This window comes from Sciurus carolinensis, chromosome 7 (genome assembly GCF_902686445.1).
Source record: "Sciurus carolinensis chromosome 7, mSciCar1.2, whole genome shotgun sequence".
In the NCBI taxonomy this organism is placed as follows: domain Eukaryota; kingdom Metazoa; phylum Chordata; class Mammalia; order Rodentia; family Sciuridae; genus Sciurus; species Sciurus carolinensis.
Window position 1 is genome coordinate 81,116,994 of NC_062219.1, and position 72,089 is coordinate 81,189,082.

The following is a 72,089-nucleotide window of genomic DNA, read 5'->3' on the forward strand; positions in this document are numbered from 1 at the left end:
AAAGATCTCCCATGTTCTTGGATAGGAAGAATTAATATTGTCAAAATGGCCATACTACCAAAAGTGCTATACAGATTCAATGCAATTCCCATGAAAATCCCAATGATGTACCTTACAGAAATAGAGCAAGCAATTATGAAATTCATCTGGAAGAATAAAAAACCCAGAATAGCTAAAGCAATCCTTGGCAGAAAGAGTGAAGCAGGGGGTATTGCAATACCAGATCTTCAACTCTACTACAAAGCAATAGTAACAAAAACAGCATGGTATTGGTACCAAAATAGAAAGGTGGATCAATGGTACAGAATAGAGGACATGGACACAAACCCAAATAAATACAATTTTCTCATACTAGACAAAGGGGCCAAAAATATGCAATGGAGAAAAGATAGCCTCTTCAACAAATGGTGCTGGGAGAATTGGAAATCCATATGCAACAGAATGAAACTAAACCCATATCTCTCACCATGCACGAAACTAAACTCAAAATGGATTAAGGATCTCGGAATCAGACCAGAGACCTTGCATCTTATAGAAGAAAAAGTAGGTCCAGAGCTTCAACATGTCGGCTTAGGACCAGACTTCCTCAACAGGACTCCCATAGCACAAGAAATAAAAGCAAGAATTAATAACTGGGATAGATTCAAACTAAAAAGCTTTCCCTCAGCAAAGGAAACTATCAGCAATGCAAAGAAAGAGCCTACAGAGTGGGAGAAAATCTTTGCCAATCATACTTCAGATAGAGCACTAATCTCCAGAATCTATAAAGAACTCAAAAAACTCTACACCAAGAATGTAAATAATCCAACTGACAAATGGGCTAAGGAAATGAATAGACACTTCACAGAAGAAGATATACAAGCAATCAACAAACATATGGAAAAATGTTCAACATCTCTAGTAATAAGAGAAATGCAAATCAAAACCACCCTAAGATTCCATCTCACCCCAATTAGAATGGCAATTATCAAGAATACAAGCAACAACAGGTGTTGGCGAGGATGTGGGGAGAAAGGTACACTCTCACATTGCTGGTGGGGCTGCAAATTAGTGCAGCCACTCTGGAAAGCAGTGTGGAGATTCCTTAGAAAACTTGGAATGGAAACACCATTTGACCCAGCTATCCCATTCCTTGGCCTATACCCAAAGGACTTAAAATCAGCATATTACAGAGATACAGCCACATCAATGTTCATAGCTGCTCAGTTCACAATAGCCAGATTGTGGAACCAACCTAGATGTCCTTCAATTGATGAATGGATAAAGAAAATGTGGTATATATATACAATGGAATATTACTCAGCCATAAAGAATGATAAAATTATGGCATTTGCAGGCAAATGGATGAAACTGGAGAATATCATGCTAAGTGAGATAAGCCAATCTCAAAAAACCAAAGGAAGAATGATATCGCTAATAAGTGGATGATGACACATAATGGGGGGTGGGAAGGGTTAGTGTTGGGGTTGGAGTTGGGTTTAGGGAGGGGGGCAGGAATGGAGGAAGGAAGGACTGTATAGATGGAGGAGAGGTGGGAGGGGAGGCGGGGAAGGGAAAAAATGGCAGAATGAATCAAACAACATTACCCTATGTAAATTTATGATTACACAAATGGTATGCCTTTACGCCATGTACAGACAGAGAAACAACATGTATCCCATTTGTTTACAATAAAAAAAAAATAGTTAACATGCTAGTCTAGCATCACACTTAATGGCAGAATAAACCTTTAAATGTTTCATACAATGGTAAAAAAAAATAAATAAATAAATAAATAAATAAATAAATTACACATAAAAAAATAAAAAAATAAAAAGGAAAAAAATCAATAATTAGACATATTGCAATGAAACCTCAGTTCACAGAAGGAAATAGAAGATTAAAAAATAGCCAGAACCTTTCTTTAAAAAGTAAATATACACTTATCATAAGATCCTGCAATTGCACTCCTTGTTATCTAACAAAAGGAGTTGACCAAAGGAGTTGAAAAGTAATGTCCCCAAACTGAAGAATGAAATGGAAAATCAAATATAAGAGTCTTACAGAACACCAAATGCACAAAATTACAACAGATCCACACCAAGGCATATTATAATGAAAATACCTCACCTACAAGACAAAGATAGGATTTTAAAGTCTGCGAGAGAAAAGCGTCAGATTACTTATAAGGGGAAACCAATACGGATATCAGCAGATTTCTCAGTCCATACCCTAAAAGCTAGAAGGGCCTAGAACAACATATTTCAAGGTCTGAAAGAACATGGTTGCCAATGAAGAATCCTATACCCAGCAAAACCAATCTTCAGATTTGAAGACAAAATAAAATCTTTCCATGATAAACAAAAGTTAAAAGATTTTACAAATAGAAAGCCTGCACTACAGAATATTCTCAACAAAATATTCCATGAGGAAGAAATGAGAAACAACAATATAGGTCAGCAAAGGGAGGAACTGCCTTAAAGGAAAAACCAATCAAAGGAGAAAGGAAGTCAAGTTAAAAACCAAAGATAAGCCCAAATGACTAGAAATACAAATCATATCTCAATAATAACCCTGAACATTAATGGCCTGAACTCATCAATCAAAAGACATAGACTGGCAGATTGGAGTAAAAAGAAAGACCCAACAATATGCTGCCTTCAAGAGACTCATATCATAGAAAAAGACATCCACAGACTAAAGGTGAAAAGATGGGAATAAAACCTACCATGCACACAAACTCAGTAAAAAAGCAGGGGTTTCCATCCTTATTTCAGATAAAGTAAACTTCAAGTCAAAGTTAGTCAGAAGGGATAAAGAAGGACATTTCATAGTGCTTAAGAGAACCATAAATCAGGAAGACATAATGATCATAAACATTTATGCACCAAACAATGGTGCATCCATGTACATCAAACAAATCCTTTTCAATTCCAGGAATCAAATAGACCAAAACACAATAATTCTGGGTGACTCTAACACACCACTGTCACCACTGGCTAGATCTTCCAAACAAAAACTAAACAAAGAAAACATAGAACTCAATAACACAATCAATAACTTAGATTTAACAGACATATATAGAATATTCCATCCATCAATGAGCGAATACACTTTCTTCTCAGTAGCACATGGAACCTTCTCAAAAATAGACCATATGTCTACAAAGCAGTCCTTAGTAAATGTAAAAAAAAAAAAATAGAGATACTACTTTGTGTTCTATCAGATCATAATGGAATGGAATTAGAAATCAATGACAAAATAAAAAACATATTACTCCAATACCTGGAGACTAAATAATATGCTATTGAATGAAACATGGATAACAGAAAACATCAGGGAGGAGATTAAAAAATTCTTAGAGGTAAATGAGAATGATGATACAACATATCAAAATCTCTGGGACACTATGAAAGCAGTACTAAGAGGAAAATTCATTGCATGGAGCGCATTCGAGAAAAGAATAAAAAGTCAACAACTAAATGACCTAACATTACATCTCAAAGCCCTAGAAAAAGAAGAACAGATCACCAAAAGTAGTAGAAGACAGGGAATAATTAAAATAAGAACTGAAATCAATGAAATTGAAACAAAAGAACAATTCAAAAAAATTGACAAAACAAAAAGTCAGTTCTTTGAAAAAGTAAACAAAATAGATAAACTCTTAGCCACAACTAACAAAGAGAAGGAGAGAGAAAACTCAAATTACTAAAATTTGTGATGAAAAAGGAAATATCATGACAGACACCACGATGATACATAACATAATGAAAGGCTACTTTGAAAATCTATACTACAACAAAATAGAAAATATCGTTGACATCAGCAAATCTCTAGAGACATATGATCCTCCCAAACGGAACCAGGAGGACATACACAATTTAAACAGATCAATTTCAAGCAATGAAATAGAAGAAGCCATCAAAAGCCTACCAACCAAGAAAAGCCCAGGACCAGACGGATTCTTAGCCAAGTTCTACAAGACCTTCAAAGAAGAACTCATTCCAATACTTCTCAAATCATTCCATGAAATAGAAAAGGAGGGAACCCTCCCAAACTCATTTTATGAAGGTAGTATCATCCTCATACCCAAACCAGGCAAAGACATATCAAGGGATGAAAATTTTAGACCAATATCTCTGATGAATATAGATGCAAAAATCCTTTAACAAAATCCTGGCAAATCACATACAAAAACATATTAAGAAGATAGTGCACCACAATCAAGTGGGGTTCATCCTGGGAAAGCAAGATTGGTTCAACATCGGGAAATCAATAAATGTAATTCATCACATCACTAGTTTAAGGTTAAGAATCATATGATGATTTCAATTGATACAGAGAAAGTGTTGGACAAAATACAACACCCCTTCATGCTCAAAACACTAGAAAAAATAGGGATGGTAGGAACATACCTCCACATTGTAAAGGCTATTTATGCTAAGCCCATGGCCGACATAATCCTTAATGGAGAAAAACCGAAAGCATTCCCTTTAAAAAGTAGAACAAGACAGGGATGCCCTCTTTCACCACTTCTATTCAACATCATCCTTGAAATAATAGCCAGAAATTAAATGGATACGAATCAGAAAAGAGGAACTCAAAGTTGTCACTACTTGCTGATGACATGATTCTATATTTAGAGGATCCAGAAAACTCCACCAGAAAACTTCTAGACCTCATAAATGAATTCACCAAAGTAGCCCAGGATATAAAATCAACACGCATAAATCTAAAGCATTTTTATTCATAAGCAATGAAACATCTGAAAGGGAAATGAGGAAAACAACTTCATTCACAATAGCCTCAAAAAAAATAAAATACTTGGGAATCAATCTAACCAAAGAGGTGAAAGATCTCTACAATGAAAACTACAGAACATTAAAGAAAGAAATTGAAGAAGACCTTAGAAGATGGAAAGATCTCCCATGTTCTTGGATAGGCAGAATTAATATCATCAAAATGGCCATACTTCCAAAGGTGCTATACAGATTTAACGCAATTCCAATTAAAATCCCAATGACATTTCTCACCCTATGATTTCATCTAACTCCAATTAGAATGGCTATTATCAAGAACACAAGCAATAAGTGTTGACATGGATGTGGGGGAAAAGGCACACTTATACATTGCTGGTGGAATTGTAAATTGGTGCAGCCACTCTTGAAAGCAGTATGGAGATTCCTCAGAAAACTTGGAATGGACCTATTTGATCCAGCTATCCCACTCCTCATCTATACCCAAAGGACTTAGAATCAGCATACTACAGTGATGCAGCCACATCAATGTTCATAGCAGCTCAATTCACAATAGCTAGATTATGGAACCAACCAAGATGCCCTTCAACTGATGAATGGATAAAGAAACTGTAGCATATATATATATATATATATATATATATATATATATATATATACAATGAAATATTACTTGGCCATAAAGAAGAATAAAATATGGCATTTGCTGGTAAATGGATGAAGTTGGAAAATATCATGCTAAGTGAAATCATGCTAAGTGAAAGGCCAAGCCCAAAAAACCAAAGACTGAATGTTTTCTCTGATAAGTGGATGACAATATATAACAAGGGGTGGGGGGGGGAAGAGAAGAATGAAGGAACTTTGGATGGTGTAGAGGAAAATGGGGTAGGAAGGTGGGGGATGGAAAGAGAGTAGAATGAGACAGTATTACCCTATGTACATGTATGATTACATGAATGGTGTGAATCTACATTGTTACAACTATAGAAATGAAAAGTTGTACCCCATTTGTGTACAATGAATCAAAGTGCAGTCTGTAAAAATAAAAAAAAATTAATTAAAAAAAGAGTTCAAGATCAGAATGCACACCATTTTGTCTTTTGATTGTGTGTGTGTGTGTGTGTGTGTGTGTCAATTATATAGAGATGAAGTTTTGTATTCACAAGTTATTTGGAATAATTCTCTCCTACTTCCCCCTACCTCAGGTTTCTATGCTCTTTATCTGAAATACTATTGAGTCCATTTGCTTCTGTCTAAAACTTGAATTATTCTACAGCTACTAAAGACTTTGAACTAGTAATAATAAAAATGCCTCTGAATGAAAATAAGAAATTAAGCCTAGACAGTTTTACAGATAAATTCTCTCATTCAAGAAGAGATAATTCTAATCTTACACAAAGTACCTAGAGAATACAAAAGGGAAATTATTCCCCAAATCATTTTATAAAGCTTAGTTCCAAAATCATTGTAAAAAAGAAAAATCACCGGCCAATATCATTCATGAACACACACACAAAAATTTCTTTTAATATATCGAAAAAAATGAATCCAGTAGTTTGGGCAAAGCAAATTCTTGTGAATCTCTTTGTGGCATATGTACCTTCCTTTGCAGTATGATTGTCACTTCTCCCATTGAGATGTGAAGTCTATCTCCTAACCTTTAATCTGGGCATCACCATCTGACTTGCTTTGGTCAATAAAACATTAGCAAGTATTGGAATGTACATGCACAATATGCCTGCCCTACGTTTATGCTGAACACCCTTCTGTTACCATGGGGACGAGTCAGGGTGAACTTCCTGGAGAGAAGCCTGTGGTAGACAAGGAGATGCACTGTCCAATTTTTCCTTCAGAGAACTTGTTGCCCAGCCATAGAAAGTGTAGTTAGCAGTCAGTATACATTTGCCTGCTCCTTCAGGACCACCTCAGCTGCAGAAAGCAGCCTATATCCTGTGATTGAATGAGCCTGGCAGCAGACATCTCAGTTGGGTCAGGTCACTCCAGAGTTCCCTACAAAGTGGGCTAAGATTTTGTGGAGTCTGTCACAGTTCCACTTCTCCCTCTGTTTTCTTCCCCTTTCTTTCACTGTTATTGATTCCTAACAAACATCTTGCACCTAAAACTCTGTCCACATTTGCTCCCAGAGAACCCTACCGACACTAAGACCATGCCGACCCCATTCAGCCCAGTTATCCCAGCAGCAGAAGCCCCACACCTGAGTCCATCCTGAATCATTAGTCCTTACTGAGGCAGCTCCAACTTAAAAAAAACTAACCGACTCAGATGATCATGAACAATAACAAATATTTGTTGTTTCATAATAGTAACTTTTTAAACTTTTTAAGAGTTATAACTCAGTCATAGAGGGCTGGGGACGTGACTCAGGGATCAAGTGCCCTGAGTTCAATCCCCAGTAACAAAAAAAGAATAAAGCCAACAAATTATGGGAAACACCTGTAAAGAAAACAACAACAACAACAACAACAACAAAAAACTTGTAATGTTTATTTAAAGATATTTAAAGAGACCTAAACAAATTGAGAAACATATCATGTTCAAATAGGAAGACTATCATAAAAACGTTGACCATCTCCAAGTCATCTGTATGTTTAAGGCAACTGTAAGCACAAGCTCAATATGATTTTTGTGGAATTTTATACAGTGATAAAATTGATATGAAAGTACAAAAGGCTAAGAAGAGTCATTACTCTCCTGAAGTATATATTTTCAACACATTAACTGATTCTGACTATAGGTTAGTAATTATAATTCAAAGAACACTTAGAAGTAAGAAAAAAAATCCCAAAGATAAATATGACATAAAACACAAGAATACCATAGAGGAATGAAATGGCATTTCAATGATAAAAATATAAATGGTCAATAACATGACAAAATGACCAACCTCATTAAATAGGAAAACCAAAGTCACAACAAAAATACTATTTCATAACCATGAATTAGTAAAAATTTTAAAATTCTGACAACATTAATTGTAAGAGAGGTTGTAATCAACATGTGTGCTTATGCTCTCACAGTGGGAATATCAATCAGCACAAAACTTTGTGGGAAATTTTGTCTAGTTGAACACTCACACAACCTACAACTTAACAAGTGTCCTTCTAAATATATACTATGGATAGAGTTACACACGTGCACCATCAGAACTGGGAAAGTGTTTCAGCATCATTTTTTTTTTAATTTATTTTTATTGTAAACAAATGGGATACATGTTGTTTCTGTTTGTACAAGGAGTAACAGCATACCGTTTGCATAATCATACATTTACATAGAGTAATGATGTTTGATTCATTCTGTTATTTTTTCCTTCCCCCCACCTCTCCCACCTCACTTTTCCCTCTATACAGTCCCTCCTTCCTCCATTCTTGCCCCCCTCTTACCCCCCACTATGTGTCATCATCCACTTATCAGTGAGATCATTCGTCTTTTGGATTTTTGAGATTGGTTTATCTCACTTAACATGATATTCTCCAATTTCATCCATTTGCCTGCAAATGCCATAATTTTATTATTCTTTATAGCTGAGTAATATTCCATTGTATATATATACCACAGTTTCTTTATCCATTCATCAATTGAAGGGTATCTAGGTTGGTTCCACAGTCTGGCTATTGTGAATTGAGCAGTTATGAACATTGATGTGGCTGTATCTCTGTAGTATGTTGATTTTAAGTCCTTTGGGTATAGGCCCAGGAGTGGGATAGCTGGGTCAAATGGTGGGTCCATTCCAAGTTTTCTAAGGAATCTCCACACTGCTTTCCAGAGTGGCTGCACTAATTTGCAGCCCCACCAGCAATGTATGAGTGTACCTTTTTCCCCACATCCTCTCCAAAACCGATTGTTGCTTGTATTCTTGATAATCACCATTCTAATTGGGGTGAGATGGAATCTTACTGTAGTTTTGATTTACATTTCTCTTATTACTAAAGATGGTGAACATTTTTTCAAATGTTTGTTGATTGCGTGTAGATCTTCTTCTGTGAAGCGTCTGTTCATATCCTTAGCCCATTTGTTGATTGGGTTATTTGTATTCTTCGTGTGGAGTTTTTTGAGTTCTTTATATATTCTGGAAATTAGTGCTCTATCTGAAGTATGAGTGGCAAAGATATTCTCCCACTCTGTAGCCTCTCTCTTCGCATTGCTGGTAGTTTCCTTTTCAGCATCATTTTTTTAAAAGAAAAACTGAAAACCACACAAATGTCCACTGACAGAATACATACATACATTTTGGCAAATTAATTGGATGAAATATTATAATATTATAATATATAGTGTTATAGAATAGTAGGCTACAAAATATGCATATGAACAAAATTTTGAGTGAATATTGAATGATAAAAGGAAGTCCCAGAAGAATACATTATGATAGTATTTTTATAAAGTCCTGAAGTGAGACAAACCAAAAATACAGCAGCATAGGTAGTAGACTGTCTCCTTGGTTAATATTTTCCTGGTAAATTCAATTAAAATTAACTACATATGGGAGAAATCTTGCATTTCACTTTGACACAACTAGAGGAACATCAGCACCACGGGGATATTTTGAAAAGCTGATTGCCAAGCAAGGGGGTTTCATCTCTACTATTGCTGTCACTAAGAGGCAGTGTCACTATGTTGCATGTTAATGATTGTGTGTTACTAATTGTTTAGCAATCAGGAAGTGATATTTTAAACATCAACACTCTAACTTAACAGTTTGTCCCTTACCTGGGGTGTTTTACTGTTTTGGGAGACATGCAATACACTGTAATTTTTCCGTTTAATATAATAAAATGGGCTCCTTGCTAGCCTTTTTTTTTTTTTTTTGCACAGAACATCTGATTATTTAGGAACACATTAAATAGGAGACAACAGTATTTTATTTAAGAATGTGTACAGATATGGTAAAGTTATTTTTAGAAAGCATGGGAAAAGGCAATTTACATGAACACTCTTGGGGACAAACTTAAAACTTTGTATAAAGTAACAAAACAAATCACAAAAGCAAAAAAGAGCTAATGATTTGTGGCAGGAAACCTCGAATGACCTGTGCCTCCTGATGTTCACACCACGTGTTATCACTTCCTCTTGTGTGTGGATTAGATTTAGTAACTCATTTCTAACAAATAGAACATGGCCAAAGGTGAAATTTTGTTAATTCCAAGATTAATTTACAAAAATACTGTGGCTTCCATCTTGGCACTCTTCCTTGCTCACTTGCTCAGAGTGAAGCCAGCTCGCATACAGTACATTGCTTCATGGAGAGGTTGTGGCGCAAGGTGGCCTTTTCCTAACAGCCAGCAAGGAACTGAGCCTCTCAGTACATTTGCCAAGGAACCTCGTTCTCCCCAAAATCACAAGAGAGAACTTGGAGCAGATCCTCTGCTCTAGGAAGGCATTCAGATGAGACCACACCCTGGTGAGAGCCAGGAAATACATGAGGGTCCTGGATTCGGTGGTGCCCATCTGTGTTCCTGGCTTGCAGAAACAGTGAGATAGTAGAAGTTTGTAATTTGAAAGCATAAAGTCTTGAAGATATTTGCTATGTAGCAAAAACAACAACAACAAAAACCCTAAAAATTAATTAGTAAAAAATATGGGATCAAAAATATTAATGATGAGGAGAACCTAGAGAGGTAAGCACAGACAAGCATTTGCTAATCTGGAAGAAACACCTGTGAAACTGAGGTATACATTTGGCAACCTGGTGGAGTATGATAAACATGACTCCAAGTCCAGGAACTACCTAGCTGAGATAGGTGAATTCTCAGGAAGGAAGAAAGAGACCTTTACTAGATACAGACCTAGATCTGTGAGCATGACCGGCCGTTTGTCTGTTAAGTTAGATGAACAAAACCTCCAATGTATGCTTGTACCAGATCAGTTAGAACAAAAACAACCAATTTAAGTGTCACCAGATTCAAAAACCTACACAATGTGCCCACAGCTGATTTATGGCTTAACCTAGAAGAAACATTCTGAATGCCAAATATCAAATGATTGACGCAGGATTTGATTTTTCACAAAAGCTTGCTTGGGAACCTGCACATTTCTTTCCAGAAAAATTGTATATATAGTCAGAGAGTTTGACCCTGGTGTGTCACTGGTCTTCTCTGAGGTGAGCCGTGTCCTTATCCTGCCTTTAGGGTGTGCATACTTTTTTGTCTTTTAATAAATCTTTGCTTGCACCTTGCTTTTAATGAGTCCTAAAATTCTTTTCAGCAATGTTAAGAACCTGCCCAGGCCTAGTTGAGGATCCAAGGTCCCTTGAAGGGACATCCACAGACCTCTGGTGACAACAATGAGGATTCTTTTCTGTACATTTCTGAGGATTGAACCAAGGGGTATTCTACCACTGAGTTACATTCCTAGTCCTTTTTATGTTTATTTTGAGGCAGGGCCTCCTCCAACCCCCATTTTTTTATTAGTACATTATAATTATACACAATAGTGGGATTCATAGTTACATATTCATTTACACACATGATTCAACGATTTATTTTGTCAATAACATTGAGACAGGATCGTGCTAAGTTGCTCAAGCTGGCCTTGAAATTTCAAACCTCCTGCCACCATGCCCACAATAAGGAGTCTTATGTCCACATTTACTTTAACCTGGAACCAAAATGTTTCCTCTTAATTTCTTATAATTTTATTTATTTATGTGGTGCTGAGGACCAAACACAGTGACTCACACATGCTAGGCAAGCCCTCTACTAGTGAACCACAAACCCTGCCAAATTCTCTGGGAGCCTCAAACTTTGAACCTGAAATACTGTGGTCATAGATAAGCCTCTAGGATCTGTTATAAGCAAAGAAAACTGCTCTTTAAAGGTAGATGCTACCATAGAAGACCTCCTTTGATTTATTTCTCCTCCACCCCCATCGAATATTATGACTAGCACCAAGACAAAGACAACCCAGCACAAGGAGGGATCAAGAGGTAACAAAAGAAAAATAGGGATAGTAGGAACATACCTCAACATTGTAAAGGCTATCTATGCTAAGCCCACAGTCAACATCATTCTAAACGGAGAAAATCTGAAAGCAGTCTCCCTAAAAACTGGAACAAGACAGGGATGCCCTCTTTCACCACTTCTATTCAACATCATCCTTGAAACTCTAGCCAGAGCAATTAGACAGACCAAAGAAATTAAAGGGATAGGAATAGGAAAAAAAGAACTCAAACTATCACTATTTGCTGATGACATGATTCTATATTTATAGGAACCGAAAAATTCCACCAGAAAACTTCTAGAACTCATAAATGAATTCAGTAAATCTAATGCACTTTTAAGTGATGAAACCTCTGAAAGAGAAATTAGGAAAACTACCCCACTCATAATAGCCTCAAAAAAAAAAAAATAAATAAAACTTGGGAATCAATCTAACAAAAGAGGTGAATCACAGACCTCTACAATGAGAACTACAGAACACTAAAGAAAGAAATTAAAGAAAACCTTAGAAGGTGGAAAGATCTCCCATGTTCTTAGATAGGCTGAATTAATATTGTCAAAATGGTCATACTACCAAAAGCACTACACAAATTCAATGCAATTCCAATTAAAATTCCAATTCCTCATAGAAATACAAAAAGCAATCATGAAATTCATTTGGAAGAATAAGAGACCCAGAATAGCTAAAGTAATCCTTAGCAGGAAGAGTGAAGCAGGGGGTATCACAATACCAGAACTTCAACTATACTACAAAGCAATAGTAACAAAAATGGCATGGTATTGGCACCAAAATAGGCAGGTAGACCAATAGTACAGAATAGAGGACACAGAGACAAACCCACATAAACACCATTACTAGATAAAGGTGCCAAAAACTTACAATGGAGAAAGGAGGATAGCCTGTTCAACAAATGGTGCTGGGAAAATTGGAAATCCACATGCAGGCAAAACAAAACTAAACCCCTATCTCTCACACTGAATAAAACTCAACTCAAAATGTATCAAGGACCTTGGAATTAGACCAGAGACCCTGCACCTAATAGAAGAAAAAGTAGATCCAAATCTTCATATTGGCATAGGACCAAACTTTCTTAACATGACTCCCAAGGCACAAGATATAAAAGCAGGAATCAATAATTGGGATAGATTCAAACTAAAATGCTTTTTCTCAGCAAAGGAAACAATCAACAATGTGAAAAGAGAGCCTACAGAGTCAGGGAAAATCTTTGCCGCACACACTTCAGATAGAGCACTAATCTCCAGAATCCATAAAGAACTCAAAAAACTTTACACCAAGAATACAAATAACCCAATCAATAAATGGGCTAAGGAAATGAGCAGACACTTCACAGATCTACAAGCAATCAACAGATATATGAAAAAATGTTGAGCATCTCTAGTAATAAGAGAAATGCAAATCAAAACTACCCTAAGATTTCATATCACCCCAATTAGAATGTCTATTATCAAGAATACAAGCAACAAAAGGTTTTGGAGAGGATGTGGGGAAAAAGGTACACTCATACATTGATGGTGGGTTTGCAAATTGGTGCAGCCACTCTAGAAAACAGCATGGAGATTCCTTAGAAAACGGAATGGAACCACCATTTGACCCAGTTATACCACTAGTTGGCCTATACCCAAAGGACTTAAAATCAGCATACTACAGTGATGCAGCCACATCAATGTTTATAGCAGCTCAATTCACAATAGCTAGATTGTGGACCCAACCTAGATGCCCTTCAATAGATGAATGGATCAAGAAACTGGCATATATGTACAATGGAATATTATTCAGCCATAAAGAATAAAATTATGGCATTTGCAGGTAAAGATGAAGTTGGAAAATATCATGCTAAGTGAAATAAGCCAATTCCCAAAAACCAAAGGCCAAAATGATTTCTCTGAAAAGTGGTTGATGATACAAAATGTGTTGGGGGGCAGTGGTGGTAAGGGAAGAATGGAAGAAGGATGGAATGTGCAGATGGAAATGAGGGGTGGGGAGGGGTTGAGGGAAGGAAAGATAATAGAATGAGACAAACATCATTACACTATGTACATGTATGATTACGCAAATGGTATGACTCTACTTCGTGTACAACTAGAGAAATGATAGTTGTACTCTATTTGTGTACCACGAATCAAAATTAAAAAATAAAAAATAAAAAAGAGGTAACAAAAGAAATGGACAAAATCTAAAATGTGCATAAACTTTGGCACACATATCTGAGTACTCGTTATACCTTCTATAGGGATCCCGACCTCCATCGAAGGCCCATGCTGTGGATGGAATCTAGGGCCTTGTGCATGCTAGGTAAGCACTCTACCACTGAGCCATATCCCTGGCCCCCTTCTATAGGTATTCTTAAAATCTGTACACACATTCAAACCAAAAAAATTTTCTTCAACATTGCTGGTAATAACAAAGACCAGGAAACCATCTCAAAACTTATAAGTAGGAAATTCATTATATCGTATCACACGATACCACATTAAAAAGAAATGAAGTAGTTCTAAGGAAGTATTTAAAAAAATTTTACATAAAAAATTCATATTATGTATAGTAAGCCCACATTCATTTCATATATAGCTATATGCATACATAGGCATATTTAAAACCTGTACACGCTTACTTTTGCACAGGCAACTTCCGAATGAACACATAAACTGCTAACAGTGGTTGCCTCTGGGAAAAGGGATGGGAACTTGTGTTGAGAGGGAAGCTTACTTTTCATTTTATAGCTTTTAGTCTTGTTTTACATATTTTTTGCCCTTGGATTTTGTTTTTAATTAAAAAAACAAACAAAAACGCAAAATATATGGTGGAGTGTAACTCAGTGATAGAACTCTTGGCTAGCATGTGAAAGGTCCTGGGTTCCAGTCCCAGCCCTGGAAAAACAGAAGAAAACAAACAAAACATAAAATGGCTTTCTTAAATGCCTGCAATGATCATTTAGGAAATATAATGAGATAAAGCAACAAAAACATTCATAGAAGTCAATGACAAAAAGAAAATGGGGAAACAAAAAAAATCTTATCAAGGTGTATGAGTAATTTATATTGTACTTTAAGATGCTGAAAAGAATATTTTAAATATTGTGAGAAAAATTATACTGGGACATTTTATGTAATCAGATTGGCAATGCTTTTTACGAATAACAACATATTGGCAAAATTATGAAGAAAAACATGAAGTACTTCTTCATAACTGTTGGTGACATAAATTGTTAAAACCTCTCTGATAAACAAGGGAGGTCTGTGTATGAAAGTCTTAAAAACAAACCCCAAACTTTGACCAAAAATTCCACTTCTATAAACCTATAAATAGGTAAAAAGATTTCATTAAAGATATTCATGACAATTCTGCTGTTAACAATAAATAATGGTTAAACTAAAACTGTCATTTTCCACTAGACAATCTAAAGATCATTTTGATCCAGATTACACTAGAAGTGATAATGGCACTGGTCGTGATTAGTTTAATTAGTATGGTAACTGAACTCTAGAACATCACTGTTCTAGAGTTGAGATGAATATGTTCTGTACCTGTGATCTCCAATGCTCTGGCTGTTGCTACTGAACACTTGAAATGTGACTCATGCAACTGGTTTAATGTTAACCCATTTAAATGTAAATACCACATGGGGTTACAGGATAAGACTGCACTTGTCTAGAAACAGCTTTCTTTTTTCAGATTAAATTCCTGCCATATCACAATCCATATTGATTTTCTCGGGAGCCAAACAATTTTGGAATGGAAGAGTCAAGTGTAACCTCTGCATTCTTCATGAATTAATAATCTTATTTGCCCCTAACATGAGAAATAGCTTCGTAGTGACCCCAAGTGGATATATAAAGTCTTATGCTTTTATTGACCTTTTCTAATCTTTTAGTCTATCTATTGGTATTTCAGCAAAAGCAGCTGAAATTGCTATTAAATCTTTCTAATTGCATTGGGTATTACAAATATCTGTTTATCTGAGTTCCAAAGATTTAAAAAATATGCATTGAGTGTCAAATTCTAAATTTGTTTTTAGAAAAATAAGATTTTTTCTTTTATATCGTTTGAATTAAATTTCTTCCTTTGAATAAGCCTGTGGGTTGAAGGATGAACTATTCTTGGAGCCAAATAGGGTCCATGCCCCGTCTGACCTCCTCTGGTGCATTTCCTGTAAAATAGAATCCATAGGACCAAGGGATACATGTGCCCTCTGGGAAGAAGTGCTCTGGTTGTGCCTTGTCCACACTTCATTCTAGATGCCTGAGATCCCAGAATTCCCTGCCACTTTGTTACCAAGACATGCAAAGATTCTTCCCTAAACAGTCCTTCCCAAGTTAAAACACCCTGAAGATGCTCACCCTTTTAACCAAGGGATGGCCAAGAAAGGCTGTTTTCTTTTTAATTGACTTGAACCGAGCTGGCAGGATTTTAAAAAATCTCCCCAGGTGTTTCTACTATGAAGTCAAAAGTCCAGTAAGCTATTTCAGGGTGGGGAAGGGGTTGCAGCTTTGGAAGCGCTACATTGGCAGGACTAGTACTGGAATGTTCTGGATTTTCAACAATTAAGAGAAACTTGTGCAAAGGTGAAATGCTGAGTGATTAAACATCAATATGAATTCTGGGTCTCTGGGAAATCTTAATTTCTGGTTAATCTTATCCATTCTTCCCTTTATTCCAAGCTTATAAATCTGTAGACACACAGTGATTACCATTTCATCACAGAAATATTTTCTGCCAGGAGGTTCAAGTTCAAGGCCAGCCTCAGCAACTTGAGACCCTTAAATAAAAAGGTTCTCACTCAGAAAATTCCTTCCATACAGAAGTCATTTAAGGTTGTTTAAGAAATGCCAAGCCCTGTAGAAGACTTGTAACTATAGAAGACCTTGGGCCTGGCTATAAATGGGAATGGACACATTTCCTAGGTGTGGATATATATTAAGTGAGAACTTATGTTATGCAAAATGGGAATATGGTTGATTATTTTGGCAAAAATATTTCAAATTTTAAAAATTAATTTTGCAACAATCAAGTGGAGACTCATAAAATGCAAAACAAATTATTACTTTATTCTACATTATTGTATTGATTTGTTTAAGAAATGAAGATCTCTTGTCAATAAAAAAGAAATAATGAATCCTAGAACCAATGTGAGGTTGAAAAATGAATTGCTTGTATTTAATAGATTTGGAGAGTTTCGTGTTAGTTTACTAGGTGTATGCATATATCCAACAGTATTTGATCATAACAGAAGGCAGTAAATGGTTAAAAACAGTTATTACGAAAAAAGGAACCACAGTATAAGAGCACTCTCATGAATAAAGAGCTTTTCCTCCCCTAACCTCCAATTATAGCATTGAGCATTGATTTGCCACTAGGATGGCTCCAGTAGGAAAATTCAACAGTTAACAGTCAGCTAAAAAAGCAAGCAGATCTTTGGTGATTCCCATTAATGCACCATGCAGACTCTTGCCATCTGGACCCATCAGCCTAACACTGCAGTGCCAGAGGATTTGTGCTGCCCACAGGTGATAAGGTCAGATCTGATAGGACTTTGTAGGCCATTGTAAGGGTATTGACTTGAAGTCAATAAAACTGAAAGCCATTGTAGGGTTTTGGAACAAGGAATGTCATGATCTGATCATGTTTTAAAATGGTTACTCTGGCTATTATATTGAAAATAAACTATAAGGGGTAAAAAGTCAATTCAGGGAGACCAATTTAGGAGGCTATTATAGAAACATAGTTAAGAGATGATGCTCAGAACAAGGAGGCCGAAGTGAGGTGGCAAGAAGAGGTCAGACTAGCTATGTTTAGAAAACAGAGCCAACACTTCCTGATGGACTAGATGAGGGATGAAGACAATGAGGTATTAAGGATGAGTCCAAGGTTTTAGACCAGAGTGGATGGAATTGTCATCAGTTTAAATGGGAATTTGAATGGAACAGGTTTTGACAGGTCCATTTTATTTTGTATATGTGGAGTTTGAGATGTGTAAGACATCCAAGTTAAGATATTGAACAGTCAACTAAATATATATGTCTAGAGGAGAGAGAGACTAGGTTGAAGGTACAAATAGGGTCCTAGTATCCATAAGTATATGGTTTTTAAAATGAGCTAGGATAAGAGCCGAGGGAACGCATATTGATAGAAATCCCATCTCTCCTATTAGTCAGAAATCTCCTAGAAAACACAGTTTATTGTTTAATGTTCTAAGCACTTTACCCAAGTTTTGAAAGGCGCTCAGTGTCAGAATTTCTCACCAACCATCTTATTCTACTAAATAGGGATGGAAAATAGAAAACCAAAAAATAAAAAACAAAATTAAACAGTCAACCTAGCCCAAAGCAGCATGTTCTCACTTAAGTCCCACATTACCCTTTCTCCCTTTTTGGCCACAGTTCCAAATTCAATCAGCAGACAGAATGGAAGAGGAAGAGGCCAGAGCACCTGAGTTTTCCTGCAGTCTTTCTTCTAGGGGGTAGAGAATAGTCAACACAGGAGTGGTGGGGACTGCACTGGGCACAAGGAAGATTTCTAAAGCTAAGAGGAAAAAGGCCTCTTTCTGTGCACTCAGGATTTCTCAAACAAGAACACCAGAACCCCGAATCTAGCCTTCTAGTTTTGGATTCCTGTAGGAAAGTCATTAACTTATGGATAGGACTTTCCCCTCTTTCTTTCTACATTATGTAACTACTCTTCATCCCAATTTTTTAATGTAAGATTTCATAGACTTAGTCTGACTGAGAGGAGACCTAGGAGATCATGTAGTTCACTATTCTAATTTTACTAATAAGAACACCAAGTTCCAAGAATATTCAGGTGATTTGCCCAGGCCCACAAAGTTTGTCAGAGAGTGCTCAGAGCAGAGTCCTTTCCAGGGCTCTGTCCACCTGGCCACACTGTATGACCACTAAATAAACCCAAATCAGATTCAGAGGAAAAAAACTAACATTCAGAAAATCCTATCAAAGAACATTCCTTTATTTAGCTCAGGCAAATAAAAGGGAACATAAAATTAACACTAATTTTTTTAACCAAATACCAGCATACACCAACTCCTGAAAATCAGTGTACATGAGATTATTTACTAGTAAAGATTATCAAACTAGTAAAGTACTAATTACACATTTAAATTTGATACCTAAGTTGGCTTTTAGAACTAATACAATGCTAGGATGGAGATAATTCAGTCCAGTTAAGGTGGAAACATATTTGGGAAATCTGTGAATCCAGATAAGATTTCTCTGTTGCTTAATTTCAAAGGGAACAGTTGCCTTTTAATAGTGAGGTTCAAAGATTGAATTGTTTATTCAAGATCTTCAAGTACTACTAAGAAGCAACAAATAATGACTTTTTCCAAATGAGAATTTTTGTAACTCTTAACATCACAAGTGTTAATTTTAAAAATTGGTTATATACTTAGTAATTTCAAGATGATTTTAAAAAGAAAAATATTAACAAATTTTCAAGGAGCAGATGTGGGATAAATTTCTGCTTCCAGGTTGGATTTTTACCATTCCAGTTCAGTTTACAGAACTCAAGTTGAAGCTCACTAATTATCTATTATGTATCTTAAAACCAGTAGCCCTGAAAACTAATAACCATGATTTAAAATGTGGGAATCAAGAGAATGAGAAGATAAGACACATGATGGGAGAGAATATTTGCAAAAGACACATATAATAAAGAATTGTTGGGAATGGGAAAGACAGTAGAAACAATCAGATATAACTTTCCTGTGTTTGCATATGAATGTACAACCAGTGTAACTCCACATCACATACAGCCACAAAAATGGGTAGTTATACTCTAGTATATATATCAAAATACATTATGCTGTCATGTATAACTAAAAAGAACAAATAAAAAATTAAAAAAGAATTGTTTTCAAAATATACAGAACTCTTAAACCTCAATCATAAGAAAATGAACAATCAATTTAAAAATAGGCAAAAGGCCTTTGAACAGACACCTGCCCAAAGATATGCAAATACAAATGAACATATGAAAAACAAAAAGATGCTCAGCATCACACGTCATTAAGGAAATGCAAAATTAGACAAGATACCAGTTCAGTTTCTTAGAAAGGTCAAAATCTAAAACATAGGCCACCTCAAATGCTGGTGAGGCTCTGAAGTAATACAAATACTCATTGCTGTAGGTAAGGTAAAATAGTACTGTCACTTTGAAAGATAGTTTGGCAATTTCTTACAAAACACTTATCAAACAAACCATCAATCAAGCTCCTTGGTATTTACCAAACAGTTGATACTTTATGTCCACACAAAACCCACAAACAGATCTTTATAGCAGCCTTATTTGCAACTGCCAAAAGTTGGAAGCAAACCAAGATGCCTTTCAGTAGGTGAATGGATAAGCAATCTGTGGCTATCCATACAGTGGAGTATTACTCATTGCTAAAAAAGAAATGAGTTATCAAGCCATAAAAAGACATGAAGGAAACTTGCATGCATATTACTAGGTGAAGGAAGTCAACCTAAAAGGTCTACATACCGTATGATTCCACCTATATAAATTTCTAAAAAAGGAAAAAAAAATTTGGAGAAGTAAAAAGACCAGTGGTTGCCAGGGGATGGTGGGTAAGGAAGGGAAACAAAACACAGATCTTCAGGACAGTGAAATTATTCTGTGATATTATAATGATATATACATGTCATTAAACACATAATTATAAGTCAGGCATGGTGGTGCACACCTGTAATTTCAGCAACTTGGGAAGCTGAGGCAGGAGGATCACAAGTTCAAAGTCAGTCTCAGCAACTTAGCAAGATCGTCTTTTAAAATAAAAATGGCTGAGGATGTAGTTTAGTAGCAGAGTACTCCTGGGTTCAATTACCAGATGGGGGGAAAACATATAGAATGTCTAGCACTAAGTGAACCCTAATGCAAACCATGAACTTTAAAAGGTAATGATTTGTTACTGAAATATGGATCATAAAAATGTACACTGTGGAATGGGACATTGATGTTGGAAATGCTAATAGTGAGGGAGACTGCCTGAGTGAAGGCAAGGAATATATGGGGATTCTATTTCTGCTCAATTTTGCTTGTGAACCTAAACCCACTCTGCAAAAAAAAAAAAAAAAGTACCTGAGAGACTCTGGGACCACTTAGCCATCACTAAGCGCTCAATGAGGACATTATATAACAGAATCTAGGCATGACACTCTAAACACCAAAAGAAATATATGCTAGGAAGAATCCAAGTGTGAAACAAAAGAGCCATGTGCAACCCTTAACTACAAACTAATAATCAGTACCATAAATAATTTGGAACTTTATTTAGGAATTTAAACTCTTGGACTTTCTCTTTGAAATTTCATTTATTATGATCTACTCCCACTCAAGTGTTCCCTTAAGTCAATTTTTATTAAGAGTTTCACTACCATGAAGACCATATATTTGCTTTAAGAAAATAATTTTACTGTTGGGCACAGTGGTACATGCATGTAACCCCAATGACTTGGGAGATTGAGGCAGAATGATCAAAAGTTCAAGGTCAGCCTCAGCAATTTAGTGAGAATCTCAGCAACTTAGAAAGACTCTGTTTCAAAAAAAAAAAAATAACAAGAACTGCAGCCATAGATCAGTGGCAAAACACCCCCAGGTTCAATCCCCAGTACCAAAAAGAAAAAAGAAAAAAATAGAAGAAAATAATTTTACAATTTTGAAAGCTTAGGTCACTTAATGCTATAAAGCTTTATTTACATAGTTCTTCAAAATATATTTCAGTTGTCTACCCAGTATTCCAAGTATGAAATGCTATAAATACATGTGATTTACAGAAAAACATAAAACAGAAAATGATTCTACAATTTAATATATACAGTGCCGTTAGAGATTATTGTTTTGTTTCTTTCTATAAGGATAATTTACTGAATTTTTTTGCTGATGGCATTTCAGAGTGAAGTGGTTTTCAAGAGTAGATTTCCATACAGAATCAAAAGTGTTAACAGTACAGTGTATTTTATAGTTGACAGTTTATGAGTAATTGTATATCATTTTTTTTCCCATTTTTTTTCAAAAGTCTTGGTTGATGAAGAATCATGACTTTCTCCACTACTATAGCGCTCATATAAAGTCTGAAATTAAAACACAAATATGTTCTGTAATTTTTTAATGCAATGTATTATCAAATTGTTAAAGGTAACTTGACATATTCTAAACATAATGAATTATTTCTCTTGTTCTTATAATTGGAAAATTATCTTATAAACCATTGGATAGAAAAATTTTAAACAGCTAACTTGGCCTTAAGAATCAGCTATCATGAAATGCAGTTCAATCTTTCCATAAGAGAAATATAACATAGCTATTAAACATATATGTAAATCTTCAAGACTTTCTTGATCCCCCTTATTTTTTCTTAAAGTCATTTAGATAAATGCAAAACCAGTAGGAAACTATATATATTTTCAGATGCTGTTTAAATTAATCAATGGGACATTTAAAATTATTATGTAAGGAATTATAATTAGGTCAACTGTCCCTTGGTATCTGTCGAGGACTGGGTCCAGGATCCTACTCCAGATAACAAAATCTACAGATGCTCCAGTCCCTTATATAAAGTGCCATAGTATTTGCACATACACACACAGCTTTAATCTACTTTAAATCATCTCTAGATTACTTACAATACCTAAAACATTGTAAGTATGATGTAAATTGTCATTATACTTTATTTTGTAGGGAATAATAAGAAAAAAGACTGTACATGCTCAGACTTTTCAGTACAAATGTAATTTGTTTTTGGTTGGGCTCTTTTTTTTTTTTTTTTTTTATTTTGAGACAAGATCTCCCTGAGTTGCCCCAGGCTTGTGATCCTCCAGTCTCATCTTCCTGAGCAGCTGGGATTACAGGTATATATTACCACACACAAAATTTTTAATTTGAAATATTTTAAATTTGCAGTTGATTGAATCCACAGATACAGAGGGCTCACAGACATGTATTAAAAAAAAAAACCTGATTGAAGGATTAGTCAACATCAAATTTATTAAGATTACAGATACCTTTGCCCTCAAGGAATATATCGTCAGTGAAGGTGACTAATGTACCTTAATTTTATTTTACAAAGTTTTGAGCAACACATTGGTGAAAACTAAAAGTATGGAGACATGAAATATAGAGCAAATATAAAACAGATTTTGTCTGATTTTGACTAAGTCACTGATTTAGTCATCAAAATTTGAGAAAATTTAAGAGAAAATCACCTTATATGAATGCAAATATAACAGTGAATGTATAATAAATTCCTTAAGAAATAAGATGATGTTCTTAGCAACTTAGATTGATTTTACTCCGGTACAGACAGCTAAGAGTGCTATTAGCTCAACCTTTCACATCTGTATAACAATGTTATAATGAAACAGACAATTAGTCATTGTTAAGTAGCTAAACAAGTTGGTCAGTAAGCATTCATAGGGCTCTAGAAATACTGATGACAGTGAAATTCAAAAATCATGAAATAGATATAAACAGGTATAGGGAGGCTGAAAAGTCTGAGATACAGGCTTTAGGAAATAAATTGATTGCTATGTATATCTTTATAAAATCCATTTCATGTAACAAATAGTGTAATTTCTCTAAGGCTTAATAAAAATTGGCAGAAGGAACTCAAAGGCTATGTTAAGAATGGTGCTGACACAGAAAAAAGACAGATTCCTCTATTAAATTTATTCTAGTTGAGACCTGACAGCAATCTTTGGAAAGTTCCATATATGACAATCCACCCTGAATAGTGCTATATGCATAAGAATACAAATCATATAAATTTGTATTTACCCAAAAGCACATGCTATGTATCTAACTACAGAGGTACACTTCATAACTGATGCAGTGATGATACCAACTTTTATTTGGGTTACCTGTTTTTTGAGTGTCTAACTCACCAAACAAAACAGTTCAAACTAATGTACAGAATATGCATACTTACTTTAGCAGCTTTCAAAATGGAGTTAGGAGAATTCAGACCCACCAGTTGGCCCAGAACATATTTCATTTCATCAGTGGCTCCCTTAGCCATTTGGTTACCTAAAAAATAAAAAAAATCAACACACTGGTAACCAATAAGAAAAACATAAATCCATTAAAAATACACATTCTATTTCACAGTATAATAACTGGCATTTTCATCAACTTCCACTTCCCCCTAGTATGCGGATTAAACCCAGCGCCTCACACATGCCAGGAAAGCCCTGTACCACTGAGCTACATCCCCAGTCCTTTTTATGTTGAGACAGGGTCTCACTAAGTTGCTTTGAACTTGTGATCCTCCTGCCTCAGCCTCCCAAGTAGTTGGGATCACAGGCATGCACCACTGTGTAACTAGCATTTGTGTAATTCACCTCTGATCACAGTCCTTTATCTAGGAAGGTAAAACTGAATGCCATCAAGTAAAGAAAGGCAATTTTACTTATTTATTATTTGGCAAAACAGCAACTTCTTTAAGGAAGGAGGTAGGCTATAAAAGAGTAGCAAATTTAGATTCTTATTTTTATCATAGTTAATATGTTGCCTGTATTAGTAATCTGGCAATAAACAATAAAGAAATAGTACCTGGATGAATTTGAATTTGAACATATGGATGTGCCAGGAGCTCAGGAATGGATATCCTCTGTTTAGGGTCCCTTACTAAACAACACTATATAAATAAAGATTGGGGTGGGGGGAAGAGTTTTTAAAAAATGATATTCATAAAATATTTTCCAGACTACATCACATTACAGAAGCTGTTTTCTAGATATCCCACTCAAATAATATTATTTACCCCAAGCTATTTTGCAAAATTCAAGTATTCAGGAAGCTTTAAAACACCTTTGAAGTAAACTAATCATGCTTTAAGAGCTACTTCAGTAATTTTTCAGTAAACCAGTTATATTTAAGTCATAATTCTGATATTACATAATTCTGATCATTTCAGCTACTTCTTTTAAACAGATTATTAATCATATGAAATATCTGTCTATATCCATATATTAGTAATATTACCTTTAACACATCTTGAAGATCTTTCTCTGGAATATCAGGAAATTCAATGTCATGATTAGGATCAATTATGGCATGTAACTTAGAAATCTGATTAATTATATGCTGAAATGGTGTTTTCCCATAAGTCATATAGTACAAAATGCATCCTAAGGACCAAACATCACTTTTGGGGCTTATCTAAGTAGGAGGGGAAAAAGAAAAAAGGAAAAGCAAGTTGCCTTAATATAAAGTTATATGTTTAAAATCATAAACATCATAAAATCATAATGAAATCACAACAAATGTGGAAGTACCAGATTATGAAATGACAAATATATCTTTTTCTGATTTTCATGACATTTGGTTATTTTATCAAGAGATGAACTTCACTTTAAACCTTTCAACAAACTCATAATCACTTCGATTGAGACAATATTAAATTCTTGTCAGCTTATGAAAACACAATAAAAAATATAACTATAAATTTTGTTTTCCCCAGAATTATTAGAATACATTCTTATAAAAGTTCAAAGTATCTATAGATTAAAAGGTTGTTTATATTACGCAACCCTAAATCTAAGAATATCAATTGCAGAAATTAGGCTGGGCAGGGCTTGTGTCCTGGTCTTATCACTAGCTAGTAATTCTATATGTCTCTGTCTCCTTACCTCTAAAACACAAATAAAAGTACATTGTCACAGAACTGGGGTATGGCTCAACATGCAGCAATGCCAGGTGGGGAGGAATACAATGTAATGGACATTAAATAACATAACTATGAATATGGTTGATCAGAGAACAGTTTCTTGTTATAGTAGGTACTCAATAAATAACCTCTCCTAATCCCCATATAAAATATACAGAGCAGTCTGATAGCAAAGCCAACGCATGGAAAATATTTACAACAAAGCCAGCTTAAAAGGTATACTCATGAACTCTGTATAGTAAGTGGGTAGGTGCAAACCATAAAAAGCCATGAGCCCTACACAGTAACAACATTTTTAAGCAGAAAGCAGAGGAAGTGATAAAGACGGTAAGGACCTGAGAAGAAGCCCCAAGGAGCCAAGAGGTATTCACTGAAAAGTGTGGCAGACCAAGCTGAGGACACAACTAAACAGAAAGGGTTTTGCTTCCTTCACTAGTTAGGAGACATGTTGAGATAATATTTTATCTTCTACTCAGAAACACCGAGTACAAAGCAGGTTGGTTATTCAATCAGTCTGAGATTTACCATTACTTATTAAATCACTGAGTTGACAACTGAAAAAAATCTGAACTCTAGGTAAAATTTAAAATATCTTAAAGTAAAAATGAATTTAAAACTAATTACAAGCCTTAAAAATTAATGAAAATAAGCAAACACCACACTAAAACAGTAAAAGCATCAGTCAAAGTCAAACTTAGAGTAAAATGCACAGTTTTAATTATGAGAAGGAGCGCTATAAAATTGAATTTGTTATTTATATCAGGAAATTAGGGGAAAAATAAAACTAAAGAGAAAACAAAAAAACCGCTGAAACAAAAGCATCAACTGGAAAGCAAATGAAAATTGAATTTACAAATGAAACAAAAGCCCAGTTAAGATGAACAAACCCATGGCAAATCTAATCAAGAAAAAGAGACAAAAATCTAAATTTCTGAAGAAAAGTAGAAGTTAAACAGACATTAAAAACAAATGTATAAGACAGCATATTTGTTACCTGGGCATAGTAATACACTACTCTAATTCCAGTGACTTAGGATGCTGAGGCAGAGGGATCATGAGGTTAGAGGCCAGCATGGGCAACTCAGTCAATTAAAAAATAAAGAGTTGGGAATCTAGCTAAGTAGTAGAGTGTCCCTGGGTTCAATCTCCAGCACCGTAGGAAGGGAGTAAAGAAGGGAAAAAGGAAGGAAAGGAGGCAGTGGCAGGCCAGAAAAAATGACATACTTTAGGAATACTTTGAAATGTAGAATTTGGAAAGGATTAAATGGTGAAAAATAAAATGTAAAAATCATAGAGGAAACAAAAGAGACTGTGAATGATATCAACTCCATGCTATTCAGGTGTCCAAATTAAGGTCAATTTTTTTTTTCATTTAATTTTAAACCTTAAAAGATATCCTAGGTACATTTCTTGTAGGAGCACAGAGGAAGGGTCACTCTATTAAAAAGAACAGTGTTAAAGAACAATCAGGTCAAGTCATCAGAAGGGTGGAATTGAATCCATGACAACCTGCTTAAGAAGGATAAAGTCTCTATAATACCCATTAAGTTTTCTGATAAGTTTACTGATGGCTGGTGAATAGGATATATTTTCAGTACCTTCGACTTGGATTTCCCATTCTCTCTTGAGGAAGACATATCTTTGATTGCTTCTGGTGGCATGTAATTAACGGTACCAACCTATTTGCCAAGTCACAAAAGATATAAATCAATGAACATATTTCATTCTGCATTAGATTTTTAAAAACACAAATGTCAAATTTCATTCCAACATTCCTCCCTTTTCCCATGCCTCCCTTATACTTAATCTCCTCCCTCTGCTCCCTTCTGTATTCACAGGATTCTGCTGCTCTTTTATTTTCCCCACCTTATTTTGGTCTAGCTTCTGAACACGAGAGAAAGCATTTGACTCTTTTTTTGTTTGTTTGTTTAATATGTTCTAATTGGTTACACATGACAGAGAATGCGTTTTCACACATTTTATACAAATGGAGCATGACTTCTCATTCCTTTGGCTATAGATGGTGCAATCACACCAGTAGGGTAAACATGTATGTATATAGGGTGATAATGTCTGTCTTATTCTACCACCCTTCCCATCCCCCCTGCCTCATCCCTCCCCACAATCCAAAGTTCCTTCATTCTTCCCTACCCCACCTGCTGCCCACTATGGATCAGCATCCACTTATCAGAGAAAACAGTCAGCCTCTGGATTTTGGGGATTGGCTTATATCACTTAATATGATATTCTCCAACTCCATTCATTTACCTGCAAAGGCTATAATTTTATTCTCCTATAAGGCTGAGCAATATTCCATTGTGTATATATACCAGTTTCTTGATCCACTCATGTATTAAAGGGCATCTAGGTTGAGTCTATAGCTTAGCTATTATAAACATTGATGTGGCTGCGTCACTGTAGTGTGCTGATTTTAAGTCTTTGGGTATAGACCAAGGAGTAGGATAGCTAGGTCAAATGGTGGTTCCATTCCAAGTTTTCTAAGGAATCACCATACTGTTTTCCAGAGTGATCAAACAATTTGCAGTCCCACCAGCAATGTATAAACATACCTTTTCCCCCACATCCTTGTCAACACTTATTATTGCTTGTATTCATGATAATTGCCATTCTGATTGCAGTGAGATGAAATCTTAGTTTTGATTTGGCATTCCTCTAATTGCTAGAGATGATATTTTTTCATGTTTGTTGATTGATTTCTGTAGGCTCTCTCTTCACGTTATTGATGGTTTCCTTTGCTGAGAAGCTTTTTAGTTTGAATTCATTCCATTTATTGATTCTTAATTTTACTTCTTGTGATTTAGGAGTCTTGTTAAGGAAGTCAGGTCCTAAGCCAACATGATGAAGATTTGGGCCTACTTTTTCCTCTATTAGGTGCAGAGTCTCTGTTCTAATGCTTAAGTCTTTGATCCACTTTTAGTTGAGCTTTGTGCAGGGTGAGAGAGAGGGATTGCATTTCATTTTGCTACATATGGATTTCAGTTTCCCCAGCACCATTTGTTAAAAAGGCTATCTTTTCTCCAATGTATGTTTTTGGCAACTTTGTCTAGTATGAGGTGACTGTATTTATGTGGGTTTTTCTGTGTCCTCTATTCTGTACCATTGGTCTACATGTCTATTTTGGTGCCAATACCATGCCCTTTTTGTTACTATTGCTCTGTAGTATAGTTTAAGGTCTGGTATTGGGATGCCTCCTGCTTCACTCTTGCTAAGGATTGTTTCGGCTATTCTGGGTCTCTCATTTTTCTAAATGAATTTCATAATTGCCTTTTATAGTTCTATAAAGAATGTCATTGAGATTTTAATAGGAATTGCATTAAATCTGTATAGCACTTTTGGTAGTATGGCCATTCTGACAATATTAATTCTGCCTTTCCAAGAGCATGGGAGATCTTTCCAACTTCCAAGGTCGTCTTTAATTTCTTTCTTTATTGTTCTGTAGTTTTCATTGTAAAGGTCTTTCATCTCTTTTGTTAGATTGATTCCCAAGTATTTTTTTTTTTTTTGAGGTTATTGTGAATGGGGTAGACTTCCTAATTTCTTTTGCAGTAGATTCATTGCTTATATATAGAAATGTATTTAATTTATGGGTATTGATTTATAACCTGCTACTTTGCCAAATTCATTTATTAGTTCTGTAGGTTTCCTGGTGAAATTTTTTGGATCTTCTAAATATAGAATCATGTCATCAGCAAACAGTGATAGTTTGAATTCTTCTTTACCTATTTGTATACCTTTAATTTCTTTCATCTGTCTGATTGCTCAGCCTAGAGCTTCAAGGACTATGTTGGATAGAAGTGGTGAAATAGGGCATCTCTGTCTTGTTCCAGTGTCTAGAGGGAATGCTTTCAATTTTTCTCCATTTAGAATGATAATGGCATAGATAGCTTTTACAATGTTGAGATATGTTCCTATCCCTAGAATTTCTAACATTTTGAACATGAAGAGGTGCTGTATTTTGTCAAATGCTTTCTCTGCATCTGTTGAGATAATCATGTGATTCTTGTCTTTCAATCGATTGATGTGATGTATTATACTTAACAATTTCCATATATTGAACTGACCTTGCATCTCTGGGATAAACCCCACATGATCATGGTGCCCTAACTTTTTAATGTTTTTGTATGCAATTTGCCAGAATTTCATTGACAATTTTTACATCTATGTTCATCAGGGATATCGGTCTGAAATTTTATTTCCTTGATATGTCTCTGTCTGGTTTTGGTATCAAGGTAATAATACTAGCCTCACAGTACAAGTTTGGAAGGGTTCCCTCGTTTTCTATTTCATGGAATAATTTGCTGAGTATTGGTGTTAATTCTTTGAATTCGGCTGAGAATCGGTCTGGTCCTGGACTTTTTTGTTGGTCAGCTTTTGATGGTGTCTTCTATTTCATTGCTTCAAATTGATCTGTTTAAACTGTCTAGGTTTTCCTGATTCAGTTTAAGTAGTTCGCATGTCTCTAGAAATGTCAATGTTTTTGATATTTTCTATTTTATTTGAGTATAAATTTTCAAAATAGTTTCTAATTATCTTCTGTATTTCAGTACTATCCATTCATGTTATTTCCTTTTTCATCACTAATTTTAGTAACTTGAGTTTTCTCTGTTACTGTAGCTATGAGTTTACCAACTTTGTTTCTTCAAAGAACCAACTTTTTGTTTTGTCAATTTTATCAAATCTTTCTTTTTTTTCAATTTTATTGATTTCTGCTCTAATTTTAATCATTTTCTTTTTTTTTTGCATTGCTGGGGATCGAACCCAGGGCCTTTACCGACTAAGCTATCTCCCCAGCCCTTAATTATTTTCTGTTTCTACTGCTTATAGTGTTGATTTGTTCTTTTTCTAGGGCTTTCAGATGTAATGTCAGTTCATTTATTTATTGGCTTTTTATTCTTTTAATGTATGAGCTCAGTGCAATGAGCTTTCCTCTTAGCACTGCCTTCATGGTATCCCAGAGATTTTGATGTTGTTATCAGTGTTCTCATTTAAGTATTTTTTTTTTCCTCCCTGATTTGTTCTGCTATCCATTTGTCTTTCGATAGCATGCTATTTAGTCTCCGGGTTTTGGAGTAGCTTCTATTTTTTGTTTTATTGTTGATTTCTAGTTTTATTCCATTATGATCTGATAGAATGCAGGGTAGTACACCTCAATTTTTTAAATTTGTGACATAAGATATGGTCTGTCTTAGAGAAGGATCCATGTGCTACTGAGAAGTGTATTTGCTCATTGATGGACGAAATACTCTATGTCTGTTAAGTCTAAATCATTGATTATTTAGTTCTCTAGTTTCTTTGTTTAGTTTTGTTTGGAAAATCCCTCCAATGATGAGAGAGGTGGGTGTGTTAAAGTCACCCATATTGTTGTGTTGTGGTCTATTTGATTCTTGAAACTGAGAAGTTTGTACACACATGCTCCATTATTTGGGGCATATATATTTAAGATTGTTATGTCTTGTTGGTGTATGATTCCCTTAAGCAGTATGAAATGTCCTTCTTTATCTGTTCTGAATAACTTTGAAGTTCAGTTTGATATGATGGAAACCACTGCTTGTTTACACAGTCCATGTGAGTGATAAGTTTTTTCCCAACCTTTCACCTTTAGTCTGAGGATGTATTTTCCTATGAGACAAGCATATTGTTGGGTCATTTTTTTAAAATCCAATCTGTCTGTCTGTCTCTTGATGAGTTTAGGGCATTAATATTCAGGGTTATTATTGAGATATGATTTGTATTCCTGGTCCTTTTGGCTTATTTTTTGTTTTTAATTTGTCTTGGTTTCTCCTTTGATTGACCTTTCCTTTAGTGTAGTTCCTCCATTTGCTGGTTTTCATTGTTTATTTTCATTTCCTTCTCATGGAATATTTTGCTTAGAATGTTCTGTAGTGCAGGCCTTCTAATTGTGAATTCTTTTAACTTTTATCACAAAAAGGTTTTTATTGCATCTTCAAATCTGAAGCTTAATTTTGCTGGATATAAAATTCTTGGTTGGCATTCATTTTCTTTCAGAGCTTTACATGTTATTCTAGGACCTCCTGGTGTTAAGGGTCTGTGTTGAGAAATCAGCTGAAATCTGAATTGGTTTTCCCCATATGTAATTTGATTTTTGTTCTCTTGCAGTCTTTCAAATTCTATCCTTACTCTATATGTTAGTCATTCTAATATGCCTTGGTGTGGATATGCTATAATTTTTGTACATTTGGGGTCCTATAATCCTCTTGTAGTTGATTTTCCATTTCATTCTTTATATTTGGGAAAGTTTCTGCTATCAGTGAAAAGATTATGCATTCCTTTGGTTTGTAGCTCCACACTTCATCTATTCCAATAAATATTAAATTTGATCTTTTCATGTTATCCCATATTTCTTGGAAGTTCTGTTCATGGTTTCTTAACATCTCTGCGTGGTTCACTTTATTTTCAAGAGTATATTTTGTCTCCATTGCCTATTTAGTCTGTTTGATACTTTCCATCGACTTTTTAATTTGGTTTATTGTTTCCTTCATTTAGAGGATTTCTGCTTGATTCCTTTTTATAATCTCTGCCTCTTTTATTAAGGTGATCTTTCACTTCCTCTATTTTCTCTTTGATACCATCCTTTATATTGATGATTAGTCTATCTACCTTCTAAACTCCTTCTCTGACATTTCTTCTACTGTGTTGTCTCTGGATTCTATTTTTGGAACATCTTGGTTTGTTTGAGGCACTTTGTTCCCTTTTTTTCATATTGTTTGTGTGTCTTCCCATCTAGCAGTATGGATCTGAGGCAGTACAGTTTCTATTCTGTAGTCTTACAGTGTCCCTGATGGCTTTCAGTATCTCATTTGTGGGTACCTGACAATGGACTTCCAGGCGGCAGCAGTGGGTGATCCACTGGAAGTCTGCAGGTTAACGGCAGGTGGATGTTGGGCGGCAGGCAATGGGTAGGTGAAAGGTGGGCAATGGGCAGGTAAGAGGTGGGAAAATGGGCAAATAGTGAACAATAGGGTGATAGTTGATGAGAGGTCAGCGAGTGATCTGTGCTCAAAAGGCAGGCAATATGTTGGCAGATGGTGGGCAATCACAGCGGAAGAGTGGTGGGTAAACAGCAGGGGATCTGTGGGCATTGACGGCTGCCTCTCAGAGAAACAGTATTTCCTCTGCTTGAATCCCAAGTCAACGAGTGACAAGGAATGCAGCCTCCCTCTAGTTCACCACCTTGGATCTTCCTCACCTCCTGATTTTGTGTATGACTTATTTCACTTAGCATGAAGTTCTCCAATTCTATCCATTTACCAGTAAACACCATAATTTAGTTTTTCTTTATAAAACTCCATCATGTACATATATAAATATACCACAGTGAATTTCACTTTTATGTATATATATGTAAAGCATGAATTAAAAGAACTACCAGTAGAGCAGAGGAAGGAGACAGTGAGAGGGAAGAGGGAAAGGGAAGTACTGGGGACTGAAGTACAGCAAAGTATATTCCAAGATTTTTGAAAACTTGGATAATTATGGATTTCATGATATACTTGAAAAATTCAAATAACTGCCAACAAAGTTTCAAGACATATATCAAGTTATTTCATAAAAGATCAGGGTCAGAATCAGAAAACTGTTCCATCTTCAGAATGCTGCTTTTTTCTGTAATTACAGTGGGTAACTAGTAATATCTGCCTTAAAAATTGTCCAGGTTTGACATTTTATTAATGGTCATAAACTCCAGGGACTTGATTATCAGTCATTTCTGTGCTGAAACAGACTCAACATTGTTCCTACTTTATTAAATCAACCAACAAACCAATGTGGAAACAAAAGTACCTTTCGAGTTTTGTCTCCTAGGACTCCTTGGCCCAGTGTGCTACCTGAGATGGGACGGGCATCTAATCTAAATCATAAAAGAGTTTCTACAGTAGAATAATGCAAACCTTACAATGTGTTCCTCTTATTCTAAAATAAATGTCTCAGCTTGCAACGCAGAATATCTGTACTTTAGGGCCTCGGTACAGAAGATATCTTCAAGTTGATCTACAATTCAGTGTTCAGTCATACTTTTGATATAAATTATGATTGCAAATAAATTGTATTAAGGGCACAATGCCCATCTTTTCCTTCTGGAAAGTCTGACTTTGCTGATTAAGAAATACCTGAAATCTACATACATGGAATATCATTTTAGCTCCAAGCCAGATTATTATTTAAACTTTGTTGTTTTTGCTTTAGTCATTATGGGACAACTCCATTATCTTTGCTATTCATGTCCTACTATAAAAATGGTGTTAAATACAACGTTGACTATGACATTTTCAATATAAAATCCCACTTAAATTTTTTTCCAATTTAATTGATAGGAAACGTTTTGCTTCTCTGAAAGTATAGAAATAATCTTACCCCATGGACAATGAGAACCATATAACTGCCATTCACTCTTTGGTTGCTATGAAGAAACTCTAAACCAGACTTTCAGGTCAATTTTGGATCATGATCAAGATGATTTCCTAGCTATAGAAAAATCCTTCAAAATTGCTGGTACATTTCTATATGATCTTGATTTTCTATTCTAAATTATTTTGACCATTACTTTTAATCTCTTAATAGTTATAATATGTATTCTTATAAAAAAAAGATTCAAATCCTTTGAAGAATGAGGTAGGCGAAAACACCTCACAGGAGCAAAGGAACTAAATTCAAATGCATGGTAACCAATCATTTACTAAAAGTCTTACCTGAGAATCTTTAACAATACTTGTTGTATCTGGTTGCATTTGGTTTGCAATCCCAAAATCAATTAGCTTTAGCATTCCATCAACTATCAGAAAGTTGGCAGGCTTAAGATCACTATGAACAATGCCTTCAAAAGAAAAATCCATTTTATTAAACAAAGTAAAGCATTCTGCAGATTAAAAAAATAAAAAGTCACAACCTACAGTAAACTTGGTTCCTTTAATTAATCAGCTCAATTAATTTTTCATTTTTAAAATATATTCTGCACTTTCATAATACTTGTTATGTGCCAGATACCCAAGTTTTTTGCATATAATGAATCATTTAATCCTTATAATGATGCTGAGATATTATTATCCTCATTTTATTTTTTTATTTTTAAAATATTTTTATTAGTTGTTGATGAACCTTTATTTGTATGTGGTGCTGAGAATCAAACCCAGTTCCTCATATATGCTAGGCAAGTGTTGTACCACAGAGACACAATCCCAGCCTCTATTATCCCCATTTTTTTTTCTTTTTTTCTTTTTTTTTTTGTGGTGCTGGGGATTTGAACCCAGGGCCTTGTGCTTGTGAGGGAAGCACTCTACCAATGGAGCTATATCCCCAGCCCTATTATCCCCATTTTAAGGTGAAGAAATTAAGGCAGTGAGTGTTTAAGCAAATTGCTCAAGGTCACAAATACTAAGTGACAATGCCATAAGTATAAGTCTGGCAGTTTGGCTTCAAAGTCTCTCTTGACCACTGTGGTTAACTGTCCAGTACAAAGTATCATAACTGGTACTGCCAGATGGGAAGACCCAAATCCTGCTGAAGCCTCCATGCCCACAACCAGGATCTTCAGCACTGCTGAATTACTTTTTAATTTATAGGAACAAGCAGAAGATGAATCAGTTATTTAGCTGTTGTTTTGTTTTTGTTTTTAAAGATAGGGTAAAGGTAGAGAAAAAGAACCATGAACAAGTTTAAGTAGAAACCATGGGGTAACAAAAAAAAACCCAAAAGCCAAGTTTCAGACAGCACACAATATGAAATCATTTGGAGAATGAGAGAAACAATCATCTCATATTTAAGGATGCCTGAATACTACTAAAGTCTCAGATGTACCACAATCTAAGATAAGGATCATAGATTACATAAATACCAAGAAACACACGTTTTTACATTATGGATGTAGAAATTTGAGTCCATGCCCAAATCCTCCGGGATGACAGTGTTTTAAGAAATAAGTTTGCACCTAGTTCATCTTGTTAAAGGCACCAGTAAAATTATTTCTGGTTTATTTCTCTGACAACACTAAGAAATATTTTAACTTTACATGTATGAAGAGATTTTTAAATACCATGTTGATGGATTGTGTGTACGGCTTCCAACATATTTTTCCAGTAACTCTTGCGTTCCCATGGATTGATCGATTTTTTCTTTTTAAGCCAACTATTAAGATCGATATTTCCACATTCCATTACCATGTAGATGTACTGGTCTGTGATTTCACTGCAATTTAAAACAAACGAATAAAAGTAACTAAGTAATAAAGGACTAGGTTATGTTAATGAAGATCAACTAAGTATCTTAAGGATTATAGTTTAAAGTTTTTAAATTACGAAAGAAAATTCTTACTAATCATAAAGTCTGATGATCTTATCACTGTGTTGTTGTAGTTTATTCAAATAAGCTATTTCATTCCGATAACTATCAATAGTTTGATTATCTGCTTCTTCTAAATTCACGTATTTAATAGCATATATCTGCTTCTTTTCATTCAACACCTGATAGACCTATATAATACAAAAAGAAGAAAAGTTTAGAATATGCCATTTATATACTATCACAAATTTATTAGATATCTAAATTTATTAGATAGAATTTTGAAAAATTCTGAAAGAAATGCTAACATTAACAATTAAAAGTTTCTCAGCTTTTTTAATATAGAAGGAAAAAAATAGTCATGATAGTAAGAAACCATTTTCAACCACCTCTGACAATGGATATTCAATAGCTGAAAGACATAAGTTTAAAAGTTTCTATATCTTATTTCATATATGATAACAACTTTTGAATACTTTAACCAGGGAAATACCATTTCTTACATGTGTTTTTTCCATTGTATGGCATAACTAGTGCATTTTTGTTCTGGAGAAAATATATATTTGTGTGTACATGTGTATGTTGTGTGTGTGTGTGTGTTGTAGTGGGGATCAAATCCAGGGGAACTTTACCCCACAGCTACATACCACTGCTTTTTACTTTTTAATTTTTTTGGTACCAGGGATTGAACTCAGGGGCACTTAACCTCTGAGTCAAATCCCAGTCCAATTTTGTATGTAGAGACAGGGTCTCAGTGAGTTGCTTAGTGCCTTGCTTTTGCTGAGGTTGGTTTTGAATTTGTGATTCTTCTGCCTCAGCCTCCCAAGCCGCTGGGATTACAGGCATGCGCCACCACACCCAGCTACTGTTTGAGACAGTGTTTTACTAAGTTGATGAGGTTATTGTCAAACTTGTGATCCTCCAGTCTCAGCCTCCTGAGAAGCTGGGATTACGGGAGTGTGCCACCACACCCAGTGTGATAGAAAATATTAAAAATAGAAATAGAAATTGCAAGCTATCAGAATATTCAGTTGTGAAAGTAGAGTAGATCCAATTTTTTTAAAGTTAGGGTAACAGAAATAAGGTGTTCTCACAAGTATATTGTCAGGATCTTTATGGTCAAGGCAAAATTGCTGTGACTATAAAGGACAATTTCCAAGTAGTATTGATAGAGCAGATAACATTTTGAAAAGGAAACATGCTACTGTGTCTAATTTTCAGCCAACATGTAGCAGGGGTTATGCTTGTAAACCTCAAGAATTCAAAAATTGCCAGTGTATAAAAGAAATATCAGAGCTATGGACACATAACTCATTGATAGAGCATTTGCCTAACATGTGCAAGAGCCTGGGTTTAATCCCAAGCACTGCAAAAACAAACCACAAAACCAAAAAAATTATATTTATCTATCCTTTCTGACACATTGAAATAAACAGTCACTTAACCTTGACTACTTGATACTGGGAAGGAACAAGAAGAGGCCAAGTATGCATGAGGTCAATGTGCTAAAACTGCACTAATAAAAAAGGTCTATCAGGCCTCCAAGTACAACTTAACTACTTTTAATATTTAGGTACAAAACTCTAAAATAAAGTATTGTTGGTTTTACTTAGATATATAGCAAATTAGAGAGAGAAATGAAACATAAAATAGTGATAGAGCAAAAGGCAGTAGAAAACAATGAAACAGATGAAAGGAATTTTAAAACAGCACCATAAAGCCATTTTGTACAAGGAATGAGCCTTGCAAATCTCAATGAATTGAGAAAGCATTCTGTTGTGTCCTGCAAGACAGACACCAGGACCCTGAATCTAACAGGTTCATCTTATTTGTACACTCTGTTTAATAAGGCACACAGTGGTATATTCATACAATGAAATAGCTTTGTACCATAACAATAAGGTAGATCATAGAAAACATCACACACACACACACACACACACACACACACACACACACATAAATAGAGAACCTAAGCAAGACTGGAAGGAAATATCTACATTTGTATTCTAGCTCCACACTGGATCAGCAATCTAACCTTGGGCCAAGGTTCTCAATCTCACAAAAGTAAAATGCTCTTAGTAGAACCTACTATGTAGGGCTAGAAGGATGACTGAGATGCACAGTTGTGCAGTGTGTCTGAAGTGAGCAAACATTTGCTACCACAATTAAAGTCATTCAGAACAAAATAAAGTGAACATTTTTAAATATGTTAGAGTTGTCAGATATTTCAGAAAAAAAATCTGCAGGATAATATGACTATATTACGATTCCAAACTTTTGGAGCAAATGAAAACTTTTCAATTAGCTTTGTATGTATATAGGCATTACTCCCCCAATGTCACTGCTTTTCGAAAAATTCTTAAAATAACCTACTGCATTAGGTGGGTCCTATTTCCATTTCACAGAGATAGTATCAAAGTTAGGATTCTGGTTTTGTTTTGGGGACAGTCTCACTGTATTGCCCAGGCAGGTCTTGAAGTCATGGGCTTAGCTCAACTGAGCTGTCTGCCTCAGCTTCCTCAACAGCTGGGACTACAGGTGTTATAATACCAAGACTGAGTAAATCAAATATCCCTATCTTCTTGGAGCTCACATTTCATTGCAGGGGGACACAAAATAACAAATCAAATAAATACACAGAGCATCCAGTAGTGCCTGAGTTGTGATTTGTCAGTTTCATGGGAAGTTAATCAATGTAGAACTAGATTAGCTAGATCTGTATCTTGACCATTCTTAACAGCTCCATGACCTTTCTAGAAGTTCTTAATACCAGTATGGTTGGTAACTTCCTAAAACTCACCTTTGAGGCATGTTGATTTTTTTACTCCACCTTAATAATTAAATTGAATAATAGAATTGAATTCAGAAAACATGCACCAGTTATAGCTTCATCACGTAACCATTAACTTAAATAAGCTTATAACTTCATTATACTCCAAAGAAAGAAATGTCTAAAATATCATTAAGACTACTCTTCCTCATCCTCTGATAACATGCTGTGAAATAAACACCTCTAACAAGTGTCAGTACCTTGACATTATTAAAATACAGTAAAATAACTAATAAGTAATAATTAGCCAAAGAAATTTTAACCAAAGCAATTAAATACGGGAATTCAAATAAATTGATAACAAATGTGATTATTCTTTTATTCTGATGACTGAAATTTGATGCAAGTTTGGAGAAAGAAAATGTATAAAGTAATCTAATATTTATTGAAAACTTTGCTAAACATGGTAATGTATATACCTTATTATTTGTTTGTTTTGTTTTAGGCACTGGGGATTACACCTAGGGTGTAATTAGAATAAGATACATTACATCAAAATGAATTCTACTGTCATGTATAACAAAAAGAATTAATAAAAAATAACTTAAAAACTAAAAAACAAAAAGCAAAAAACAAAAAATCAGATGAATTTAGGAAATAATCTAATCCCAGAAATTCATTATTAAGGGTTTTGAATGCTGGGGTTGTAGCTCAGTGGTAGAACACTTGCCTAGCCTGTGTGAGGTACTGGATTCAATCCTCAGCACCAGATTAAAAAAAATAATAATAAATGAAATTAAAAACTTAATAAAAATAAGTATCATGTCCATCTACAAAAACAAAATATTTTTTTGAAAAATGTTTTTGAGATAAAAAACCCATTAGTAAAAATCCTTGCTACATAATCCTAAATCTATTAGTAATTCACCTCATGTTCTGAATTACTTTTAGAAAGATTCTTTTGGGATATTAGTGGTCCCTTGCCAATTTAAGTCATTGTTATATGCTATAATATGTTTGGGAGGGGCTGACGTTATGGCTCAGTGGTAGAGTGCTTGCCTGGCATGTGTGAGGCCCTGGGTTTGAAACTCAGCACTGCATACAAATAAATAAAAGATCCACAGACAACTGAAAAAAAAAAAAAAAAAAAGAAAAAAGAAAAGATGTTTGAGAGCACAGGATATTGGTGGGAAAAGTTTGCAATTGGAACTCATGTGCAAGTCTAAAGAGGATATGTAGTTTTTAGGGAAAAGAGGAGGAAGACAGGAGATGAGATTTTTTAGCTCAAGGGCAACATGGGCTCCCAGAAGTTAAGAAAAAAAGAGTCCCTATAGCTAAAAAGACAAAGTTTAATATATTTTTGTTCATTTTTTAAATATTTAAGATACTTACCTTACTTGAACCTCCACTGCCTATCTGTTTTAATATGGAATAAATTCTTCCTTTAACGGCAATGCATTCATTCGTTGAAGAGGATCCCGAAATCTAAATAATTAAAAATACCAATAATGGATCAAAGTGTATGCCTAAGTATGAAATACTCCCAAATTTGAAATTATCTTAAGTAATTAGATAATTTAAGTATGTTAGAATATTTTATGAAGAGAACATGCTCTGCATACTTTAATCAAAGCAACAAACCTCTGTATACACACATTTCTAAGGTCTTCCCTTTAACTGGTTTTTATTTAACATAAATAGAAAAGAGGAAAATATCACTTAATCTTCAACAAACTCATAAGCTATCCTTTTTTTCCCCTCACATCTTTTACTTTCACATACACATACACAATTACATCTATATTCTTTCTCATTTAACATTATTTACAAAGGAAAGAATGTACTAAGGTACTAAGAGCCCCAGTAGATCAGACAAATGCAAATTTCAACAAGCCCCGCTTCCCGGCTATGCCCTGAGTAATGTTCAACAAGTTACTTGATTTCTCTGAACTTCAGCATCTTGCCCAACAAACTTTCAACCCAAGTCGTATCATGTCTTTCATTCTTTCCCTCATACTGGAGGACCTCTCCGTGTACCTATAAATGCTTTTAACAGATGGCATGGTGAGAAGACTAACTAAAAGAAGTTGAACCCAAAAGCTTTAAATTAGTTGATTAACAAACTGAAGCACAATCTCCATAATACTAAACTGAGTTCAGTTTTAGATTTCAAATCATGGAATCTTTCTCATGTAATCTCCTATATAAATAACAAGGATTCTAATTTTTTTAACCTCGAAGATTGAGAGACACTGAAATATGTTTCCTGAATGAAAATATTAGGCTTTGAAATATGTATGTGTTGTAATTCCACAAAGGATACCCCCCACTTCCCTTTTATGTCCTCTATTCTTCCTTACTTAAACAGAACATTTCTTAGGAAGGAAAACCCATCCATTTCCTTGTCCCCTAACTGCTGGTAGCTTTTAGAAAAAAGCAACTCCAAGTTTTTTTCTAATTCAATACCATTGTAAGGTTTAGTTTCCAGCTTAAGACATCTTCCTCCCCCTTAGTCTTCCCTCTTCACTATGGTCAGAATTTTCAAAACTCAAATCAGATCATTTTACTCCTCTGCTTTCTCCCTTGCACAACCTCCTGCCCCCATTAGGATAAAACCTGCAAGGCCCAGCAGAACCTTGGGACCCAATCCTTGCCCTTCCTGAGCTCTCACTGAACTCCAGCCTCCTTGCAGTTCTCTCCTGACACTGAGTCTCCTCTAACAGGGCTCCACGATATCTTCTCTGGCCATCTCTCACTCTTTAGATAGATTTGTCTCAAACAGGGCCTGATACTAGTAACCACTCAATAAATATATTCTGAATCAATATATAGGCAAACCTGATCATTTTTCTTTCTCCTTATTTATTTATTTATTTGGGTACTGGGAATTGAACCCAGGGGTGCTTAACCATTGACCCATATCCCCAGCCCTTTTTTATATTTTTATTTTGAGACGAGTCTGATAAGGTTGCTTAGGGGCTCACTAAGTTGCTGAGGCTAGCTTTGAACTTGCAATCCTCCTGTTTCAACTTTTTGGAGCTGCTGTGATTACAGGCAAGCACTACTGAGCTCGGATAAAAATTTATTTTATTTTTCAATCCTCAAAACACTATCACCTCTTTCCAGTTTATATATTTTTCTTCTGTAAACATCATTTTATTTATGTATTTATTTATTTTTGCCATACTGGCAACTGGCCCAGGGGGTGACCTACCACTGTGCTACATCCCCAGCCATTTATTTAGTTTTAAATTTTAAGACAGGTTCTCACTAAGATGAAGAGGCCAGCCTCAAATTCAGTACCCCATATCTCAGCCTTTGGAGTTGCTGGGAGTAGAGGTATGCACCATCATGTCTGGTTATTTATATAATGTATTACCAGTTAATTTTTTGTTTTTTTAAATGGTATCAAAGTATACATAACCTAAACCTTACCTTTTAAATCATTTTTAAGTACAATTCAGTGGCATTGAGTATATTCACATTATTTTGTAAATATCACCATGATCTAGAATTTTTTCATCATTGCATACTGAAACTCTATACCCATTAGGTAATAACTGCCCATTCCTCCCTCCTCTTACTGATAACCACTGTTCCATATTGTCAATTTTTTTCAATTGGCCTTTATACGTATTACTCTCTTTTTGTGTTTTGTTTTAAACAATTGTGGCTCACATTTATTATTTATCAAGTGTCATACACTGTTTTAAGAGTTACACATATAAGCTAGGTGCGGTAGTGTAAGACTATAATCCCAGCAACTCAGAAGGCGGAGGCAGGAAAATTGTAAATTTGAGGCCAGCCTTAGAACTTAACAAGACCCTCAGCAACTCAGCAAGACCCCGTCTCAAAATAAAAATAAAAAGAACTTGGAATGTAACTCAGTGGTAAAGCATCCCTGGGTTGAATTCCCAGTATCAAAAAAAAAAATTACCACTACATTAACAAATATAATATTCACAACCATTCTATGAGGTAGTAGCTTCATTTTCCCATTTTATAGAGGATGAAATGAACACAGAAAATGTACATAATTTGCAAAAGATCACACAGCTGGCAAGCAGGGAAGCCAAGACTCATGCCCAATCAAGCTACAAGGTCCATGTTTTCTACCATTATTAGGTTCCTTCTCAGAGTTACTAATAAGCTAATCTTAGTTACTGGTGTCAAGGGTGTCTAATTTTTTTTCAAATGGCAATGCAATTGACACACCAGCAAAATTTTTGTTAATTTAACCTCAATTATAAGAGAAATTTTATTCAACTATTCAAACCGGATTCTTGAGCTAAATAAATAACAGTTTCATTAGCTTCTTTAATAACTAACCTCTGAACATCACAGGGTTCATACTTATTGGAATATCAAAAAGGTTTGGCTTATTGGGAATAAAAATTGACAAGATCTTGAAGACCTTTTGTGAAAACTAGATACTGTAAAAATGAACTCTATGAAGGTGATTAACATTTACTATCATAAACAAAGCTCAATGAACCTGTAGGTTTTGAAGAGGAGTAGCGGGTACTTGCTGCTGTGGCTGCTGGAAACAGGCAAGCTGGCTGTACGGTGTTGATGATGGACACACAGGTGGAAAATCATTCTTTACAACTGGAGTTCTAAAACTAGGAAAGCATTTATTTTTTCTTAATTTAAAATATTAAAATTTAATATACAAGATTCTGATTAAGCTTTCATGTATTTTGAAAGATTGACTTAAACTTAGAAGTGCTACATCAAACAATACCCAAGTTCATTTTCATAATATATCTGATATTTAAGTTACACTGCCACCAGGTACTTCATTTGGGGGGAATTCTTTCTGAAATAAATTTTTTGCCCCAATAAGAAATTCTCATTGGTAACATAAATAAGATAGCATCTAAAATATGCAGTCAGGACTATTTTATAAGAATTTAGTCAAAGCAAAGGTCATTTATGACTTATGATAGATTTTATGAATGCTTTAAAATAGTATAATGTTCTATAATGGTTCTAGAAATTCTGAAAGTGAATTACATCATCAGAGGAGTTTGGCCCTTAACTTTGTTTCTGTTCAGTATACACAGGCATTTTGTTCTGTTTGTTATTATATTTTCAACATCTAGAAAAGTACCTGGCACCAAGGAGGTCTACAAATATTTATCAATAATAAATGATGTAAGATCATAAGAAATACCTAATTATTTTAGTTAGCAATCTAAATATATTCTTTAATATATTTTATTGTGTAGTAAAATGAAGCAATACAGCAAATTTATATTAAATAATAAGATTCTGGTAATAAAAGGTCAGTTCTAATTAAGATCAAAGTTAACCTAACAGAAATGAAAAGCCAAAGGAAACAAGGACATAGATTGTTTCCTAAGACATTAAAAATACTAAAAAGTATGCCCACTGGCTAAAGGTTATGATGTATAACACCCCTTTATATTTTTTCTTTGAAATGTCATTCACTTGTTTTTGTGATATCCCTTGTACTTCCTGTATATCAGCACTGACCACCCTGTTTATTTATTCATCCCTCATTCCTATCCACTCAAATCTTACACTTTTGAATACCTACAGAACTATATGAACAATAGAAATTATTGTATTCCAGTGAACACCTCCGAGGCCAAAACATTTATCCACCTTTATCTACTTTAAGAAGGCTAATCTCCCTTTAAAATGTCTCTCAATTAGAGAGATAGCCATGTGGCAGTGCATGTTTATCAAGGTTTACATCCCGAGATGTAAATACAGGTTACAATATTATAAAGATTACATAAATAACAATTCTTAAAAATATATATTATTGTAACACTTCCCCTTTACATTTTACAGATGAAAAAACTGAGAAAAATTAACAGCGGGAATCAACCCCAGATCCATTTGGCCCCAAAGCTTCTTATTTCCATCTTATTACAGTGAATCCTGAGTTAGGAGTCAAAAGTAATTACCAGTTCATGTAATCATCCAAGCTATTGCTACTTGGTGTCTGACAAATAGATTTTGGATCAATCCATTTAGGTGCTGACACTGGAGGTGACTGCTTTGAAACTGAAAGGACAGGCTGCTCAACAGTGATATGTTTCTGCTAAGAGAAAATTTAAAACACTATGATTCAGTTTTTAGTCTCCTATTCTGTAGTTTTACAAACATCACCTTTAAAAGAAAATAAGAATATAAAAAAAAACCACAGTAAAACAGGTAGGCACATATATTTTAGACTTTTGATAACTTTTTAGTATAGCTTTTACTCCAAACTCTTAAGCCTAGCATACTCTGCTCAAACTGAATATAAGTACAGGTTTGCAAAATAGTTTAACAAATGACGAACTAAGATCCTCCCCTCATCAGAGCTATTATATCAGGCATTAAAGTTTTGTAATCTAGAACCACAGTAGCTAGTAGTATAGCTCAGTACTAGAGGAGATGCTTAGCATATGTGAGGCTCTTGGTTCAATTCCAAAAGTTCTCTAAACAATAAAACCATATCACATCCCCAAATATAGCCAATATTAATGATTTAGCAAAGACTGGAATAGCAAATGCCTGTGTTCCTATCTCACACAAGAGACAGCCTGTAGAATTCATCTCATACAAATCCCAGAGAGGATAAACGAGCATCCTCTACGGCAGGGATCAGCTTGCAGGCTGAATCTGGCCTGCCATCTAAATTTTGCAAACCAAGTTTTATTGGAATATGTCTATGACCATTTATTTACATATGGTCCATAGCCATTTTCATGCTCTAACTACAGAGCTGAAAAGTTGCAACAAAGACCATGTAGCCTGCAAAGACTACTAACCCTTTACAGAAAGTTTAATAACCCCTATGCTAATGCATCTCAACCAAACTCTACTTTGCTTGAAAACGTTTAGTAACTAAACTTTCTATGGAGGTTCATTTCAATTTGAGGACAGTTTTAATTTTATAAAATATTTGTAGTTACTTAGATTAAACTGAATTCCATTTTATGCTCTCGAGAGCCACAATGGATAAATCTATTCTACTTTCCATGCTGTGTAGTTCTTTTATGTTTTGAAGAAGGCTTAAAGAAAAAAAAAAAAAAAAAAAAAAAGACTCCACTAAATATGCCACATAACTATTTAACAAAAGAAAATATTTCACATTATCATCAAACTTCAGAAATATATTATGAACAATAGCAACATTGTACTTTAAGGGGAAAGAAAGTTACCTCTGTATCAGCCTTTGGGGTTACATCTGGAATATGCCACTGATTTGAAAAGGCAACAGGATTCGGGTTCACACATTCTGACTTTCTCTTAGATTGCCATTGTTTTTGATTACTTTCTGGAACCTTTGGTTCTTGGAGTTCTTTCATTTCTGAAATTGTATTTGTTGTTGTCATCATTAAAAAGCAAGAACATTTGATAATAACAAGACTAAATCAAGGTAAGGTGGCATCCGCCTGTAGTCCCAAGTACTTGGAAGGCTGAGTTGGAGGCTCTCTTGAACCCATGAGTATGTGATCAGCCTGGGCACCATAGTAAGACCCCATTTCAAATAAACAACAGAACAAAAACTAAGCTTAAGTAAATAGAACATGTTACAAAACTATTAGATTTTTAGCTCTTAAAAATAGAAAAATAAAGGATAAGTTAAAAGCTGCAAGCTTGCCACTGACAATTTGCCTTTAGCAAATTAATTTTACAAAGTTGCAACACAGCCACCTAACTAAACTATTAATCAAGAGTTCTGTCAGAGACCATCCAGACTTAAAAGACCATTCCTTTATCAGTAATCATAAATAAAAATTAAAAACATACACATAATAAAATCTTACAGTAAAGAGAAGGTAACTCATCACTTTTCATAGTTTAACATAAAAATTTTACCACTAGCCTAGAATTTACCATCTTTTTTTTTTTTTTTTGGAAGTGGGGAGTTGTACTGGGGATTGAACTCAGGTACTCAACCACTGAGTCACATCTCCAGTCCTATTTGTATTTTATTTGGAGACAGGGTCTCACTGAGTTGCTTGATGCCTCGCCATTGCTGAGGCTGGCTTTGACCTTGTGATCCTCCTACCTCAGCCTCCCAAGCCACTGAGAATTTATTCTCTTAAGGGTCCATACACAAAAATACCTCAATAATATATTTAATATAAATACCAAAATTTTATTCATTTCATGGTTGCAAAAATCCTAAATATTAGCAATTTACATACAAAAAAGACAATAACTTGTATACAAATTGGCTTTATCACTAAATGCAAAGTTCAGTGAATTTAGCAATGTCAATGTGTCTAAGATCAATAAATAAAAATCAGTTGCACTTTTATACACTAGAAGACATTTTTTTAAAGTTATCATTCATTATCAAAGCATTGAAAACTATTAGATACCCTAAAATAAATCCACCAAAGGGTATGCAAGATCTTTACATAGAAAAGGATTCTCACTGTATTAAATGAAAGGATGTGCCAGGTTAATGAACACTAAAGATGTCAATTTCTCCCAAATTTCCTTATAGGTTCAATAAGATCTCAAATTTCCAGTTGTAAAAAATACAGAGATTCAAGTATTCATAGAAATATAGAGATTCTGGTATTTATATAAAAATCCAAAAGGTCAAAATATTCTTGAATAACAAAACTGATACACATGAAGACTCACTGCAGTAATGAAGAGAGTATTAACACAAAATAACTATGGAACAGAGCAGACTCCAAATCAGATACCTAGAATTACCTCATTTACAACAATTCAGAAAGGGAAAAGAGAATATTCTCAACAAATGCTATGATGTCCACATAGGAAAAAATGAAACTTGGCACTTTACCTACACATATATAAATATTTTCAAGTTAAATATAAATCTAAATATAAAAGGGAAAACTGATGTCTAAAAATATGGAATTTTTTTTATGATGTTGACATAGAGAAAGATTTGATTAAAACACAGAAAGTACTAACCATAAAGGCAAAAGTTAATAAATTAAGTGCAGCAAAATTAAGAATTTCATTTCATCAAGTCTTCACTACAAATAGGAGAATTTACTTGCAATATATACCCAACGAAGTGTATTTAGATCATAAAAATACCTCTCTAAAAAAAAAATCAATGAGGGCTGGGGATAAAGCTTAGCAGTAGAGTGCCTGCTCAGCACGCACAAAGCCTTGGGTTCCATCCCCAGCACCAACAAAAAAATAAATAAAAACAAAAGTAAATGAGAAAAAGAAACAAAACACAATAGAAAAATTATCAAAACTCAATTTTTTCACAAGAGAATATTAAAGTGGCCAATAAACATAAGATGTTCAATAGCAGACAGTAAAGAAATGCAAATTAAAGCCACAGCATCAGAATGCCTAAACTGATAATATAAAGATTGAGAGGAATATAGAGGAAAGCAGCATAATTACTGGTCAAGGGTCAGTACAACCACCTTGGAAATTTTCGTACCACTTACCAAACCTAAGCATATCATCCCTGTGTCCCAACAATCCCACTCTTAGAATACACACAATAGAAATATATACATATGGGAACCAAAGACAAATAAAAAAATCTAAATTATCATTACTTATTAGACAAAATTATTATCCATGAATATTTGGATAAATCATAGTAAGTTATAGTTTGCATATTACGTGTCCTTCAAAGCACCTGTGTTAATACAGGAATACTGAGAGTTGAAAGAGTAAATTATGATAGCTGTAACCTCATCAGTCCATCCTTCTTTGAAAGAACTAACTGGATGGTGGGGCGTGGCTAGAGGAGGTAGGTAATCAGGGGCAAACCCTGGAAGGGTCCATCTTCCCTGCAGCTCCCTCCCCCTGATCTCTGCTTCCTGGCCAACACCACTGAAGCAGCATTCCTCCTCCAAGCCCTTCAGTCATGAAGTTCTGTTTCACCTTGGGCCCTGAGTAAATGAGTCAGTGGCCCATGGATTGAACCTCTGAAATTACAAGCCAAAATAATTTTTTCCTCCTATAAGTTGTTCTTGTCAGGTATTTTGGTTACATTAATAAGAAGCTAACACAAAGTATATTCAATATAATGAAGCTGGGTGTGGTGGTCCATGCCTGTAATTCTAGCAACTCAAGAGGCTGAGGAAGGAGGACAAACTCAAGGCCAGCCTCAGCAACCTAGCAAGAACTTGTCTTAAAAAAAAAAGACTAGAGATGTATCTAGCTCAATGGTAAAAAAAGAAGTATATTCAATACAATAAATACTAAATAACAATGTCAATAAAAATACTAGGTACCATAAAAGCATAGATGAGTTCCATAAACAAAGTTCATGAAGGAAGCAGACACAAGAGTAAAGACTACATTTCATTCTATGGTGTTTCAAGTCAGAAGAGTGATGACATGGAGGAAGAAAGACTGAAAGGGGATCAAGGAAGTTACTAGAGTGCTAAAAGTGTTCTGTTTTTCAACTGAAATATTAGTTACAAGTATGCATTTACTTGGAATATTGCATTGATTTAGGCAGCTTTCTGACTGCATGGTTTACTACATAATAAGGTAGATTAGGCATTCCACAAATATTCACTTTAAAATGTTAAATCAGGTGTGTAATGAGTGTTACTAACATACCAAAAAAATACAAAAATATAAAGTTTCTGCTAAATACCAGAAATAAAACTGTTCCCAATCAAAATAATGGCAAGAAAAAAAGGGACTATTCTAAGGTGACAAATAGTCTCTATTAGCCTGGGACTGAGGCTTTTCTAGGTTATTAGACTTTCAGGACTAAAACCAGAAAACCACCAGGCAAACATTAGGACAAGCCTTGCTTTGTCCCAAAGTTCTCCTTCTGCCCAATTAAAAAATTATATCTAACCTGACATTATTTATCTGGACAATGAGCATCCTATCAATGACCCTGTTTAAATACCTTTAATAATACCTGTGACTCAAAGTTATTCCCCACTTCTGTACTACCTGTCTTACAATTTTCAGCACAACTACAGTCTCATTCCTAAAATTCTTATTCTTTTTCCTAAGTTATTTCCTATATCCGAAATATTCTATTATGACAATTTCCCTGATTTAGGACTATTTTGGATTTTGTTGTTCTTGTTTGGTGCTAGGACTCAAACCCAGATCCTCAAAGGTGCTGGACAAGCAGTCTCCCACTGAGTATTATCCCTCAAAACCCACCAATTAAATGCTAACAGTCCTTAAAATTTCTTTTCCTCTTTCACAAAACATTTCCTTATTTTCCCTAAACAAAATTAGTTCCTTAAATTTCTTCCTCTGCACAAGTCTTGTAGCACTTCATTTTTGTTGCTCTCGTAACACTTAACTACATTCCACCTAGCATTATATTTAGATATATCTATATATCTCCCACAACCAAACTGCAACCTCCTTGGGACCTTGTCTTACTCATTTACATACCCCTAGAACATTTATCGCAGTACCCATGGAGTGGAAAATCAAATGTCAGATCTAAAATGAGAGGGAGAACAACTTCTGTGTCCTTTCTAGAAATCATTGTTAAACCAACTGAAAAAATAACTTAGTTCCATTTTATTTTCCCTCCTCTTTCTTTTGGGCAAACACACTTCCTTTGCTATAAGATGCAATACTTTTCATGCACTCTATGTATGCCTGAACTGAAATATAAGGTAAAGGAAGATAGATGGTTTCACATTGCAATTCTCACATTCAATCGTAATCTGCTTTCTCCAGATACAAAGTGTTCTTAAGGAAATCAAGTGTATTGATTCTGTCACTCTTACCTTCTAATTTGTTTAGAAGACTTGATTCAGTTTTATTCTTCAGGGTTATTGAGTCAGTAATAAGTTCAGAATTCTTTTCATCTGACACCAGAGGTTCCTTGGAATGGATATTTTTAACAGACTACATGGGAAAAATTTTTTCAAATACAATCCCGTAAGTAGTAATAGTAATTTGACTTATTGTTCAGTATACTAAAATCTTCTCTATGTGAAAAGATTCACAAATTCCCAACACATATTAATAGACTGAATTATTTATTAGAGCAATTGGAAGGATCATAACCATAAATTAGGCCAATTTTCTTTCAAGGGACATATTGATCAATTGTTAAAATATATTTCACATAGAAAGAGAAAGGTTATAAGGTTTGAATCCAACATACAATAAGCCTCACCAAAACCAAAAGCATTCATAAAAATTAATATTTGTATAACTCTAAGAAAGTATTTCTAAATCCAGAGACTAAACTTTTTGATACAATTATGCACTATGCTCTAAGATAGTTGGGATTAGGAAAACAAAAAACAAAAAAAAACAAAAAAACAGTATTTTAAAGCACAGATCATGAAAGAGTGGCATTATAAAGACTATAAAATTGAAAAAACTCACATTACAATGCCAGGGTCTTAAAGCACAGTAAGATTCATACTGTATCAGGAAAATAAATTTATTTCCTGTCTTTGAAGTTCATATAGAATTGTTCTGCCACATCAGAAATTTTGACCATTTGTGCCCTCACCTTGGCCCTAACATACTTTGGTTTTTGTTTAAGATGTCTTACCAGAATCACATGATTAAAGAAAACCTGGGAATAAGTTTCTCCAATTATTCCTTTAATCTGCTTCAACACATGCCTAATAAATGTTACTTCATGGTTCCCCTAAGAGATAGTTGAACCTCACTCTATCACCTTACTCTTTGAGAAACAGTCTAGGACTTCTGTACTATTTCTCATTGGTGGTCCTATATCTCCTGTTCAGGAGAAAACTATTGGAAACATATAAACTTTATATCCTTTCCCTAGAAAAATCTCCATGCTAGATCAGGTACTCTTGCTTCATATAAAGATTTAAAATGAAATACCTTTAAACTTCTTATTTCATGGGAATCATTTCCACTTAGTTTAGATGCAGGCACATTCAAATCTCGGCATTCTGATCCAGAGATCTGTCTATTCCCCATGAAAAAAACAACATTAATATTTAATTTGAAATTAATTTAAATGTATTTGTTCACTTTAAAGTTGGCTTTTTAAACAACATACATACTTTTTATAATTGGAAAAATTCCCCTTTAAAAAGTCATCATTAAATGACTGATTCTAACATAAAGGTAATTATGCTAAAAAATTATATACTCAGCAATGACAAACGTGGTAAAGAGATGATTCCCAATATCTTCATTACGTAGTAACAGCTGGTGGTAAATAAACATATGGGAAAGGAGAAATATGTAGATAAAACTACATTTCAGATGGCAAATAGCTTAAGAATGAGAACCAAGGATGAATTCTTTTGTGGGCACCTACACAGTACTTAGTATGCAGTCTCTCATAACAATATCAAGAATATGGCTGGAGTTTGGGAAGATTTTGTTTTTATTTTTTATTATTTATTTATTTTTGAATAGGAGTAGGAGAAAGTCTCCTTCATGCTTCAATGATATATTTGAAATGGAGCAGAAGATGAAATAAAGATTATGAAGCTTAACCTTGACAATCAAAATGCCCTTTTAATATTAGTATTGAGTCAAGTCCTAAATTAATTATTGAAAACACCAGTTAAAAACAATCAATTATGTTTCCCAAGTTTATCTGCAAAATGATTCTCCAGAGTACAAGGAGACTTTTCCATATAGTAGTATTACAAATGGTGGTTAATTAAGAATAAACTAGAAACACTGCTTTAGTTGAGCTAGAATATTATGTTCCTATTTCTTGTAAGGAAATAAGCACTCAAATTGAGAGAAGAAAACATATTGGATGTGATGAACAATATTTCACCATCTAACCTGTCCCCTCCACCCTTTATTTTAATTAAAGAGACAGAGGTATTACCATGCTGCCCAGGCTGGCCTGAACCTCTGGTTTCAGGGGATCCTCCTGGCTAAGGCTCCCCTGTAGTTGGGACTACGGGCATGTGCCACTGCATCCTGCCGGCAGCTCATTAACATATTCTGTCTCTTTTGTCCATGCTTGGGATTGGACCCTGAATTTTGTGCATTTTAAGTACATGCTCTACCAGAGCTACCATCAGCCTCTGACCCACTTCTTGAAGTTCTTGACTCTGAAGTAAATTAATGAACTTTCACTGATACTATTCTTCCCCTTGAACTAGCTGGAAAAGACATTTGTTCACACTTTCTACCACTGCTACAGAGACTGTCAAATGCTCTAGAAACAATCTTATCAGAGCAGTCACCTATAAGTTCTTGCTCAAATATAGGAGTTTTAACTTCATGGCTATCTGTAGCCTTTTAAGCTTCATGTTAATACTTTTTCTAACATGTTTCCTACTTTTTAATAATTCCTTTATTAATATTTTTAATGAGTGAAAAGGCCAAAACAAATTCATTTTCTCTTAAGGAGACAGAATAAAAACTCAGTAACTCCTAATACTGAAGAAAAACTTAATCCCAATTACTATTGCTAACAAAAAACTTCAAGACCATTCTGCCATCAATCTTTAAATATAAACAAATTAAAAAAGTTAAAACTCAAACATACCTTTTTGTAAAACTTGGCACAGCTGAACCGTCTGTCTTCACATGATAATCTGGGCTACTTAGAAGGTTAACTGGGACTCTTCCAAATGGGCATGACTAAAAATGTTTTGAAAAATTAAGTAACCAACAGGGAAATAAAGCCTTCACTATCACCTTATCAAAGCAGATCAAAAATAACTTACCCGTTTAGTTTTGTTAGTTTGTTTCAGGGGATTTCGCCGACCTATTTCTCCATCTTGTGGGGGTATATTCTCTCTAAGTGAAAAGAAAATATCCCTAATTTTTCAAATATTAATATGTATTCCCACTTTTTGCTAAACATTGTTATCATACTTACATGAAAACATGTATGTAGGTATAGTTATGTAAGTCTGAGCATGTAAAAACTGATTCAGTTTTCTTACCCATACAAAAACCTGGCTTTAGTGGCCTGTCCTCTGGAATCACAACTAATGTTCTTATTCTGTAAATGTCCAAGCGAATTGGTGAATGATTCTTGAGAGGTTAGTACTGTAGATGCTGTAAAAATTACAAAATTATGATTAAATTAGACAAACATGTGAATACATAAAAAAGTAATTTCACAAAGACTATTTAAAAAGTCAATTTGTAATATATATTTGCCCCCATGTAAGATATATAGACAAGAAGATGTTATCAAGATTATTCTAACCACCTCTTCAAATTCTCTTTAAGTATATAACTGTCTTTACAAGTTAAAAGAACATTCTCTATTTCTAAAAGCAAAAATGCAGTCTCTTACTTATTATCAAGTTATTTTTAATGTGTTACCAATGAAATTTTGATTAATATAAAAAGATAAATTTCAACAAGTAGTAAATACCTTTTTACTTCTAAAAGTTTCATCTTCTTTACCGCTGCAATTTAATCTTTATATTTCAATCCTTTTCTATAAAATATCATTTGGAACCTTTAATTTACAGTACTACCTACCCAGAAATGCATTAGCACACAATAGTTACCTGATAAACTCTTCTTTTCCTCCTCTGAAAGTAGATGCCTTTTTTGGAGATTTAAATTACATATGGCAATTTCCAGCATCTCTAGTGGTACTGCTCCACTTTCAACAGCTTTATGAAGAAGTTGTTTACTTTTTTTGAAATTGCCTAACAAAGAAAAAATGATTGTCATATTATGCAGTTGTCTTTACCCCCTAACCCCAGATATTATTTATTCATTAAGACATCCAAAACTATTTCCTCCAAGACTCATGCACTTTATTTCAGAGGCAAATAAGTAATCTCTCACTTCTCATGAATATAATGAACTTTTCTGATAAGAATTCAAGTTTAAATAATTTTATTGGATAATATACAACTGACGTTACTGTGTATTAGTTTATCATTGCCATCCATTTTCAAATTAAGTTTAATGAAGTAGAACAAAAGAGGACATAAAGGCCAATTATAGCAGTTAGAAACTGGAGGAAATGATAGATGTTCAAGTAGTCCTAAGAGCACACCATTTAAATATAATTCACAATAACACTTAGTAATTAAGGAATGGTTGACATCTTTTGCTAAAAGGACTCTTTCATCAAAAGAGTTTGTGTAAAAACAATGTAATGATAAAGGTTAACCATTAGCTATCAGACTTAACTATTCAACTTATCCTAGCATTTGATTTATAAATATTAAATGTATACATAATGTATCTTTCAATGTTATCAACCTTTATGGGAGCCATTAAACTATGATGCTTTGCACTTGACAAGATGATTTAGATACCCTCTAGTTTTTACAGTCTACAAATTTTAAAAAATATGAACACACTTGCTATTGGTTAAATCTGCACATTTATTGAGAATAGAGGTAGAATTTCATGTAATTGGGTATGTTAGGACAGCAAAAAGACAGAAAGCTTTCATTAAGAATTAGTAATTTGAGAACTTAATAATTTAGGTCATAGACCACTCCCCCATGAGAATGTGATATAAATTAAGGAAATTTTCTCCACCTCTAAAAAAACACATGCATACCAGACCATGCATAAGATTTGAGATGTTGCATGTTTCCTGATAGCCTAACAACACTGCTCAGAATCATCACCATTTTTATCTTGAGGAGAAAAGACTAAGGAATGGTCAGGCTAAAAATATTTAAGGAAAACAGATGTCCTGGTCCTATTCAAAAGGTCCAGACTATGAAGAATTATGCAAGCAAAAGTGATGCTTTTATAGCAGTTTATTTTTTAAAGAACTATCAATTAAATGTTAGCTGTTTTAACATATACTCTAGTGCTATGAAATCATAATTTAAGAAAATCTTACCTAAGTTCTAGGTTAAATGTTTTATGTCCTTCATTCTACAAATACTCAGTGAAGAAGCTACTTTCCTTTAGATGTTTTATGATTTAATCTTAGGATTTGTTACAATAGGATGTTATCTTTTACTTAAAATTTGGATTTGACATTTTCAGATTACCTTGAGACAGTTCAAATTGTGCAAAAGATATATGCACAAAAGCAAATTTCTTGCAGTTTTCTCTGGCCATTTGAAAGTAGTCCCGTGCATCATCTGGCTCTTGAATACTGTAATAAAAGATCAGAGTCAAAGCAAAACAAAAACAAAAGGTCACAGCTACTTAAATATGATAATTTTTCAATGTTTTCCATGGGACATTGCTTTTTTTCTGCCTGTAAAATTAAATACTAATTTTAAAAAAATCTTTTGAGACAGAGCCTTAAATACGAATTTTTTTGGAGTATGTCCATAGTGAAGGGAGTTTACAGTACTCTCTTATTAATTAAAATAAAAAATATTTGGTCAAAGTATTAATTTGACAGGTTTTCATTTTCCCTCTTTACAATGTAGTTACATATTGTGTAATATAGTTATTTAAATGTAGTTAAAGGCTATGTGTCATGGCCCACACCTCAACTTGGAAAGTTGAGGCAGGAGGATGTAACTTGAAGGCCAGCCTTGGCAGTTAATGAAACCTTGTTTCAAATAAAACAACAAGAGGTCTGCAAATGTAGCTCAGTGATAGAATGCTTGCCTAGCCTATGTGAAGCCCTGGGTCCTGCAAAATAAATAAATAAATCATCATCATCACCACCATCATCATCCTCATCATCAAAATTCGTATACTTACGCTTTTAATTCAGCAAATCTCACTTGAATTCGAGCAAAACTCTCATTTTGGCCATATTTATCTGGAGGAAGTGCTTCAATGGCTTGACTGTAACGACCAATCAATTTATTTAAAAGAGCATCATTCAGGGGTGCACTGTTTTTCTCCAGTTTGAGCAAGAAATTCAACCAGTCCTCTGGGTTATTTGCCATCATCATAATTTGGTTAACAGTTCCAGAGTTATCTGAATAAAGAGAACAAAATATATCACAACAGAGATGGTCATTAAACAATACTGAATTGCATTTTTCCTTCAGATTATAATTAGGCATTTATACCATCGGTATCAATGTACATAAATTTCTTGTTAATACTTTTTTAGGATTGTAACAATTCATAATGGGAAATTCTCTTAGATGTAACTCATTAAAAATTCAGCTTATTGGGGCTGGGGTTGTGGCTCAGTGGTAGAGCGCTTGCCTAGCCTGAGTGATTCAATTCTCAGGACCACATATAAATAAATAAAATAAAGTTACATCAACAAGTAAAAAAAATTAAAAATTCAGATTATTGTTCTGTTCTTGACACAACTTTCTTGACCACTTTGCTCATTCAACATTTTTTCCACATAACTCAAAACTTACTTGTAAAACAAAGAAACCAGCTTTACAAGAAACTGATGTGGTCATTTTCTTCTTCCTCCAAGTTACCTACATTTCTCCTAGGGGTTCTATTAATTTCCTGTTTTCACCAAAACATCATTACCCTGGTCTAGATTTTCAGAACTCAATAGGACTTCTTGTGGCTGCCATATTCTATGGAACCCAAATCTACAGAAATAGCAAATATAATCTTCAAATATAATTTTCACACTGTATTTTTTACCTAATTTAGTGTTGGTTGTTTTAGATAACCTGAATTTCACTCTCCTAGTCAGGATATTTTAGTAATTACTAAGCATTATTAAACTTAGATTTCCCAGAGAAACCACTAGTCCTTGAAAGTGTAAGTTAATGTCAACAAAGCCTAAAATCTTTACTTTTGTAAACAAAATTACTGCTTTTTACTATAGTGTTCCAGACTTAGTGATACATGCCTATAATCCCAGGAACTCTGGAGGTTGAGGCAGGAGGATCACAAGTTCAAGGTCAGCCTGGCCTAAGTGGGAGCCCATCATAAAATAAAAAATAAGGGCTTGGGGATACTGTTTGGTGGTAGAGCACTTGCCTGACATGCATGAGTCCCTGGGTTTTATCCACAGCACTGAAAAAATAATAAAGTAAAAAACCAAAAATGGATAGGGGTGTGACTCAGTGGTAGAGCACCCCTGTGTTCAATCCCCAGTGTCACAAATAAATAAGTAAATAAAAAAGAACATAGGGCATTCATAACTTTGCTTTTTTCATTTTAAGTTTAACCTGGTCTTATCTTAATTTTCCAGTTTTATCTTCTGTTGTTTTCCTAACAAATTAGTCTGTTATGTCTAACTAGCATTTTGCTGTCTATAGGCTTTGTATTCCTTAGGCTTCTGAATACATTCTTTCTCTATTCAACACATAGAGCATCTGTTATCTTTATCATGCTAATAGTCATATAATGGCTGGCCTGCATTATAATGTAGCACAGTGAATGCATAATTCTCATTTAGAAAGAAACCAAGGTTTTACGCATCTGGGATCTTTCCTCAAAATTTAGCATATTTTTGCTTCACCACTTCATAATGTTGTGTGTTTACACTTTTGAGTAAGCTAAGGATCAGTGAAATTTAAAGCAAGTATTCGACTTCCTCATTATACAAGCTTGTTAGTGCTAGACGTGATAAATTAATATTTTATTGACTACTTGACACCAAAAATTATTATTTTTTTGGTTGTTTCAAAATAAGAAGTCTGCCAAAATGACTAGATCACAGATTCTTTCACCATTTAATGGTTACTACTGATCTAGCAAACATTTAAAAGTCACTATTCAAATGAATACCATCATTTGCAATATAGTAAAGAATCAGGCAGTAAGTTAATACTTTCTGAAGGACAGCTGGTCTAGCATATAGAAGAGACATTAGGGAAGCTACTGTGGCTGGAACTGAGGCTAAGAAAGAATAAGAAAAAAGGACCAGAGGAGTAATAGAAGATTCTTCAAATCAAAAATTGAGTGTTTGACGTTAAATTGATACCTAACTTTATTAAGATTGGTAAAGCTTCCTCAGTTCACAGAAAAAAGGGAATGAAAAAAATGGCATTTCTTGCCAGGTGCAGTGGTGCCACTCTATAATCCCAGCAGCTCCAGATGCTGAGGCAGAAGGATCACAAGTTCAAAGCCAGCCACTGACTTCACAAGGCCCTAGGTAACTTAATAAGACCCTGTCTCATTAATATAAATAATAAAAAGGGCTGGGGATGTGGCTCAGCACCCCTGGGTTCAATTCCCGGAACCAAAAAAAAAAAAAAAAAAAGGCAGATCTATTTTTCGGTAGGCATGCCAACAGAAACTGTTGGCAATAAAAAAGTTAAGAAAACTACCCCTGAGCACACTAATAAATGATGTTTTATTTATTTTTTTAAGAAAGCAAAAAATTATTTGGAATATTTCCAGGCACAGGATAAAAATATAAAGAAAATATAGTACCTCTAATGAGTGAACACTAATTACTGAGAAAATTACATTATGTTAAAATACAGTGAGTGATTAACATCTCATTTCTTTACCTGAAAAAAACATTCTTTAAAAAAAAAAAAAAAACTCACCTGTAGTATCAGCAGAGATTTTATTCAAACTTAGCTCATCAGTAAGGTCTTCATTTTTAAATTTATTTTTAATATCTCTCACTTTGTTCATTATGGAATCAATTGTCAATTCTCTGCCATTCAAATCCTCAGCATCCATTTCTAAGTTTCAACTAGCCTTTCAGAACCCAGAAAAAAAAAAAAGCATTAGTTTTGAGGACACATTTAATGCTGCTATTATTCAAACAATGGACATGGCTTTGTAATTTATCCAGAAAGGTTTCAATAGGCCAAGCACACCTTTTTTTCCCTATATTACTTAGTGAAGTTACACACTGAAATCATAGCACAACACAAAGCTGGTTGTCTCCTTTTAAACTTTCTATTTTTCTTTTGTGCACTGAATGCCTTCCTTTTTCTAGAATGACTTTCTCTGGGCCATCTGAAAATTTCATCCTTTATTAAAAAATATGACCAAGTGTTTCCTTGGATTGTGGCAGTGATCAAAAGAATCCTTTCGGTAATGAGATTAACAGTTCTTTTTTTCACATGCATTGTGAGTTAATCTTTATACTGAATATGCTTTCACAGCAGAATATGAACATCGCAGCCCTTTAATGATAACTGAGATTTAGCAGATTTGTTCTTGTGTATATCTGGCAATAGGACTTGCTACCTTAATCATTCTAAGACAAGAATCGAAGTCACTATTATAGTATTGCTCATCTGCATGATGGTTTGGGATCAACAAAGTGCAGTCTTCTCTTCCTGTCAATCTCATCTTTGTGATTTTCAAATATTAATCCAGTCACTCAGGTCACTAACAGTACTGCCACCCTATCCTCGAGTTTAACAATAAAAAGGGGCGACAAACTAAGCAGCAAGATATCAACTGCCTCTGTAGTCAGATTTGAAAGTCAACTATCAGAATACTGTCACAATCTCCTCCCAGTTCTAAGGAAAGCAGACGAGAGGACTGTATTTTGAGGAATGTGTCCGGTGTAGGTGCCCCGCCAGGGCCTCTTTCCGGCGAGGTCTACACCCACTTTTTACTCAACACTCTTCCGTATCACCCCACCCTCTAGATCGTCTGAGGCTTGGAAACCTATCCTTTCCCTCCAGCTCTTTCAGCCCCGCCCCACGTCGTCTACTCAGTTCTGGGCCTCCCTGGTCTCGCTCCCACTTTTCACCGACCTGCGCCGCTAACGAGCTCACACACCGGACGCCGCCGTTTCTTGGTGAGTCCGCGAGGCAGAACTCGCCTCCAGGAAGCAAAGTTGTAGAGAAGAAAAGATGGAATCCAACTCGCTCTCCGCAAACACGTTTGAATTTCTCCGCCGCTACCGCCGTGACCTCGTATTGGTCACGGCTACTCACGTGATAGCGTCTGACGTAATTGCTCCTACGCGTCGGCCCCGCCTCTACCCTGCGTCTTTAAGCCCCGCCTGGGAGAGTCCTAGGCCCTGGGCCCTGAGCTAACTTCTCCGACCCTGGGCCACCTGAGTGGCACTTGCAGTGGTGGGGTGCTAGAGCCGGGCAGGTGCTCCATGGTCACCTGTCGGCTTGCTTTCTTGTTCTTTCTGGTTTAACCAGGCCGAATTTCTGCCAAGGAGTAGTCACTCCTGGGCCGAGCTGGCCAGTGAAAGGAAAGTGGGGGCGGGGACGACTGTTCCCAGCTCCAGTAACTAAAAGATGTAAGTAAGGTGGGTCCGCCCTTCACCCCCCACCCCTGCGTCCTCCTTGCCCAGGCTTAGGGAGGACGTAATGCGAAAGGATTTTTCACCTTCAGTCGTGTAGCCAGCTAAAGAATCTCTTTGCTTTTGATCCTTGAGCTTCCGTTTATGCCCTCCCTTGCCTCTTCTTCAAGACAAGACCCTTCCCTTTGTCAAAAGTCTGCATAGACCTTGGCAGTCGTCACCGCCCTGCTTACACTCGCTTTATCAGTCCTCCTCCCTTCGAGACTTTTCTACTTAAGGTCTCACTGCTCCGCTGCTAAGTGGCTTTGAGGTTCAGGGCAACGGTTATCTCCCCATCTTTGAAAAGAGAGATGTCTCTGTTGTGCCAAAATCATAACATGTGCTCTGTGGTAGGATTGGTTGGTTGATTTTGTGTATGTGTAGGAAACTAACTGCAGCTGTCATTTGTTAACAGTCATCCCCAGCCAGCTTGAATTTTCTTCATCCTCTCCCTCCTCCGTACCGGGAGTTGAACCCAGGGACGCTCTACCACTGAGCTACATCCCCAACCCTTTTTATTTATTTTATTTTTAAAGAACAGACATTTCTATTTAAAAATAAATAAACATTTTTATTTTTATTTACATTTTTAAATACTGAGTCTTCAAAATCCACTCTTAAATCGTCAGGCAATCCTTGAACTTGGTATCCTCCTGCTTCAGCTTCCCAAATCGTTAGCTACTGCATCTAGCTGTCTTCATCCCTTTACCGTATTTTCCCATATTTGTTGGCTATACATTTTTGCTTCAGCAAAGCAAAATGATTTACTATCCCATGGTTTGCATAACATTTACTTTATTTGAAAGGAGTTTATTACCAACAGTTCTTACTGGTGGGACCTAATCTCAAAGTGTGCATTTTTCCTGAAAATACTGCTCTCCTGGTGAATAACTTCATTCTAACATTTATGTGCAGTCACTACTTTGGTGACCTCCAGTCTTACATCTTTAAAAATACCATCTATATATTGACTCCAAAATGTTTATCTCCTGCTGAGTTCTCTCTCCTGAAGTACATCTTCACACATCCATTGCCTACTTAACATCCTCACTTAAATATATCATAGGCATATTAAACTCAAAATGTCCAAAACTGAGCCCCTATTCTTTCTCAAATCTGCTTCTTACAAAATCTCTGTCATTACTCCAATTTTTTAGGCCCCAAACCTTTGTGTCATCTCTGACCCCATATCCAATTCATGAGCAGACTGAATCAAGTCTTACCACAAGATTTTCTGGAATGCTACCACTTCTCCCACCTCCACAGCTGCCACTCCAGTACAAGGTACCTTCATCATTTACCTAAATTACTCCAGGGGCCCCCTGGCTGGTCTCCCAGCTTCTGCCTTTGCCTTGCTTCAGTTTATTCTCCTCCACAGCAGAGCAATCGTAAATCAGATCATGTTACCTCTGTGCTCAAAACTAGTGCTCCCTATGTAGCTCAGAATAAAGAACAAAAGTCCCTATAATGATCTAGAATTGTGTGTTCAATATACCATATAAGCTACCCATGGTTATTGAGTGCTTGAATGTGTCCAATGCCACTGAGAAATTAAATTTTTAATCTTAATCAAAATCTTAATTAAATCTTAATATTTAGTATAGTTATTGGAAAACTTTTTTAAAAATGTTTTTGTATTTGTAGGTGGACAGCATGTCTTTATTTTGTTTATTTTTATGTGGTGTTAAGGATCAAATCCAGTGCCTGACATACGCTACGCAAACGCTCTGCCACTGATGTACAGCTACAGCCCCAGCCCCTAGTTATTGAAAAACTTAAGTACTTTTAAATTTTCTTTTTGCTTTGTAAATTTTATGAGATCTTAGTGCAGATAGTGTTCCAATAAAAGTATATGCTTTTGATATGCACTGTATCACATACAGAGTAGATTTTGAAAATTTAGTATTAAAAGATGTAAAACATACTTATTTTTAAGATATTGGTTATAACTTGAAGTGAAATTTTTGCTGTATTAATTTAAAATATTAAAATTAATATCACTGTCATACACAGTTGACTAAGGAGACATGACAACTAAATGCCCTGCTATCATGGACTGAATCCTGGACAGAAAGTACACATTATGAAAAAAAACTGCAAAATCAAATAAAGTTTAAAGTTTAGTTAATAGTGACATGCCAGTGTTGATTTCTTGGTTTTGCCTAATGTACCACAGTAATATAAAATCTTAACAATAGGGAAAAGGAGAGGTACATAGCAACCATCTGTGCTACCTTTGCAATTTTTATAAATCAAAAAAATTCCAAAATAAAAAGTTTATGAAAATTTAATCTCATCTTTTTTTTTTAACTTTTCAATATGGCTAATGGAAAAGTTTAAAATTTACTTATATGGCTTATATTTCCATAGAACTGTGATGATCCACAAATCCTATGATTTTATCTGATTTATTTAATTATCGCGTCTCTTTATTATTCTCCACGTGACTAGAATGTAAACTCTATAGGTGCAGGAATTTTTATCTACTTTGTTCATCACAGTATCCGTAGTGCTGGTACATTGTGATACTTGACAGATGTTAGCTAAATCCTAACGTTTACAACTTCTGGAGTATTTGAGAATTTTATTTCCTTTAATATGCTTTTGTAGTTGTACAAAAATTGTTTTTTTTTTATTAAAGCCACCTTCATCTGAAAGTGAATAAACTGACTTATTTTCAGAGTCAAGTCTTTACAAAACAATTCACCAACAGATTATGCCTTTTTTTTAAGATGGAAATTTTCATATTTCTGTCACAAAATATAAATTTGGATTCTATAACTTTGCTATTGTATATCACTTTTCGTTCACCTTTGTCTATCTTCTGTAAGCACAAAGTTATCAAACCATAAAAGAATACAACAAAACAAAACAATGCAAAATACCCTCTGGTCCTGATTTTAATGTCATCCTTAAACTGCCCCTGCTCTTTTTTGTAGTGTTTGTGGCTCATTCTATCTTACCTGCTAATGCAGTTTTCCATTTCTTTGAAAAATTCACATTCCCCCAGTATTTCTGGGAGTTCTTACAGTTTTTAAGATGTATTCATGTACAGGAACATGCAGCTTCTAAATAGTACTATAATTCTTTTCATAAATTATTTTTCTCTGGGTTCAATTGGGTTTGCAGGACATATCTGTCATTTTCCCCATTGCACAACTATTTTTAAGACTATTAAATCCCAGTTTGGAGGTGTGTAAAGTTATCAATATAGGGTTGACTCTAGTGTGAAAAGAAGTGCAATGTAAGTTTGACCTCCATGAACCTCATGGGAGGTTCAGTAGCTAGATAGCTAATCTTGATAAGGAAATCCTCCAGAGAGAAGAGGAGACAAAAGCCCATTGTATCTAGAAGTGTCCCATCTTTTTTACTTTAGTAGGCAGGAGTTGAGATACTTAAGTCAATACAGAGATGTCATTTATCAGTGTATAGAGTGAACTTTGTGGTAGATCACTGAGTAGTGCTACTTGACCTTTTCCCAGGATCAGATCTAAGACACCTATTTTGAGTTATTTCAGAATAGGGTGGAAAGAGTTGTTGGAAAACAAGAAGGAAAAACAAGAAGGAAAAAATTTCTCAGATCATCATGGGCCCCTGCTTAAAGCATAAATTGTCTTTATAGTAACTTAGATGGGAAGCCATGTTCCCTACCAAAGTCTCTAAGGCCCTGATAACTCAGACCCATTTTAATTCTCTAGGCTCATCTCATTCTACTTTTTCTCTTTCTTCATTAAGCTCTAGCTCACTGGCCTTCACCCAGTTCCTTGAACACAGTGAAATTTTTCCTGCCTAAGGGCCCTTCATTTGTCATTTCTGCCTGTAACACCAGGTCTTTCTGCCAGGTCTTTAGTGGTTGGCCCTTTTCTACCTTTTAAGTGCCTGTTCAAATGTCACGTCTTCAAGGAGGCCTTGCATAACTACCTTACCTAAGGTAACCCCCAGTTTCCTTCCAGTTGTTCTTCACCATATTATCATGCTTTATTCCCTTCATAGTTTTTATCAGATTTTGTTCATTTATTTATTTATGTATTTATTATGTGTTTCCCCTTACCATGAGATCCTTGCTTACTTTTCCATCATATACCCAAAACATGGAATGGCATCTAGCATATTGTAGGTAGTTAACACAAATTGTTGAATGAATGAATCAGTTTGTATGTCTTATGCACCAGGCTCTGAGTTCTGTAAGAACTGGCTCAAGGTCTGTTTAATCATTACTACACAGAGAATGCATTCAATGAACATGTGGTGAATAAAAATTAAGGAAAAAATAAGTCAAGTTACAAAGCGAGGAACATGTAAAAACCTAAGGTCAGACCCTTTTGATCAGATAGTAATTAATTATGGTAACATTGTTCATCTGTGGGTTTAATGAACCTGCATCTAACTTTGAGAGACCTATTGAACACTAATGAAATACAAGTAGCCTGAGATCTCACCAACCTGTAGGTGCATTCAGGGTGATGTGAAGATTACCCAGGATTCAGGGCTTATTTTCCCTCTCTGAATAATGCTGGTCCTCAGCCCCTAAGATGTTCCCATTTGGGATTTGTGAGAGTCCCTACAGAGTTAGCCATACTAATGCTTCCATTGCCTTGTAGACATCACATTGTCCTCCAAAGATCATCACTGCTTCCCAGGTCTGGTTCCTGCAAGCATCTCATTCTTTAGCAAAACCTGTTGCTACTTCATTGACTATAAAGAACTTTGCCACACTCCGTGTGTGCCTTAAAGGTTCACAGTAACAAAGCGTGGTGATCTGTGGCAAATTGGAGGTTACCTCTGTTAAATGGACATAAAAACATGTTTCCACATTTGGGTGATAAGTTTAGCCCATAGTAGCTTCCATATGTAAGGAACTGAAATGTCGCTTAAAGTAGAAATAAGTGAAGCAACTGAGTCTCAGTTAACTGAGCAACTGATTACAGGCTGCCAATTGATCCTACTGATCATTTCCATAGGAGGAAAATATTATCTGCAGCCAATTAGTTGTTTCTCATGTCCTTTTCTCTTACTGTAAATATAACCTGTACATGTGGTAGAGTGGGGCATTCTGAACCATCTTTGGTCCAGAATATTGTACTGTTCTAGAATATTTTCCTTGCTCAATTATACTTTAACTGGTCTTTTTCTTTTAACACCTCTCTCCCCTTTGTAACCTTAGATCTGAGGGCTTGAAAACAATGCAAATTGCATGTACATGTGACTTAATGTTTTCTAGAGTGCGCAGTGAATGCTTTTCCCATTTTTACTTGCACCTTCACTTTGTCTAGCACCCAAACATGAATATATGGGGCTGGACCATCACAAAGTTACCTTCAGAAGCTATTTTTCTCCTCTGATGACTAAAGGGGTATTACTAAGGAGTCTGTGCCACCTCCTTCTGTCCTTGATAAGCTCTCTCTCATCAGACTCTTCAGTTAACCTGGGTCAGATTACAGTTTGCCCCAAATGCCTCATAGCCCAAGCAGGAGACAAAGCTCAAGCTCCTTTCTATGGGCTCTTCAAGCCCCAGATAAACATGCTGGTTTCACAAATTCCCCAGACATGCTCAGACAGGACTGTACCTGCAGGAGCTTTAGCCTAGGCTCAAACACAAACTGTGCTATCCTGATGCACAAGAAAGTCTTCAAATGAACTCAGCAGTGACAAGCTTCAAATCACATAAAGCCACCTCACACCCTTGGCAATAAAGACACCAGCAGCAACAGAGGACTTGAGGTGGCAGTAAGAGCAACTTAAAGGCCACAGAAGACAACCACCCCACAGGATACTCTATGAAAATCAGTGCAAAATTTGAACTTCCACCAATTCTGTTGAATTCTTTCAAGATACCCCTTAAACTAGGAACACAGGTTACTTGTTAATGTAAAAGGTTATAGGTTAGACGACTATATACATCATTAAAATAGTTGGTAAGTTTGGATGATAGGATCGCGTTGCTTTTTCTAAATAAAATCTATATATTTAATTCACAGTTAAAGGACAAGGAAAAGTAGTGAAAATTGCTGTTAAGTATTTGTGATATAATTGTCCTTGGATCATCAGCATAGCAATATCCTCTGCTTCAAGCCAAGAATTAATAATTAATTCTAATCCCTCAGTGAATTTGTGTGTTAAAAGTCATAACATAGAAATAGTAGGTTGGGTGCTGTAGCATGCATCTGTAGTCCTGGGAACTAGGGAGGCTGAGGCAGGAGGATCACTTGAGGCCAGGAGTTCAGAGCCAGCCTGGGGAACATAGCAAGACCCTGTTTCAAAAACAAAGAAAGAGCAGACTCTCAGTTCACAAATTCAAAGGTGCAAGAACTATCATACTTGTTAATAACCTATAAATCACCTGAAATCCAACTCCCCATTCTAACAGGCTGCTGGGAAATTCAGTAGCTCCACCCATCCAAAGCTATTCCTTGTACCTTGTGTTCACTAAGGTTTGGGAGGGCCCCAGCCACTAATCCTTTGCTCACACTAGTTTCTGCTGAAGTGCCAGAACATCTCCAGGAGCTCTGCGACTGCTGTTCACATTCAGTGCACTGAAATCATCAGCAAGGCTGTTAGTACCTGAGCTAAGGGTGTGACCTTCTGAAAGCCCCCAGAAAAAAAAAATTATCTTTTCAGTGTATCTTCTATGAGCATCCTGAACTAGTTTGATATGTGAAAACATAAGACTCAAAGACTTTCCTCACTTAGCTATAAGAAATACATTCTTTTATTCTAACATTAGGGCCTGAAGTTTCCTTTTTACATAATGAAATGTGCATCTTTTAGTCATAGGCAAACTGTCCTAATGCTTTCTTATTTTTTTTTCCTGTTTCAAAGTTACATATGAATTTAGTTCACTTTGAGTGCACAGGTGCAGCAAGGCATTTCTCTAGGGTGGAGGACAGAAGTAACCCACACACAGTCTCTTGCACAACATGGTCTGATTAGAGCTCCACTTGCACCATGGAGACCCAGGATAGTGAGTGAGGCACCTGTCAGAGGCTCACTCCCTGCTTTATCTGATAGGGCAAGGTTGTGCAGGGAGTGTCCAGCAGCCTGACTAGTCCTGTCAGAATCCACAGAGGCTCCTTCCCCACTGACACTGTAGATGAGTGCAGGATGGGGGTGTACAGAAGAAAAGCAGGCACCAGTAAAATGCTTACATTTATTTTGACAATATAGTTCTCTTATAGAAAAAAAAATCAAAAGAGAAGTAAAGGGCTGGGTGCAGTGGCATATGCCTGTAATCCCAGCATCTAGGGGGCCAAGGCAAAAGGATTACCTATTCAAAACCAGTCTCAGTAACTTAGGGAGGCACTAAGCAACACAGTGAGACCCTGTCTCTAAATGAAATATGAAAAAGAACTTGGGATGTGGCTTAGTGGATAAGCACTCCTGGGTTCAATTACTGGTACAAAAGCAGAGAGAGGTAGGGTGGGGGGAAGAGAGAGGGCAGGAGGGAGAGAGAAAAGGGTAATAGGATTTCAAAAGGAAAACACAGCATCCCTATGAATGAGTGAAATTGATGAGATTTTTTTTAAAAAAGGAAGTTCTCTGGAATAGTACTTTAATTGATATTTGATTTTGGTGATTTAGAATTCTGAATTATTTGAGAAAGAAATATAACTTCTATATAATCACATCAAATAGACCCATGTCAAGGTAAAATAATAGTAATTCCTGAAGGAAATATTACAGATTGAAACAAAATGACAATATTTTATATTTGCAAACCACTTTAAAGTATTTAGAGTACTGTCACGTAAATGGTTTCATTCTCTCCTCATACACGTTTATGAGATAGGCAACAGTTTTCTTTCCCCCATCATTTTGCAGGTAGGACACTGAAACCTAGACCAGTCTAGTGACTTGCCCTGGGTTGTATGGTGGGGAATAGTGCTTTGAACGTTTGCTTCTTAATCCATTTTTTATTTCTGATAGAAGATCATCCATAGCTCTTCAGATTCTGTCATTGAAAATAGCTGTTAATTTCCAGAGATGGATAAAGCTTGTCCATAGACAGATGTAATTCACAGTACATGCTGGATTGATGTATTTTATGGCAGTCCTTTTTCAGGTACTATTAAAATAATATGGGAATAAATCTAATGAACAACTCAGCTCACAATTTTCCTTTGGATTCTCCAAGAGATTTACTCTCTAATCATAGTTTAGTTGCCAGATATATCTTTTGAAGAGTATCATTTCTACCTACTCCACCCTTTGACCCAGTTTCTATCAAAAGTTGGCACCACAGCTGTTATACTGCACATATTGCAGAAGCTTTGTACTTGCTTTAAATTTGCCTCAGCAATTTTCAGACTATGTAGCTCACTCTAGCAAGGGCAGAAGTAGGGAAACATGAAAAGACATTGTCAGTCTCATTCTCTTCCCCACTTATTTCCTAGATTCATCCCTTTGTACTGAGGCCAAGGAGTAAATATGCAGATGATACAGGCTAGAGACTCTATTGTGGTTTGCACAGACCTTGAAAGGCTATACAAACATTGTCAGCTCTGAAGTATCCCCAGAAGCCATGGAAGCTTCAAATGTGATGCAACTCCATGAAGAATATCTTATTTAACTTAGAACTTTCTGGTTACCCTAGGTCTCCTTTCTGATCAGGAGCTAACATTTGTGAGATCCAGGGTGAGATTACAAATAGAGAACCACATACCATTTGTTTAAATATTTAAATGTCAGATTAACAAGCTGTAAGATAAAATATGTTCTCTTCTCTTAATGCAACAATAGTGCATCCAAAATAACAAAATTAAATATATGTTTAAAACTGTGGTTTTGTTACTGATATTTGGTGAAATATAAAAGACATTAATTATTATTTTACACTCTAGGGATTTTGTTAATGAGTCAGTGATATTTGCATGAATAATAACATGAAAGTACATACTTTATAAGTTGTTTATTAATTGATTTATTCTATAAATTTGTTCTCATTTTCATAAGAAAAAGATCATTTATTTTGTTACTCTAAGATTTTCATATAATTTTTATTCTATTGGCAGTAACGAACTAGCAAATCAAAAAATCAATTCCAATTTGTATAAAAGAGCACAAAATTTGAACACATTTTTAGCAATAGTTAAAATATAAAATCAAAATAATTTTATGTGCATTTTTCCTGAGTGACTTTTATTTTAAAATATTCACAATGATCTATTAAAATTAAAAGTCAAAATACAAACTAATGAATATGAAAAATTATAATCAAAATTAAAACATAGTCAAAATAAACTTTTAAATTAATTTTTTAATTTTTAAATTAATTTTTAAAAAATTTAATTAAATCTTTAGGTATTTTCATAAAAATAAATCTAGTCATAATTCTAGCATTGAATGTTGATTAGTTATCAATATAAAAATCAGCATATTTTACATCTAAATCAGTGTTGTTCAATACAAATATAGTGCAAGCCACATACATATAACTTTTAATTTTTATGTTAAGCATAGTCATATTAGAAAAAAAGTAAAGCTTTCAAAAATTGTTAACATTAATTTTAAGGTTTTATTTATTCCAATATGACTAAAATATTATTTTAACATGTAATCAACATAAAAACAATAAAATCTTTTACAATTTTTCTGCTATCTTCAAAATTAAAAAATACATGGTGTATTTTACACTATAGTATATTTTACATTATCACATCTTTCAGTTGGACTGAGATGTCCAAGCGCCACATGTGGCTAAGGTTACTATACTGGACAGCATATGAATTATTTAATATGGCATGTATTCCTTAGTTGCCATGTGCAATTGTTGTAAACACCAAATTAATTGGTGAGGACCTTCAGACCCATAAATTGCCACACAAAGAGAAACAAGAAAATGAACATTCCACACTACTGGGAATGACAGTGAAAGGAAGAGCTAGCCATGTTAGCATGTCTTTTCTCTTACCTAGGCACTTCTGCCACTCTAATCTTCTGAAGCAGTCCCCAACTCTAGTTTTGGCAGCGGCACAGTTCATAAATCTTAATGTATGCAGGCACTTTTTGTTTCAAAGGACACAGGGAAAGATGCTTGGAAAAGTATTTCTTTGGGGCCTGAAAGGAGTTAGCCATGAAAGAGTATATTTAAGAATTTAAGGCCACACTGTGGTGCAGCACTGAGCACCAAAAAATGAGTAATGCAACTGCCAATGTGTTTGCAATTTATTTGTCAGTGTGTTTCTGTAAATCAGGACCTAAGAAAGGGGCTGCACTTTCCTAAGTATTAGGGAGGCCCAAGGGCAGCCCCAAGCCTAGACTGATTTTCTAGAAGCCCCTCAGGACAGGAAGAGAGCAAGATGGGGTAGGCTAAGTACAGATAGGTTGGACTGTGCATCTTCAGGAGGAGTAACAGCATACAAAGAATGAAATAAATGATAGACTAGGTCTAAGACCATGAGTATATAACAGCACAGTTAACAAACATTGATGACTTGGAATGCACATACTAATCTTCTAATTTTTCTGAAGTACTTAAATATCCAGATATAAGATAAAAATTATTTTAGAGATCCCTCTAATTCTACATAAAACCCGTTGTATCTTCTTGTCCATTCCTCTAGCATTCACTCAACATCTGTCATCTATATTGAACATTATCATTAGCAACACTGTTCTTAGGTCCACAGATATAAAGAGAAATAGGATACAATCCCTACCCTTCAACAACTCTTACTACTACATAGGAACCAATCCTCCTCTAAGTCCTATTTTTCTTCCTTACCTAGCAATTCCATCCATGCTCAAAAATTAGGAACATATCTCAACATTGTAAATGCTAAACCCAAAATGTGAATACCTGCTTGCATTGTCATCCTTAATGATGGGGCAGACCAAGGATCCTTTTGGGGAGGTGTTTTCATGTCAAAATTTTCTGGGATCTGAAAATTGTTGTGCAGCACCTCTTGGGCTTTCCTTTTAAGACTGCTTGTTGTGGTTCTTTGAATAAATAAATAAAATTGATAAACACTTAGCCAAACTAATGAAGAGAAAGAAAGAGAAAACACAAATTACTAAAATTTGTGATGAAAAAAAGGAAATATCACAACTGACATTACTGGAACGCAGACGATCTTCAGAAACTACTTTGAAAATTTATACTCTAATAAAATAGGAAATCTTGAAGACATTGACAAATTTCTAGAAACATATGACCTACCCAAATTGAATCAGAGGACATGGGAAATTTAAAATCAATTTTGAGCAATGAAATAGAAGACGCCATCAAAAGGCTACAAACAAAAGCCCAGGACCAGATGAATTCCCAGCCTCCTCCTACCAGGCTTTCAAAGAAGAATTAACACAAATACTCCATTATTCAATGAAATAGAAAAGGAGGGAATCCTTCCAAACTCATTTTATGAAGCTAGTATCACCCTGACACCAAAACCAGACAAAGACACATCAAAGAAAGAAAACTTCAGACCAATAACCCTGATGAACATAGATGCAAAAAAAAATCCTTAAAATACTGGCAAATCACATACAAAAACATATTAAAAAGAGTGTGTATCATGATCAAGTGTGGTTCATTCCAGGAATGCAAGGTTGATTCAACATAGGGAAATCAGTAAATGTAATTCATCACATCAATAGACGTAAAGAGAAGAATCACATGATTATCTCAATAGATGC

General features: G+C 35.0%; 1 protein-coding gene across 3 annotated transcripts; it reads right to left on the reverse strand.

Moving 5' to 3' along the window:
• Window positions 1-21,394: 21,394 nt before the first annotated feature.
• Ttk (TTK protein kinase) lies at window positions 21,395-60,033 on the reverse strand. Of its 3 annotated transcripts, none has more exons than XM_047558545.1 (22): window positions 59,917-60,033; window positions 58,744-58,900; window positions 56,018-56,240; window positions 55,348-55,454; window positions 53,887-54,030; window positions 53,308-53,422; window positions 53,086-53,158; window positions 52,905-52,999; window positions 51,263-51,350; window positions 50,179-50,299; window positions 45,658-45,806; window positions 44,413-44,546; window positions 42,969-43,095; window positions 39,866-39,958; window positions 35,734-35,891; window positions 35,456-35,607; window positions 34,116-34,240; window positions 26,988-27,068; window positions 24,705-24,881; window positions 24,273-24,357; window positions 23,650-23,747; window positions 21,395-21,796 (listed from the first exon to the last, which is right to left on the reverse strand). In XM_047558545.1, the coding sequence occupies exons 2-22, from the start codon at window positions 58,880-58,882 to the stop codon at window positions 21,713-21,715; spliced, it is 2,568 nt and encodes an 855-aa protein (XP_047414501.1). In that variant the 5' UTR covers window positions 58,883-58,900; window positions 59,917-60,033; the 3' UTR covers window positions 21,395-21,712. The 3 variants fall into 3 exon arrangements, with proteins under 3 accessions (XP_047414501.1, XP_047414498.1, XP_047414499.1); XM_047558542.1 differs by having other exon boundaries at window positions 44,413-44,549; XM_047558543.1 differs by having other exon boundaries at window positions 44,413-44,549; window positions 58,744-58,895; window positions 59,917-60,001.
• Window positions 60,034-72,089: the final 12,056 nt, after the last annotated feature.

Bases quoted from the DNA above. Each gene is read 5' to 3' on its own strand.
- Ttk (XM_047558542.1), bottom strand. From the start codon at position 58,882: ATGGATGCTGAGGATTTGAATGGCAGAGAATTGACAATTGATTCCATA. The intron at 35,608-35,733 runs GTAAGAATTTTC...TTTAAATTGCAG, and splicing joins ATCATCAGACTTTATGATTA to TGAAATCACAGACCAGTACA. The intron at 27,069-34,115 runs GTAAGACTTTTA...CTTGGCAAATAG, and splicing joins GTATTGTTAAAGATTCTCAG to GTTGGTACCGTTAATTACAT.